The sequence below is a fragment of the Malania oleifera genome, chromosome 2 (genome assembly GCF_029873635.1).
Source record: "Malania oleifera isolate guangnan ecotype guangnan chromosome 2, ASM2987363v1, whole genome shotgun sequence".
Taxonomy (NCBI): domain Eukaryota; kingdom Viridiplantae; phylum Streptophyta; class Magnoliopsida; order Santalales; family Ximeniaceae; genus Malania; species Malania oleifera.
Window position 1 is genome coordinate 58494817 of NC_080418.1, and position 72089 is coordinate 58566905.

The 72089-nt window shown below is 35.7% G+C and overlaps 1 protein-coding gene across 1 annotated transcript; it reads right to left on the reverse strand.

The window, feature by feature from the left end:
• Positions 1 to 3246: 3246 nt before the first annotated feature.
• On the reverse strand, positions 3247 to 35276 carry LOC131148209 (uncharacterized). The gene is made up of 3 exons (XM_058097939.1): positions 35202 to 35276; positions 29794 to 29939; positions 3247 to 3472 (listed from the first exon to the last, which is right to left on the reverse strand). Exons 1-3 carry the CDS (start codon positions 35274 to 35276, stop codon positions 3247 to 3249), a joined length of 447 nt encoding a protein of 148 aa, XP_057953922.1.
• Between the last annotated feature and the right edge of the window lie 36813 nt (positions 35277 to 72089).

The window sequence follows — 72089 nt, forward strand, 5'->3', positions numbered from 1 at the left end:
GATATAACCTACATGGATGTTTTAATACTTTTAATAATAAACTAATGTGTATTGGAAATTAAGTAAACCCAAAGCCTAATTTGTTCTTGGGCTTGTGGAAACCGAAAGGGAGTACGTTGGTTAATCAATCTTTTGCAGAAACCGAAAGAAAGTGCATTGATTGGTTAGCATCCCAAAACCTATTAATTAGTTGAAGGTATAATTAAATTTTGATATTGAAAAAGTGCTTGGATGTCATTTTAATATTCACATTCAAAAGCCCACTATAGGAATTGCTTTTTCATATACTAGACCGCTAAATATTCCAAATTGATTTCTTGTTGTATGGTTGTTGTGCTTGAACAGTAAGTTAATTGATTATGTTTGTTGTGATTGTGGATTGATTAGAAGAAATAAGAGTTTGTGTAGATTTCCAAATTAAAAAAAAAATACAAAAAAAATCCTTAAAAGATTGTACAAAGGAAAAAAACTCTTAAAAAGGAACTAAGGAATTTTTAAATAACCCAATTCACCCCCCCCCCCTTTTGGGACTACACCTTAGGTTTCGAAAAGATTTCTCTTGTGAAGTTTCTTAATATCATGCTCACCCATATGCCATAAATGCATATGCTAGAAAATGGTACTGTCAGGCTCAGACTCTGTGGCTATAGCTCCACTTACAACCGTAGTACCCAACAGTGTGTATATATTCCCCGATACTTCTTCCCCTTCATCACGGTCAGATCGCCCTTGATTACTTTCATTACCCTACCTTCATATTTGTAGCTAAATCTATTAAAATCCAAGGTGCCCAATGAAACTAGATTCCTCCTAAACTCTCGTATGTGCTTAACATCACATAACGTCCTCACCACACCATCATATATCTTGATTTTGATATTCCCTGAAAGTTAAGGTGTAGTCCAAAGAGGGTGGTGAATTGGGTTTATAAAATTATTTTAAGCCATTTTGCAAATTCACAATCTTCTGTATACTTAGAAAACACACAAGAAATAAATGCTCAATTTAAACCAACCACAATCCACACTCAATATCAATCACAAACCAAATACCTTTAATAATACCAACCAATCAATCACACAATACTTAACCAATTGCTGCAGCACTTTTTATTTGAGTGTTTGCAAAAACTCAGTTTAAAGCCCTGTATGAATAAATATTTGTGCCCTTCTTTGAACAAAGATTTCTGAAAATGATTAATCAATGTACTCCCTTTAAGGTTTCCGCAAAAGATTAATCAACGTACTCTCTTAAATTAAAAGTTTTTCTCAATCTAAATTTTCAGCAACCTGCACTTAAACAAAATTTATATATATATATATATATATATATATATATGCTGAAATTTATAGAGTAAAGGTTAAGATATTTTTTACGAGGTTTGGCTTATCCCCAACCTATGTCCTCGCCTTAGGCAAGACCACCTAAGGATTCCACTAACACGTTCCTTTGCAGGTAGAACAAACCATTTGCAATCCCTCATTTAGGGTAGAGCCCCTTGTCTAAGCAATACCCCACGCTCGGTACAATGATCCAATGATCTGAACTGTCAAAGAAACAAAGAATCAAGAAAGAATTTCTTTTGTACAAGAGATGCTCTCAGATAGAGCTGGTTAGTACAATTAAAGCTCATCTAATATACTTCAAACAAATATCAAAAATAAATTGCATTGAAGCCTAAGAATTATTTCACTAGATTTCTTCTCTTGATAAGAATTAGAAATTCAGAGATTTGAACTCAGTGAAGGTTTATCAGAGACTTAGAATATCTCAGCAATTTAGAGTATGAAAGTGTGAGCAAGAGAGCTTTGTGCGAGAAAGAGCAATATGGCTTGAGAGTAGATTTTTCATTTCTTAGTACTGATTTGATTTGATAAATGATGTATTTATTGGCTCAAAAAGGTTTAATTCTTGTTGGCCAAGTTACTTGGAGTGTTTCCCATTCTTATATGAAGTTTGGGGCACAAGCAATATAAATTTGAATTTTAAAACTTTTAAAAAATATAGCCATTAACAGTGCTCAGGTGCTTGAGATCTCGGGGTCAGTCGCTTGAGGTTTTTGAACTCAAATAAATTTTCTACGTGAAATAAGGTCAGGTGCCTGAGGTTGCAAGGGTCGAGCACCTACGGCTACACTATTTCTTCAGACTTTCTTTAGGAAAATCTTTAGGCGCCTAACGTTAAAAGGTCAGTTCGCCTGAACAGTTCTAAATTCTGTTTTTTAGTTTAGTTTTCAAAAACTCTTAGTCATCTTGCTTTGTTACTTCAAAAATATTTTTCTAGGGTTTTCAAAATAAGGTCTCTATGTCCATAATAGCCCCTAATGAGCTTCAAAGTATTTCAAAATGATATTTGTAATTAAGTACTTACATAAGTCATCCTAAAGTCTTAAACACTCTAAGCTTGAACTCTTCATATATGTCCTTTCTTTGAATCCTTTTAGACTTGAGCTTGAGTCATCTTTTGGTTTTCACATGTTTTGAACATCTTGGTCCTCTTAAGCATCCTTTTGATCACTTTGTAGATGAAATGTGGCTTTATGGTACTAGTGATTTTGAACTTTCATTTCTTTGATCCGTTTGACCTTTGTCATACAAGGTGTCCTAAAATATCATCACTTAAACACAAACATGTTATTTTAACCTTTATTTTTTATCATTAGAACAAGGTTCAAATGCCATGTGAGGCCAACAATCTCCCATTTTTTTGACAATGACAGATAAGGAGCAAAGATGAGAGAAGCTTGATAACCCCCCCCCCCCCAACAATAAGCATGCCTTTTAACAAATATGAAAAAATGATGATTTCAAATATTAGTAAATTCAAAGCTCAATAAGTCAAAGTATATTGCAATATAGCTCATGTCAACATATATGCTTATGGTCTCATTCTTCTTATGTTCTCATTTTTCTCATTATGCTTATTTTTTTTTTTACTCCCCCATGCTATAACTCATGCAAAGATTAAGTGTTTTACATATTTGTTATGTTCTCATTTTTCATGGTTGCTTTCTAACATACTCTCTCTTCTTATGTTTGCTCTCAAAAATATCTCTCCCCTTTTGACCTCAATCAAAAAGAAATGAGGAGCATAGTCACAAAAGAGTCTTAGCACATAAAGAGCATAGTCATATTACACAAAGATCATAAGCAATGGGGTTACAAGCCAAACAAAAACAAACAAAGAAAAAAAATAAAAAGCCAATAGATAGATAGTACTCAATACAACACAAAGTTACAAAATAGATCAATTATCATCATCATCATCATCATCATCATCATCATCATCAGCCTCAACATCCTCTTTATCACCCTCCTCACATCCTTCCTTAGATTCATCATCAAAAGAAGCATCACTCTGAGGGGAAAAACTATCCATAAGATCAACACTACCAGATGAGCTAGCTCTATACTGCTCAGTACGAGTGAGGTGCTGATCAAGTAAGGAAACATCTCCTGAAGGGTTTGAATACCTAATTACATATCTTTGCTAAAAGTAGTGAATTTATAATGGAAGGGGATAAACCATGAGGGAGTGTCAGCTGAAGGTCCTTGTTCCTTAAGTTCAGGTGGAGGAGGTACAAGTACTAGCCTTTGAGGTCATCCCCCTTTCAAAAACCAACCGTGATTATGCTTTTCATAGCCCATTTTCTTAAGAGTTGTGGAAGTGAAAAGGTCATACCTAGTATGCTTGATGAGCAATTTCATAGGTGTAGTAACATTGAGTTGAGCAAAGATAAGGTTTAGTACACCACCATACGGAAGAATGACACGAGTAGCTTCTAATTTTGACCACATCCACTTCAGAATTAGGCTAGAGACATCAAGTTTCTATCCTTTTAGTAGACACCATAACACAAAGCATTCTACATAAGAGAGGAGATCATATGACCCGACCTTTGCTATGATGTTGTTGGTGATGATATTTTGAAGTATTTGGTCTTGAAGGTTTAACTGCATGGATATAGGAGGATGGCCAAAATAAATAGGTTCTTCTACCATAATTAGTGGAAAAAATTATGCGGGTGTGAAACCTTGCTCTAGAACCCAAGTTCAAGCTAAGGCTGGACATTCAAATTCACCTGGGGTGATATGTAGAATAGGAGCCAAGATTTGTGGAGTTAATATGATATTCTTTCCTCTAACCTCAATGGTTAGGACATTTTCTCCATGGATCATGTTTGCATAAAAAAATTGTTAAGATACCATCCTTTGGCCAGATAAACTATGAAATTCTTCCAACTAATATTCCTAAACATAGGTAGGATTTTTGAAAATTCTGAATCGAAGAAGGTGGTGTCGATGACCTTACCAAAAATTGGGTCCATAGAATGGAGATGAGATCAATATCAAAGCTTCGATTGAAGGGTGACGAGACATTGCTCGATGTTGTTATCATCTATTATGAAAGAAGATCCTCGATTTGCTGTTGTCTTGGCGTGAGGCATCTTTGATTTTTAGAGGATGTAAGAAATCAACCAAAAGTAAACCTAGAATCCATGGGAAAAGGTGTAGGAGAAGGATGTTGAGGCTTTGATTCGAGGGATTTTGAGTGACGAGTTAAGAGAAACCAAGGGTAGGAGCCTCGGGTGAGTGATGGAGCAGGGTTCAGTAGCCTGGAGTATGATGAGTTAGGGTTTTCACGCTTAAAAGTATATAGTACCCACGAGTTTAGGCGCCCAAAGTTTTGGCTCAGTCGCATGAAGATTTATAGAAATTTAATTTTAGTAGGTAGTAGCACCTTAGTCACCTGATGTATGATGGCTTAGGCACTTGAGCCCTACAAAATACACTATTTAGGCACCTGAACATCCAAGCTCAGTTGCCTAAAGTCCTTAAACTTTTAAATTTCTCTTTCTACTCACCCTGAAACCTTCCTAAATTTGATTTATCATATCATTAGGCTTCAAATATCTTTACAAGTTCGCTTTTGAGGCATATGGCTTCCTTGATCTTTTAGGATAAACTTCGAACACTCCAAGTTTTCACGATTTTTGGCCAACAATGATATTTTGTATTTATTTGTTCTAATATCATAGTTTGTCAATAAGCTTATGAGCTCTTCTTTAAGTTTTCTTGATTTCAACTAGTTTAATATTCTTTTATTAAATTGGAGTGAGTGGTTTTCTTATTTTCTAAGAAGTGAATAGCTAATCTTACTATTTTCGAAGTCCTTTTTATCTAGGTACCCATACTTTCTTGGGTCTAGATGGTTCAGCAAGCGATGTTATTTTATTCTTCAAACTTGTCTAATTTTCACACCCTTTCTTTTTATTGGACATTCAAACTTTATGTGTCCTTTCTTCTTACATAGAAAACATGTGGTATGTGTGTAAGCATTTGAGAATGTACTAGCATAATCTTTGGAGGCTTTTGTAAAATGCCCCATGTAGAGGTTCTTTTTCCTTGTATTCTCAACTCCATTAAATCCTATGCCTTCTTTATTCAAGAACATTCTTTGTGCCCTAATCATTTTATCAAAGTTCTCCTTTCCTCTAGTAAAATTATATGTGAATTTGGCTTGGTCTTTATTTTTACTTTTAAAATCACAGACTTCCGAGTCTTGTGTATTATTACTCCTTTCTTGTAGCTTTACTTGATCTTGAGACATCTTGCTTTTGTTCTCTAGTTTAGAAATATATTGATCTTTCTCTTTATTAATGGAAGTTTGGTATCTTATATCTTCTAATTCCTTCATCCCCTTTTCATTCATGCTTTATAATTTCTTGATTTTTAAATATTTTTCTCTTTCATCAAGTTTTTGAGATTTCAATTCTTTATTACAACTTCATTCTTATTCTTCAAAGATGTGCACCGTTTAGTCATTTTAACTAGAATCATATGAACTTTGAATAGTTCATTTTGTAGTTCTTCATAAGATGGCATACTCTTATCATTGGATTCATTAGATAAATCATCACTATAATCATTAAATGATTCGGATGAGGAGTTTTGTTCTTCATCATCGTCTCATGCCATAAAGCAAGCAACCTCTTGGTCACTTGATTCACTATCTGAACTACTTGTACTAATATTATCCCATGTAGTGCCTTTCATTGCCCTTTTCTTTTTCTTTTTAGAATCTTTCTTAAGTTGTGGACAATCCAATTTTATGTGTCCAATTTTCTTGCAATTATAACGTGTAAGAGGTTTTTTTTTTTGTTTTTTTCTTATTAGTTTCTTCTTCATCTTATTTTGATTTCCAAATTTTTCTAGTAAATTTGTTCTTCCTTCTAAGTATTTTTGAAAATTTCTTGGATATGAAGGCTATTTCATTTGTATCCATCTCTTCTTCATTTTCATCACTATAGCTTTCGTTTGAGGCTTTAAATGCAACAGATTCCTAAGCTTTAGATTTTACACCTCTTTTGTTTATTGTCATCTCATATGTGAGAAGGGATCCAACTAACTCATCAAGGGAGGTATTTTTTAGGTTTCTTCCTTCCATGATTGTTGTGGCCTTAGGTTCCCATATCGAAGGAAGTCCTCTAATGATTTTTCGAATCATTTCATGTGTTGAATAAAGTTTCCCTAAAGCATTTAAGGAATTTATCATGTGAGTAAACCTAATATACATGGTAGTGATAGTTTCATCAGGATTCATCTTGAAGGCTTCAAACTCGCTAGTGAGCTTGTTGATTCTACTATCTCAAACATCTATAGTTCCTTAATAGGTTACCTCTAACTTGTCCCAAATTTCTTTAACTGATTTACATACCATGACCCTATTGAATTCATTAACATCGAAGGCCTGATACAATGTGTTCATGGCACTTGAATTAACTTGCATCATTTTATAGTGAGTTATCGATCAAGTCTTGTTCTTCTTTAGGAACTTCTTTACCTTCTACTAGTTTAGTAGGAATGTAGTCACCATGTGTGACAACTTTCCTTACTTTCCAATCCATAGTTCGAATATATATTCTCATTCTTTGTTTCCAAAATGTGTAATTTAAACCACTGAAAAAAGGTGGTCTAGTTAAGGATTGGCCTTCAGCAAAAGGGGATACACCTAGGTGTGTCGTTTAGACCTTTATATAGCTTCTGTTTAATATTTTCTATAACCTGCCTCAGATACCAATTGAAAGTTAAGGTTTAGTCCCAGAAGGGGGGTGAATTGGGTTTATAAAATTCTTTTAAGCCTTTTTACAAATTCACAATCTTTTGTATACTTAACAAACACACAATAAATAAATGATCAATTAAAACCAATCACAATCCACACTCAATATCAATCACAAACCAAATACCTTTAATAGTAACAACCAATCAATCGTACAATGCTTAACCAATTGCTGGAGCACTTTCTTATTTCAGCGTTTGCAAAAACTCAGTTTAAAGCCCTATATGAATGAATATTTGTGCCCTTCTTTCAATCAAGATTTTTGCAAACGATTAATCAACGTACTCCATTTAAGGCTTCCACAAAATATTAAGCAATGTACTCCCTTAATTTAAAAGTTTTTCTCAATCTCAATTTTCAGCAACCTACACTTAAACACAATTTATATATGCTGAAATTGAAAGAGTAAAGGTTAAGAGTGAGACCAAGATATTCTACGAGGTTTGACTTATCCCCAGCCTACGTCCACGCCTTAGGCAAGAGAACCTAAGAATTCCACTAACATGTTCCTTTGAGGGCGGAACAAACCATTTACAATCCCTCCTTTAGGGTGGAGCCCCCTCTCCAAGCGATACCCCATGCTCGGTACAGTGATCCAATGACCTGAACCGTCAAAGATACAAAGAAACAAGAAAGAATTTCTTTTGTACAAGAGATGCTCTTAGATAGAGCTGGTCAATACAAACAAATATAAAAAAGAAATTGAATTGAAGCTCAAGAATTATTTCACCTTATTTCTTCTTTTGATAAGAATAAGCAATTTAGAGATTTCAACCTAGAGAAGATTGATTAGAGACTCAGAATATCTCAGCAATTCAGAGTATGAAAGTGTGTGTTGGCGTTACACGACTTAAAATCTTATTTTGATGATAACAAATAAGATGAACTTAACATATTTGTTAAAGTGATGATGTTTCAAAGTTGCTTATACGCAAAGTTCAAAAGCTTCAATAGTTATAAAGGATCAAGACCATTAAAGTTGTATTCATACTTAAAGAGATCCAAAACAAGCTCAAAGCAACACCAAAATTATCAAAGGATGAGGAATCCAAAGCTGACTCAAGCTAAAGTCCAAGGAAACTCAAAGTGACCATATCATGGAAGACTTCAATCTTAGATGTAGGGCTTTAGGATATGCAATGTGAGTACTTCATATTAAAATACCATGAGAAAATATTTTGAAGCTCATTAGGGGTATTATGGACTTAGAGACCTAATTTTCAAAACCCCAGAAAATGTTTTATAAAGTAATTAAAGCAAAAGAGCAAGTTGTGTTTAAGAAAAAAAAAATCAGAAAATCATATTTTTGTTTGTCCAGACGACTGAAGGTTCACTTTAGACATTTGAAAAATTTCCTCAGACGACTGAAGATTTTATTCAGAAAGTTGAAGAATTTCCTGAACAGATTCTGAAAAGATAGTATACCTTTAGACATCTGACCTAGATCCTCATACAACTAAAGTGTCACCTTAGACATCTGAACATGATCTTTGGACGGCCAACCCTGTATCAGTTCAAATTCTTTAGTGTTTTTGAACTGTTCAGATGACTGAACTCGAAGGCCCAAACGACTAAACACTATTAATGGCCGAACATTTTAAATATATTGATTTCAAAATTAAACTTCTTGCACCCAAATCTTTCTAAAACCTTGGAGGACACTCCAAGTAAACTTGGACAGCACGAATGAGAGTATTTCCAAGCCTATAAATACATGTGTTTAGAAGATCAAATTAATCAAGAATTGAATAATATCTTAAAGATCTTTCTCTCTCTCTAAGCGCTCTTGCTACAACTTTATGCTCTGATTTGCTGCAAATTAACTTAGTTATTTCTGATTTTATCACAACTTTTCTGAGGCAAACAAACCGAGTTCTTAATTCTATTCAAAAGAAGGAAACCAGTGATAAATTTCTTAAGCTTCAATCTAAATTCTTTTGATATTTTACATTGAAGTATATAGTGGTGAAATTGTACTAACTTGCTCTTTTTGAGAGTGTTTCTTGTACACATCTATTTGTTGATTCTTTTGTAGATTGTGATGAGTCCAAGGTTTGTTTAGATCATTATACTGAGCATGGGGTATTGCTTGGAGAGGTGCAGCTCTAGCCTAGTGAAGGAGTGACCGAGTGAGGGGTATCACTTGGAGAGCCAGTGCTCTAGCCTATTGAAGTAGTGTTTAACGATTTCGTTATACCCGGAAAGGAACTAGTTTAGTGAATCCTTTGGTGGTTTGCCAAAGGTAAGGACGTAGTCTGGGGATAAACTGAACCTCATAAAAATCGTGGTCTCATTCTCTTTCCCTTTACTTTCTTTAATTTCTAGCATATATATAAACTGCGTGGATGTTTAAAATTCTTATTCATAAAAACTACGAAGTTTGGAAATTATATGAACTGAGGTTTAAATTTTTTCTGGGATTGTAGAAATTGAAAGGGAGTACGTTGGTTGATCAATACTTTGTAGAAACCATAAGGAAGTACGTTGATTGATCAACACCCAAAGACTCATTAACTGAAAGTTTATTTAAAGTCTAAGCTTTTCGAAAGAGTGCTGGATTTTATATTGCACTTCATTTTGAGAAAGCAAATCCATTAATACAAGTCTTTATATCAGCAAACTTACATTATCAATCTTTACTTTAAGAGCTTGAATCAAATTCATATACAGAAGGCTGCAAAAGCTGAAACTTGCATATAAGCTGAATCTTATATTGTTGTTGATTGGATAATCGATTGGCTTGAATGGTTGATTAAGTTTTATTTTAGTGTATGGTTGTGGATTTAATAAAGACTTAAAGCTTTTGTTGTAAGTTTGATAAATAAACAAGATTTAAAGAATTCTTTAAAAGGATTGTTGGCCTAATAAGGCATTCACATCTTGTTTTGATGGTAACAAATAAAGGAAAAGTTTAACTTGATTGTGTTGAAGTGATGATATTTCAGGAACTTCAAAAAGCCAAGATTAAAAAGAACTTTCTAAAGATCACTAAGGCCTCAAAGACATATTACAAGGTGATCAAGCGAAAGCTCAAGGAAACTTAAAGCAACAAAGGACTCATTGGATAATCAACCTCAAATGAAAAAAAAAAAAATGATGATCATGAAGATTTCAATGAGCAAGAAAGTTTTCATATTTAAGGCAAGCTTCATGTAAGTACCTTAAGTATAAAATATCATTTTGAATAAAATGAAGCTCATTAGGGGATAAAAATGGACTTAGAGACTTTATTTTAAAACCCCGAAAAATGTTTTTCAAAAGTAAGAAAGCAAGAAAGCCAAACATTTTTTAAAAAGAGAGAAGAAAATGGATTTTGACTGTTCAGGAGAATGAGGTTTTATCCTCAAGCAACTGTAGATTTATTGAAAAAAATCAAAACAGGTAGTTTTGCTTCAGGCACCTGACCTTATATCTTTAGGCACCAGAACCCACTTCAGGCAACTAAAGTTGCACCTTAGGCAACCGAAGTTCGGCAACGGCTAGATTTTTCAAACTTGTTGATTTTAAATTTAATTTTCTTACACCCTAATCTTTTTAGAAACTTTGGGGCACTCCAAGTAAACTTGGGCAGCACGAATGAGAGTGTTTCTAAGCCTATAAGTACATAGATTATGAACTTTAAACTTACCAAGAATTGAATAATCTCTCAAAGCTCTCTCTCTCTCTCTCTCTTTCTCTCTCTCTCTTTTTCAAAGCCTTCTTGCTAATGAATTGCTGACTGAATTTCAGCGAAATCACTGAGATATTTTTGAGTCTATCAAGTCATCTCTAAAGCATACAATTTGAGTTCTTAATCTTTATCAAGAGAAGTAATCTGATGATATAAAACTTGAGCTTTCTACTTCATTCTTTTGATACTTTTGAATTGAAGTATAGTAGTTTTCAATTGTACTAATCAGCTCTATGTGAGAGCACTCTTTGTACACATTTATTTGTTGTATCTCTTTTAGATTGTGACAATTTTCGGATTGTTGGATCATTTGCTAAGCATGAGGATCACTTAGAGATGTGCTGCTCTAGCATATTAAAGGAGTGACCGAGTGAGGGGATATCACTTGGAGAGGCGGGCTCTAGCCTACTAAAAGAGTGTGTAACGGTTGTTCTTCTCGGAAAAGGAACTAATTTAGTGAATCCTTTGGTGGTGTGCCAAAGGTGAGGATGTAGGTTAGGGATAAGCCGAACCTCGTAAAAACCGTTGTCTCACTCTCTCTTTCCCTTGCTCTTTATTTTCAGCACATATATTAACTGTGTGGATGTTTTAAATTCCTAAATCATATACACTACGTGGATTAGATATTAAATAAACTTAACCTTAATATGTTTTTGGGATTATGAAAACCAAAAGGGAGTACATTGGTTGATCCATACTTTGCGGAAACCGTAAGGGAGTATGTTGATTAGTAAAACACCCAAAAACTCTTTACCTGGAAGTTTATTTAATGTCTAATATAAGGAAGAGTGTGGATGTTTTGTTGAATATCAAATTGAGAAAAAAATTACATTCTCTATAGGGCTTACAAATTCATATATGTGGGACTGCAAACTAACTACCATGTTGAGTTCTTGGAAAAGGTAAAAGAATTGCATAGTATATCTTGATTAAATATTTTGTGGATTTGATTGAGTTTTTATTTTGTGCAGTTGTGGATTGTATAAAAAGAATTAAGATTTTATTGTGTGATTTCTAAATCAACAAGAAATCAAGAATTCGTTGAAAGAATCGAATTAAATAAAAAAATTCATAAAAAGTTTTAAAAGGAATTTCTATAACCCAATTCACCCCCCTCTTGGGACTATACCTTTGCTTTCAATTGGTATTAGAGAGGGGTTATAGCAAATCTTAACTAGTAGCTATACAAAGATCTTAATAGTACACTTAGGCGTAACTCCCTTTGGAGAAAGACAATCCTCAACTTGGCCTCCCATCTTTTATGGTTTAAATTATACATTTAGGAAACAATGGATGAGAATATATCTTCAAACTATGAATTGGAATGCTTAGGAGGTTGTCATGGATGGTGACCTAATTCCCCTCAAACTAGTAGATGGAAGACAAGTTCTTAAGGAGAAAAAGGATATAACTGACTTATATCACAAAATGCTGCAAGTTAATTCAAGTGCTATAAAGGCTTTGTATTTTTATCTAGATATTAATGAATTCAATAGAGTCATGGCTTGCAAAACAGCCAAAGAAATATGGGATAAGTTAGAGGTAACTTATGAAGGAATGGTAGATGTTATAAATAATAGAATTGACATGCTAACTAGTGAATACGAAGCTTTCAAAATGAATCCGGATGAATCAATCTCTTCTATGTATACTAGGTTCACCCATGTCATAAACACCCTCAATGCCTTAGGAAAAACATATTAGACATATAAAATGATTCAAAAAATTCATAGAGGGTTGCCACCTATATGGGAACCAAAAGCCACTCCAATAACCGAAAGAAGAAATTTGAAAAACACCTCTTAAGATGAACTTATTGGTTCTCTCCTTACATATGAAATATCAATGAATGAAAGGAATGGTAAAACCAAAGCCCAAGAATCTATAGCCTTCAAAGCTTCAAAAGAAAACTCTAGTAGTGAATAAGAGATGGATGAAGATGAAGTAGCCTTCATATCTAAGAAACTTGCAAGAATACTAAGAAGGAAGAATAAATTCAAAAGAAGAAATACATGAAAATCAAAATCTGAATCAAATGAAGAAAAAGAAGAAATTAGCAAGAAGAAATTAAGAAATAAAATTCCTACATGTTATAATTGCAACAAAGTTGGACATATAAAATCGGAATGTCCACTACTTAAGAAGGATTCCAAAAAGAAAAAGGCAATGAAAGCCACTACTTAGGATAATTTGAGTTCAAGTAGTTCGGAATGTGAATCAAGTGACCAAGAGGTTGCTTATACTTTCTTTTTGCCTTAGGATGATGAGGAAGCTCCTCATCCAAATCGGTTAATGGTTATAGTAGTGATTCATCTAATGAATCCAATGATGAAAGCATGTCATCTTATGAAGAACTTCAAAAAGATTTATTTAAATTTTATAAGATGTTAGTCAAAGTAACTAAACAATACACATCATTGAAAAAGAAATAATGGAGTGATGAAAGAGTTAGAATCAACTAAGATTGCTGTAGGTCAAAAAGATTCAAAAATCAAGAAAATAGAAAATAAGAATGAAGTTGTGATAAAAGAGTCAGAAGCTAAAAATCTTGCTAAAAAAGATTTGAAAATCAAGAAATTAGAATGCAAGAATGAAAATATGATGAAAGAAATAGAAGATTTAAAAATCCAAACTTCTACGGAAAATGAGAAAGACAAATATATTTTTGAATTAGAGGATAGAATCAGAAAAATGGCTCAAGAAATAGAGAAATCACAAGAGAATATTGATTGCAAGAAAGATATTGAGATAAATGATCTCAAAAGTCAAATTGAAATAAAGGAAAGATCATTTACAATTTCACAAAAAGAAAACAAAATTTTAAGAAAATGATAGGATCACAAAGAATGATCTTAAATAAAGAAGACATAGGATTCAATGGAGTTGAAAATACAAGGAAGAAGAACCTCTATATAGGGTCCTTTACAAGAGCCTCCAAATACTATGCTAGCACCTCCTTAAATGTCTACATTCACACCATATGCTACCTATGTAAAAAGAAGGGACATATAAAGTTTGAATGTCCATTAAAAAGAAAGAGTGTGAAAACTAAACAAGTATGGAAAGTAAAAGAAATATCTCTTGTTAAACAATCTGGACCCAAAAAAGTATGGGTACCAAGATGAAATACTATGACTAAATCCTTCAATTTCAATTATTACCAAATCTATGGAAAATCATACAAGGATATTGAACAAAATTGAAATAGAAAATAAGGATACAAATTTTCAAGCTTATTAATGCTTATCTTATTGAAACTAATGAAAATTGTTGGCCTCAATTAAATGAATGAATCATACAAGGCTTAAGTTAGGAAGTATTAAGTTTTGAAAAGAAACATGAATATTGGGAATCTAAATGTAAGAAAATCTGAGCTTAGTGCATAAGTTTTTAAAGAAAAAGATATTTTCACTAAACCTCTACCCGAAGAAAGGTTTGTCTCTATAAGAAGAGAACTTGGACTATTACACAATAGGAAAATAAGTTAGAAAGGTTTCAAAACAAGAAAACAGAGAAATTCCAGATATTGGAGAACTTCGATTGACTGAGCTGATAAGTTCAGGCACCTACAGGTACTTCAGGCGACAGAGCTCTAGACCGCAGGCGACTGAAGAGCTACTACCTACTGAATTTCATTCCAGAAATTCTACATGCGATTGAACTTATTCTTCAATTGCTCGATGTCACGAATCCTTTATATTTTAACACGCGAAACCCTATTTTTTTTCTAAACTCTAGGCTCTTGAACTCTATTCCATCACTTACCTGAAGTTTCCACACCTGATTTTACTCAATTCTTTGCTTTAAAACCTTCGACTTTGAGCCTCTTAGCACGATCATACATCATCTCCCATTGATTCTTGGGTTTGAAAGAAACTGTTCAGTTGCTCCAAAATATTCATGATGCCTTAAACAAAACAAACGGTACTACCTGGTTCGTCTTCAAGCAGAGATGATACCAACATCGAGCAATGGTTGGTAACCCCTCATTCAAAGCATATACATCGAACCTATCTTTAATCTATTGAACCAATAATTGATAAAGTTTTTAATGTTTATTTCTTCAATACTGAGTTTCCTGAAATCCTACCATTATTCCACAACATATGATGGAAAAACTTCATTGTGTATCAAGCTAAAGGGTTCTTTCCAAACCTTGTCAAGATATTCTATGCTAATATGGTTCAAGGGGAGAACACCTTGTCAATTGAAGTCAACGGTAAGAAAATTGTTCGCACTTCTCAAATGTTAGCTCCCATTCTCCACATTACTCCATGAGAGTTTGAATGCCCCACATTAGGCCAATCTTGGATAGTTCAACAAGATTTTACACCAGATGAATTTTTACCACTGATCATGGAAAATGAACCTACTTATTTTGGACATCTTCCATTATATAAGGAACTCAACTTGAAAGCACAAATCCTTGAAAAGATCATCACCATTAATATCCTACCACAAGCTGGATTATATGACCATATCTCATATATAGACTGTTTTGTATTGTGGTGTCTGTTAAAGGGGAAGAAACTTGATTTGCCTAGCCTCATTATGAAATTGATGTGGGCTAATGTTGGCCTAACAAGGCTTACAATTTTTATTTTGATGATAACAAATCACAATATGTTTAAATATGGTTTGTTTCAAGTGAAATTATTTCAAGAAGAAAGCAAAGCTTAAAGATATTTCAAAGCTCAAAAGGATGATAAAGCTTATGGTGAAAATACTATTCAAAGATCAAGAAAGAAAGATGATTAGAAGCTCAAAGATGATAGAAGAACAAGGACTTACTTGAAGATCAAAAAAATATAGTTTTAAGGATGTTTGTATGTAAGTACTTCAAGCAAACTTCAAATATAAATTGAATTGAAGCTCTTATAAATCAAAAGAAACTTAGAAATGTATTTTTAGAAAAACCCTAAAGTATATTTTTCAAATCAAAGAAAATAAGGGTTTAAAAGAAGAAAAGTTTTTTTTAACAGAAGGGCCAGGCAATGGCCTTCATGTGGTAGGCGACTGTCCAAATTAGAAAAGGAATTTTTAAACAGGTAGTAGGGTGCTAGGCGACTGCCTGAGCACAGCTAGGCACCTAGGTGGTCAAGCAAGGTGACTGCTTCGGTTCTGGAAGACAACTACCAGTATTCTGTGTGTTGAGATTCTTCTATGGCAGGCGATTGCCACTCGAATAGATTTTTAAAATTCTAAAAGGGAAGATTTTTTAAATGGATTTCTTGGGCACTACTCTTTTGAAAAATTTGAGGAATACTCTAAGTTAACTTGGGAGGAAAGGAATTACCTTTAAACATCTATAAATAGCCCCAAACTTCAAAGATTTGAGACACCAAGAAATTTCCCAACAATCAAAGTTCTCTAAAAGCTCCCAAACTCTCTTGTGTTCATCCTACTTCAACTACTGAATTACTGCTGATACAAATTCCATATTAGAGTCTTCAAAGTCAGAATCTTTCAATACCTGGAAGATATATTTGGTGATCTAAATTTAGTTTGAGCTTCAATCTTTTTATATTGATTTACTTTGAAGTATATTTGTGCCGAATCTTGTACTAATCAACTCTGCTATGAGAGTATCTCTTGTACACAAATCTTTCTCTATCTTGTTTCTTGTTTATAAATGATTCAAGGTTGTAGAATCATTGGACCGAACTAGGGAATATCGTTTGCAGAGATGGGCTCTAGCCTAAAGGAAGGAGTGGTTGTAATCGGTATTGTTCCACCCGTCAATGGAATTGAACTAGTGAATCCTTTGGTGGTTTGCCAAAGGCGAGGACGTAGGCTGGGTATAAGCTGAACCTCGTAAAACCTTGTGTCTCTCTCTTTCCTCTTTATTCTTTATTTTTCAACAAAATTTACAACCTGCGTGGATGCTTTAAAATTGATAAATTCTGAGTGTATGGTTGTTAAATAGACCGAAAGATAATTCGTTCTGGCTTGATCAGCATTGATTGCGGAAACCGAAAGGGACTATGTTGGTTGATCATCCTAAACTTATTAAATTGAAAGTTTATTTAAAAAATGAACACTAAGAAGAAGTGTTATTGTGAAATAATACAAGGCTAATATAAATTCAATGTGCTTTACACTTTGATATAGGACTATTGCTACAAAGATCAAGATATTGATTACTTTGTTGTTTGATTGTGGTTGACTCAATTTAATTTGGTGATTGTGTTGGAGGTATACTTGTTGTGCTTGTTGTTATAAAACAAAAACATTAAAAAGGAAATATTAAAAAAAGAAAAAAAAAACCCAATTCATCCCCCTCTTGGGAAGCTATCCTAATTTCAATTGGTATCAGAGCCTAGTTATAGCAAATTCCTAACAAGAAGCTATAAAAAGATCTAAATGGAAAACATAGGAGTAGCTCCTTTTGGAGAGGGTCAATCCTCAACTCGTCCACCAATCTTTTGTGGACAAAACTACACCTTTTGGAAAAAAAGAATGCTAATCTATCTCCAACACATGGATTGGAAAGCGGGGGAAGTAGTTATGGATGGAGACCTTATTCCCACTAAAACAGTAGATGGAAAACATATTCCAAAAGAGAAAAAAAGGATCTAACCGATTCAGATTATAAAATGCTTCAAATAAACTCTTGTGCTGTAAATGCTTTATACTATGATTTAGATGCTAACAAATTTAATAGAGTCATGGTCTGCAAGACAGCTAAAGAAATATGGGACAAATTAGAAGTTACATATGAAGGAACTATTGATGTTAGGGACAATAGGATCGACATGTTAACAAGCGAGTATGAAGCATTCAAGATGAATTCAGATGAAACCATATCAAGTATGTACGCAAGATTCACCCACATAATCAATTCCTTAAGTGCCTTAGGAAAAACTTATACCACCTACGAAATGATTAGAAAAATTTTAAAAGGCCTTCCCTCTATATGGGAACCAAAGGCTACAACAATTACATAAGGTAGAAACCTTAAGACCACCTCCTTAGATGAACTCATAGGTTCAATTCTTGCCTATGAAATGGCTTTAAAAGAAAGGAATCCTGAATCAAAGCATAAAAGATCCATTGCACTAAAAGCATCTAGTCATAACTCTAGTGGAGAGGAAAATGAAACAAGTGACTTAGATCAAGTTGAATCAGCATTCATCACTAAGAGACTAGGTAAGTTTTATAGAAAGAATAAAAGATTCCCTAGAAAGTTCAATAAAAAGAAACCTGAAAAAGGAGAAACAAGTAGGAAAGAAAATAAAAGTAAGAATGAACCTCCAATATGCTATCAATGCAAGAAACTAGGGCATATCAAACAGGACTATCAGTTTCTCAAGAAAGACAAGAAGAAAAAGAAGGAAGCTATGAAGACCACTTGGGATGACTCAAGTTCCAGTGAGACAAAAAATGAATCAAGCAGACAAGAGATGGCAAATATATGCTTCATGGCAAATGAAGAAGAGGTAAATTCCTACTACTCTTCAACAGAATCTTGCAATGAGTCTTGTGATGAGTCATGTGATAGTATGCCTTCATACAAGGAATTAGAAGCTAAATTTTTTTCTCTACATAAAAGATTCATAAAAATTTCCAAAAGAAATATAACCTTGAAGGATCAAAATAAAGAACTATTGAAGCAACTTGAATCATTCAAAACCATTGAAAAAGAAAAAGACTTTTTTATTAAGAAGTTAGAAAAGGAAGTAAATAAAGTAGCTCAAGAATTAAGCAAAATTCATAAAGAATATTTAAATAAAAATGATTTAGAAGTAAATGAACTTAAGAAATTAGTAGAGGATAAGGAGAAAATCATGTATAACTTTACCGAAGGTAAAGATAATTTTGAAAAGATGATTGGACGGTACAGGCTATATGGAAATAAAGAAGGGATAGGTTATAATAGTAAAACAAATAAAATGAATAAGAAATTAAACATAGGATACTTCGTCAAGGAAGCCAAGCACTATGCTAGCACTTCCTCAAACAACAAACATGGACATACCACTTGCTATATGTTCAAGACTAAAGGTCATGTAATGTTCGATTGCCCACTAAAAAGAAAGTATGTTAAAGTGCAAGGAGAATGGAAAGTTAATAATGGAACTAACAATAAAACAGAGAAAGTTAAAAGAATTTGGGTTCCAAAGATTAACACAATGAATCCTCCATTGTAGGTATGTTTTAGTACAACATCGTCAACGAATAAGTGGTACTTGGACAGCGAGTGTTCAAGACACATGACTGGCGATAAAACCAAGTTTACCTCTCTAAGACAAAAGGATGGAGGATATGTAACCTTCGACGATAATGCCAAAGGTAAAATTAATGGCATCAGGAAAATAGGTAAAGAACCTTCTCTTACCATAGATAATGTGTTATTAGTAGAAGGATTAGAAAGCAACCTTTTGAGCATTAGCCAATTAAGTGACAAAGGGTTTGAAATAACCTTTAAGAAAGAAAAATGTGTTATTCAAAATCCTAAGGAAAATAAAACCTTGTTTATAGCTCATAGAATAAATAATGTTTATTGTATAAACTTTGAGAATCTAGTGAATCAAAATGTAACTTGTTTGGCAGCAATGAATGAAATAAGTTGGCTATGACATAGGAAATTAGGGCATGCTGGCATGGACCTATTATCAAAATTATCAAAGAAAAATCTTGTAAAAGGATTACCAAATACCAAATTCATAAAAGACAACATGTGCGATGCATGCGAAAAGGAAAAGCAAGTTAAAACAAGTTTCAAAAAGAAAAAATATATATCTACTAAAAGACCCCTACAACTATTACACCTAGACTTATTTGGTCCAACTAAAACCTCAAACCTAGGAGGAAAACAATATGCTTTTGTAATAGTGGATGATTATTCAAGATTCACTTGGGTATTATTTTTAGCAAACAAAGATGAAGCTTGTAATATGCTAATCACCTTATGTAAGAAATTACAAAATGAAAAGGGATATAATATAACATGTTTTAGAAGTGATCAAGGTAGGGAGTTTAAAAACAAAGAGGTTGACAAATTCTGTAATGAACATGGAATAAATCATAACTTTTCAACACCCATGACTCCACAGCAAAATGGAGTTGTAGAAAGAAAAAGTAGAACCCTACATGAAATGCCAAGAACAATGATAAACGAAAATAACCTACCTAAATACTTTTGGGATAAAGCTGTAAATATAGTTTGTTATATTGTAAATAGGGTATCTAAAAGATCAAGTATAGACAAAACACCGTATGAACTATGGAAAGGTAGAAAACCTAATATCTCCTACTTTCATGTATTCGGATGCAAATGTTTTATCCTTAGCACTAAAGATGATTTAGAAAAGTTTGATGCAAAATCTAATGAAGGTATCTTCTTAAGCTACTCTACAAACAACAAAGCCTATAGGGTTTATAATAGAAGAACTCTTACTATTATTGAATCAATACACATAACATTTTATGAATCAAATAATTATGACAATAAAGTTAAGATTGATGAAAAAGAAGATATTCCACAAAAAGAAGAAGATCTTGAAATAAAAGAAGAAAACAATAATGAAACTTCAAATGAAAATATCATAGAAAAACTAGAACTACCTAAATAATAGAGATATGTTAAAAGTAACCCAAAAGAACAAATTCTTGGTGAAACATAAAATGGAATAACCACTCATGCGTCATTGAAAAATATTTGCAACCATTATGCCTTTTTGTCCCAAGATGAACCCAAGAACATTGAAGAAGCCTTAAAAGATGATTCTTGGATTATAGCTATGTAAGAGGAACTAAATCAATTTGAAAGAAGTCAAGTGTGGGAACTTATACCTAAACCCAAAGACAAATCAATCATAGGAACTAAATGGGTGTTTAGAAATAAAAACGATGAAAATGGGATAGTTATAAGAAATAAAGCTAGGCTAGTAGCAGAAGGTTATAATCAAGAAGAAGGTATTGATTACGATGAAACCTTTGCTCCCGTAGCAAGAATGGAAGCAATTAGGATGCTTTTAGCTTATGCAGCCCATAAGGATTTTAAATTATACCAAATGGAAGTAAATAGTGCATTCTTAAATGGATATATAAATGAAAAAGTGTATGTCAACCTCCAGGCTTTGAAAATTCAAAAAAATCCAAATCATGTATTTAAGTTAACAAAAACTTTATATGGATTGAAACAAGCTCCTAGAGCTTCGTATGAAAGACTAAGCAAGTTCTACTTCAAGACAATTTTTCAAGAGGAAAGATAGATAGCACTTTATTTATAAAAACAAAAAATAAAGACATGCTCATAGTACAAATTTATGTTGATTTTATTATTTTTGGAGCAACTCAAGAGGATTTATGTAATGAATTTGCTAAGTTTGTGCAAAAAGAATTTGAGATGAGCATGATGGGAGAGTTAAATTACTTCCTAGGGTTACAAATCAAACAAGCTAAAAATGGAACTTTCATAAACCAAATAAAGTATATTAAAGACATGTTAAATAAGTTTGATATGGAAGAAAGTAAACCTATAGGAACTCCCATTAGCACCTTAACTAGTCTTGACAAGGATGAAAAAGGGAAACAAGTAGATACCAAGCATTACTGAGGCATGATAGGAAGCTTACTTTACTTAACAGCAAGTAGACCAGATATCATGTTTAGTGTATGTATGTGTGCTAGGTTCCAATCGGCTCCTAAGAAATCACATCAAATAGTAGTTAAACGAAATCTTAGATATCTACTAGGCACACTTAAACTAGAAAGAGTACTAGTGAAACTTGTCATTTTCTAGGACACTCATTCGTCTCCTGGTCTTCAAAGAAACAAAACTCTATGGCATTATCCACAACAAAAGTATAATACATAGTCGCTAGGAGTTGTTATGCCCAAACATTGTGTATGAAACAACAACTAAAACATTTCAAAATTCAATATCAAACTATTCCAATAAAGTGTGACAACACAAGTGCCATAAATATTTCAAAAAATCCGGTCTCTCACTCAAGAACAAAACATATTGACATAAGACATCACTTCTTGAGAGATCATGAGCAAAACGAGGACATAATACTAGAATTTGTCAATACAAACGATCAATTAGCAGACATATTCACAAAACCACTCTCTGAGGAGTGGTTCATATTCATTAGATGAGAATTAGGAATGATGCATATAAGAGAAGCCACTTAAACAAAATTTCTGCTTGGCAAGCGACTGCCACCTAGGTGCCAGGTGACTGCCATGCTACTAACTTTATATTTCTTTTGTTGACAGATGCTTGCCTCCTCGTAGCAGGTGACTGCCAAGTGACAGGTAAGGGTTTAAAACCCTGTTATGTGTCCTTTTGACTACTCTCAGCTGCCTGCCCCTTCTCCTCTCACTCCAAAAATCCTTCATTCCTACTCTTTTTCAAACAAATTTCTCTTCCAAATCTATCTGAAATCCTGATTCAAACCCAACCTTTGCATCATCTTACATAAAGTTCTAGGGTTTATCATTTCCAGTCTTCAAAACAAACATGCCTCGGATCAAATCAGTTGGTAACAAGGGTACCTCTTCCTTAACACAAATCAACAATGAAGAAGTAGAGAAGTGGTTAGTAACTCCTCACTCCAAAACTCTCTATAGAAATCAAATAGCTTCAGCTGAACCTATTCTAGGAAAAGTACTTGATGTTACATTCTTCAATTTTGATTTTCTTGAAATCATGGAACTTTTTTTAAGGAAATTGGATGGGAACAATTTATTACATATCAAGCGAAAGGGTATTATCCCAACGTAGTACGGATTTTCTATGCTAACATGGAGAAACTCGACAATGGGATAAAAACAAATCTCATAGGGCAGAGTATTCATCTTACTCCCATATCTTTGGGAAAAATTCTTCGATTTAAGTCGGGAGATTTCGAAGTTCAAATTGAATGTTGGTAATGAAGGGGTGTATGGGCATATTAATGGAGATGAAAGGACATAGATTAGTAAGAAATATCTACACATTGCTCGGTACCGCAGTAGTAAGTGGAGTTACAATTGCAGAATCTGAGTCAAATAATACTGCCTTGTGGCATATGCGGCTAAAACATATGGGTGAGCATTGAAGGATGGAACTTTATAAGAGAAATCTCTTGTAAGGTGTTAAAACTTGCAAGATGAATTCTTGCAGGTATTGTGTTCTTGGGAAACGGAACAAAGTGTTGTTCAAGACAACTACACAGAAGAAGGAGGAGATTCTTGACTACATTAATTCAAATGTATGGAGGCCGATAAAAGTAGCATCATGAGGGGGACATATGTACTTCGTGAGTTTTATTGGTGATTACTCATGAAAGGTTTAAGTGTACTTCATGCAACACAAGTCAGAGACGCTTGTCAGGCTTAAACTATGGAATACGGAGGTGGAAAATCATACTAGGAGAAAGATTAAATGCCTCAGGTCTGACAATGGAACTGAGTATATTGATTCGAGGTTCATGGAGTTGTGTGAGCAATATGACATAAGCAGACACTTCACAGTATGCAAGAAACCACAAAAAAAATGGTGTGGCCGAAAGGATGAATCGAACTCTAGCTGAAAGGGCTTGGTTTCTCATGTTGAATGCATGGCTTTAAAAGAACATATGGGCAGATGTAGTGAATATGGACTGTTTCTTGGTTAGTTGGTCAACAGGGGCATCCATATATGGAAAATTTGCAAAGAAGGTGTGGACAGGCAACACAGTAGACTATTCGTGTTTGAGAGTGTTTGGATGTCTAACCTATATGCACATTTCTAGTAAGGAAATATTGAAGCCTGATGCAAATTGTAGATAGTGCATTTTTCTAAGATATCAAAAAGGTGTGAAAGGGTTAAAGCTATGGGATCCAAAGGCAAACAAGGCGGTGATCAGAAAGAGACATGGTTTTTGGTGAAAAAGTCATGTTGTAGCGTACTCAGGAAGAAGATGAAGAGAAATAGGTACTAGAAAACTTCAGTAGCAATGAGCATGTGGTGTAGGTGGAGTTAGAGACTTAGAGTAGCTAACAATGTTCAGAGTGTAGGGACTTATACCTAGGGAGACCAGCACCATCACAGTATAGCTATACACATACCCAAGCGCATTATCAAGCCACCATCCAAGTATGGATTTGATGATTTGGTGTCTTATGCACTTATTACTAGTAGCAAGGATCCTACTATTTTTCAAAAGGTGGTGCACCGCCAAGAGAAAAGTAAATGGATGGGTGCTATAGTGAAGGAGATGGAGTCACTTCATAAGAACCAGACGAGGGATCTAGCGGAGCTTCTAGAAGGGAAGTGGATGATAGGATGCAAGTGGGTGTATAGGAAGAAAGACGTGGTATCAAAAAAAAGAATGAGAGAAGTTCAAGGCTCAGTTAGTAGCAAAGGGTTACTCATAGAGGAAAGGAGTTGATTATGATGAGATCTTCTCCCCCATGGTCAAACATACTTCTAGCAGGGTAGTGTTAGGATTGGTGGTTCATTTAGATATGCATTTGGAGTAGATGGATGTAAAGACATGGCTTCTCCATGGTGCTTTGGAGGAGTTAGTTTACATGGTACAACTAGAATGGTTTAGTTAACCTGGACAGGAGCATTTGGTTTGTAAATTGAAGAAATCACTTTATGGGCGGCAGCAGTCTCCAAGGTAGTGGTACAATTGTTTTGACTCCTACATGATTTGGATTGGCTATAAGAGGTGTGAGTATGATTACTGCATTTATGTAAATAGTCTTGATGATGGTTTACTTTTTTAAAAAAAAATTTATTGCTTTATGTGGATGACATGTTAATTGTTGCGAAAAGTATGGGTGAAGTTAATCTATTAAAAGCTCTGTTAAGAAAAGGGTTTGACATGAAAGATTTGGGTGCAGCCAAGAAGATTCTTGGGATGGAGATTCACAGGCACGGAACTGCAAGGAGATTGTAGGTATCTCATGGTAGTTATGTAAAGAGGGTATTAGAGAGGTTTAGCATGGATAATGCAAAATCGATGTGTACACCGTTGGTGAATAATTTTAGATTTTCTACCGCCCAGTGCCCAAAGACGGATGACGATGTTCGTGACATGTCAAAGGTCTCATATGCCAGTGCAGTGGGGTGTTTAATATATTTTATGGTATGTTCAAGACCACATCTAGCACAAGCTATCAATGTGGTGAGCAAATTTCTTTCAAATCTGAGTCGACAATATTGTGATGTAGTTAAGTAGATTTTCAGATACTTGAGGGCTACTATACACTATGACATTATATTCAACAGGAAACAGAGTGATCGATCAATTATGGGATTTTTGGATGCAGACTATGTAGGGAATTGGATGACAGGACGTCTACAACAGGGTATGTACTCACCCTTGTAGGAGGGCCTATTTGTTGGACGTCCATAGTACTAGTGTCTCTAGTTGTATTATCTACAATTGAGATAGAGTATATTGCTATAACCGGAGCTTCCAAGGAAGCATTATGGATTACATAATTGGTCAAAGAGCTAGGTAATTATTAAGGTACATTTTAGCTGCATTGTGACAGTGAGACTGCCATTTATTTGGCGAAGAACCAGGTGTATCATGTGAGGACCAAGCATATAGATGTGTGGTTTTGCTTAAGAAAGTTGACAATGCTGAGAACGCAGCAAACATGTTGAGAAAGCATGTTACCATGGATAAGTTCAAGCATTGTGGGTTATGTTTTCGATTTTCTCCTAAGGGGTGTACATTCGCCCAATTAGAAATTGTTCTAATATGTGTTTCATATTTTCAGTGGAACACATGTACAAATAAAACAAGGTGGAAAACAAAGAAGTTGGCTCGCAGAAGAAACTATCGATGATTTTGTAGAGTTGCATCCACAATTTGGTCTTAAAACAAAACCAGCGATAGTTTTTCGAAAATCATCGACTATTTTGTTCAATGGTTCCAGGTTAAAGAAGAAACCATCGATAGTTTGGCAGAGACCATCAATGGTTTGGTCTCGGGAATAAACCTTCGATGATTTGTTTTAATCCATTGACAGTTTGGCTCTATTACTCAGCGCTGTTTTTCCAATTTTGAATTTGGAAGTTGAATAGGTTGTGTTTCCGAGGGTGGGGGGTGGGGGGGGAACCTATGGGGATGAAGAGGGTTAACATATATACAATGTTGTATGTTGTAACCCTCAATTTTTTGACACAAGATATTGAAAATTATAGCTTTTTGCTCCTGTGCATGTAGGCATTGCCGAACCACATAAATCCATTGTGTCATTGTTTTATTGCTTTCATATAGTCTGTGTGATTGTGTTTCTGTATTGTTCATCAATGGTTGCTACATTGTGTGATTCGATTTTCCTCTATGCATTGATTTGCACAGTAAAGGATATTTGGACAGGTTGTCAAAATACTTTCTTGCATTATTTTGTTTGTAGATTTCTATCCCAAAGATTTTTACCCAATGTGTCGACTAGTTGTATATATGCTCTCTAAAATGAGCTTTTTTCTTTTTTCAAATAGAAGAACCTTAATCAAGTTAATTTGGGAGTCGATCTAAGTCACAAATGATGAAACTACTATATATTGGTATTGCCTTTTCATTGGTTTGATTATTTTATTATGTGTTTATATAAACCTGCTCCTTATATCATCTATGTATTACTGTCTAAAAATATTTAAAGAGTCATTAAAATTTTAATCACCCAATTTAATCATTACTATTGACCAGATAGGTCATACCCGATTTTGATCATGAGAAATACTTAAATATTTAATGCTTATCAAGCTTGTGTGTAGGTTCATATTAGCAAGATCAATTGATAGCATATGAAGACCTGGAGGATAAAGACCCAGAAGATTTATTCATTATAATTTGTATTATGTTCAATTTGGGTCTGTAATAGTAAAATACGAAAGGTGTGTAATAATTAATGCATTGCTAACGTGGTAGGATAGATAAACTCAAAGACCTTAGACTGACCATAGGATCCAAGATATTGCATGAAAAGTCCCCTATAATCTTAGAATTAATTATCATGGAAACAAGGGTGACTTTATAAGAAGAATAGCACCGAATTGCACAAAGTTGGTGTGTTCGGTCGACCGAACCCCAACACACAAAGCACTTTGGTCGACCGAACCTCCTTCGGTCAATGGTTTGACCAGTTGGTTGACCATTTATAAAATGAACTGCAACACCTTGGTCTACCAAACTAGCATATGAGATATCCCAATGCCCTGGTCGACCGAACTCCCATTTGTGAAATGGCTCGATCGACCAAATGTTCAACTTTGATTGACCAAATGCAGCCTGATTGATCGAACCTTGGGGGTTCTAAAATCACTTTAAGCATGGTCGACCATCTTCTCGGTTGAAATACACCTTGGTTGACCGAATTGGGCAACCTAGTCAATCGAACCTCAAAAGTGGTCGACTGACCATCTCGAGTTGCTTAAATTTTACCAAGGTTAAAACAAGGTTAAATTTTATTAACGCTATTTAAACTTTTCCAAAAATACCGGAGAGGTCCCAAACGATTATAATTCTTGGGGTGTCTATATATACCCTCTCATGTGCTCTGTTTGATTAAGATTTATTTTTACTAGAGAGTAAGCTTAGGGTTTTTTCTTGAAGACTTTTTTGAATAAGTCTTCCGTGGGAAAAGTCCTTAGAGCTTGTGAGTTTTGCATTATCGTTACAATACTCAAGAGCTTGTATTGTATTTTGTTTGTGAAATAATTTTTTACAAACCAATTTTAAATATCTTTTGTGCTCATTTTTTAGAAAAATTTTAGAAAAATATTTTTGAGATATTTTCTTGTGTTGAAGATCTTTGTTGTTGCATCTTATGATTGATACTATTATCTTGACACAACGATCCTAACATATACATTCTCATATTCTGATTGATACACTAGCATTATTTTGAGAGTAAACTTGGAGACTATATTGAGCTTATCATATCCTATCATACTATAGCATGTTGATTATATTGGTACAAATCTACTTGTTTGAGAAGCATACACTTTGTACACGAATTGTATTGTGAATCTATTGTATTCTAGGTGTGGTCTGAGGAGGCATTAATCCAGTTTGAAAGGGTTCGTTGTAAAGGATGAGGTCATCCCTGTGTTAATTTGACTTGGTTGTATTTCGGTGCTGCTCCACTCGTGAAGTGAGCCTTAGTGTAATTTTTGTACTTGTGAGCCAAGGCGGGGATGTACGCATTGTTGCCGAACCTCGATAACATATCTGGCGTTATCTCTCTTTACTGCTTTATTGTGCTTAGTTAATTAGTTTACTTGTGAAGTGTAATTTTTGCTAAATATATATTGATCTATTTTATATGGACTAGATTGACTCCAGGGTTGTGTAATAATACAACTGGATACCTGACCTAGGAGAGAAAATTTTAAAATACCAATTAATCCCCCCACCCACTTTTGGGATTACAGTAAAGCTAACAATTGGTATCAAAGCCTAGTAGTTTAGACTTAATAGTTATTTTTCAAAAGATCTAGATGGCTTATAACACTATAACTCCTTTCCCTGAGGAACCCTCTTCCACATGTCCTCTTTTTTTCGGCAGTGTCAATTACACCTTTTGGAAACAAAGGATGCGTATTTTCCTTCAAAACATTGACTAGAAGGTTTGGAAAGTTGTCTCTATGGGAAACTATGTTCCTATGAAAAATGAGGGTGAAACTAGAGTTCCTAAGACTAAAGTGGAATATATTGATGATGATATGAAAGCTCTTAGTAAAAAGGCAACTGCCATGAATAATCTGGATTGTGGTCTTGATGCTAATGAATTTAATAGATGTATGGCATGTTCTTTTGCTAAAGAAATATGGGATAAGTTAGAGGTCACCTATGAGGGTACTAGAGATATAAAAGATAGTAGGATTGACATGTTGACCAGTGAGTATGAAGCATTTAGGATGAACACTGGTGAGTCCATTCAGAGCATGTACACTAGATTCGCACACATCATTAATTTTCCGCATGCATTAGGTAAGACTTATCCTACGTATGAGATGATTAGGAAAGTCCTTAAGGGTTTGCCTCCTGTTTGGGAAGCAAAGGCTTCGACCATATCTGAGGATAGAGACCTTAAGGCTATGTCACTAGATGAACTGATAAGTTCACTTATCACCTATGAGTTAGCTATTAATGAAAGACTAAATGAGCATGATTACGCGTCAAAACTGCGTAATTGGGCATCTTAACCCAGGCTTTACGGTTTATATCTTTAATTAAATGTCCAAAATTTTTCAATATTTTAATAAAGTGCCAAAATCATCATTCTTGAACTTTATTGCATTATTTATGAAGTTTTGGTAATTTTTTGTCGCAAGAAAATTCCTGGGAACCAAAATCGATACCTATTCGTATTTCATGCATAACTATTCCGTCCGAACTTTGATCAAGATGATTTAAATTTTTGAAGAAAGAGGAAAGGATCATCTACAACTTTCATGCTTTAAGTTTTGTGAGATAAGGGCTTCAGAGGATTCAGATTTGCGATAAATAGAGAATGAAAAAAATGAAAAAAAAAAATACAATAATTCGGGTCCTCTAAATAGGTCAAATCTCCTATCCGGGTCTTAGGTTCTAGGGCACCGCCCCCCTACCCTTTAAATTCTCTTTTCCCCCTGTGCACAGACTCTCTTCCCTTCCATATACTCTTCTTCTTCTTCTTCTTCTTCTTCTTCTTCTCTTCTCCTGTTCCTTTTTTTTCCTTAGTCTTTCTATTCCCTTTCTCTTGCTTATTCTCCCGTCCTCTTCCTCTGTTTTTCTTTTTCTTTTCTCTTCCTATTATTCCTCCCAACTCTCTATTTTTATCCCTATCCTCTTCTTCTCTCTTCTCTCTCAATCAACTATCTCGTTATTCTCTCCCAAACTTAGCAATCTCCTCGGGCATTGGCAACTCTGCAATTCCACGACAATAGCCACCCTTCAAGCACCCGAGGCCCTCCTCTGCTTCTCAGCAATAGCTCCAGTTGAGAGCCACTTTTTTGCAGGCCAACACCAGCCGAAACTCGTCTGCTCCACAGTCAACTCCAGCTTGCAGCAGACTGTGCAGCAGAACTTCTCGGCCAGTCTTCAGCACAGCCAGCCCCGACCTCTAGCCTCTCCAACTTCTGCAACTCAGACCTCCTCTTCTCTTCCAGCAGCTGAGTACCCAAGCCTTCCAGAAGCTTCTCAGCTAGCCAGTGTAGTAGCTACACCACAACATAGCAGCTGAACGTAGCTCCATCACAACCAATAGCAGCAGCAACCTGAGAACCAGCTGCTATGGCTTTTTCTCTTTCTCCTTTTATTGCAATTGAATGTGTTTTGTTTTTAAATTATTTAGTTAGTTAAATAGAGTTTTTGAAAAATTTTTTGAGTGATTATTAAGTACTTTTACTTTATTTTATTTTATTGATGTTCAGTTCTTGTTTATTTGAGATTTCTCAATTAATATTGTCATTAGATTGGTAGAGTTTAGTTTAGCTTCTTTCAATTATTTATTTATCGTTCTTTTAAATTAAATTCTGTTTTACTTCTAGCCAAATAATAATTAAAAAAAAAAAGAGTTTTTGTTTGAAGTTGTTTTTCCAAAATTTAGTCTTTTTATTGAATCTTAGGTTAGTTAGGGTCAGGTTGATTAAAGTTTGAGTTTTTATTGTGTTTCATTGTCATTTAAGCGTCGAACTTTTGTTTATATCTATGTTTAGATTGTGACTCTTGATTCAATATCTTAAATTTGTTGAAGGTTCAATTTTAGTGTGTGCGTTTAAATCTGATTGAGTTTCCTTGCCTGTGTGTTTTTAATTCTGAGTTCCAATTTTCCATCTTTAAACAACGCATGTTCTGATGTTTCCTTGAGTAGATTAGCATTAGTGTTCTTCAATTCACTGCATTTTAGTTTAGGACTTTAAATTACATGTCATTTAATTCAAAGTGGAACTCAACAATCTTGAAAACCCGAATCTGAACTGAGTTAAGTACCTTTTTAATTTTGATTGGAAGAACGTAAAATCTGAGATTAAAACGCATTTCCTGAGGAGATGATCTAGCCCTTGGGCTTAATATTACACGACAGAACTCCTATACTTGGGATAGCTTCCGAGCTGCTCATTTTTCGAGTGAGTCAAGTTTTTGGTGCCGTTGCTGGGGAATTCCAGTTTTAATTTCGAATTTTACGTTTTCCCAATTATTTTTTTTTCTTTTATTAAATAGAAAAAAAAAGAAAAAAATTGAAAAAAAATATTTTGTCTGTTGCCGTGTTAGTGGATTTCTACTGGTGATTGTGATGTTTGATGCCCTGGGTTCAAGATAATTCAAATCGATTGTGTAGACTTTCACCTAGCACCAGTAGGGATGCAGATAGCACCGACTCTAACTATTTACCTGTTAGTCCTGCGGGTGATTCTGAATTTGAGCTGAATAATCTGTTTGGCCATTATTTTGAAGAAGTTATGGCTGCACATGCACCACGTACACTTGAAGATTTTCTACAGCCTGCACGCACATTTACACCTTTATGCATTGTGTTGCCACAAGATGCACCGAATTTCACTCTTAAGCATGGTATGTTATCTGTGATTCCCCAATTTCACGGGATGGACTCTGAGAGTCCGTACCAACACTTGACAGACTTTGAGATGGTTTGCACCACTTTCATTAATAGGGCTTTGACTGATGAATACATTAAATTACGTTTGTTTCCCTTTTCTCTGAAAGACAAGGCAAAAATCTGGTTTAATTCTTTGCGCCCTAACTCTATTACTAGCTGAGCTGAAATGCAATGTGAGTTCTTACATAAGTTTTTTCCTCTTCAGAGAACTTAGTACCTACAGGAGCAGATCAGTCAGTTCATGCAAAAAGATGTCGAGACATTCCAGGCATATTGGGAGAGATCCAAGGACTTGATGAACATATGCCCGCACCATGGTTTCGAATCATGGAGGTTAATGAATTATTTTTTTTACTACCTTAACCCCTGTGTGCAAACAATTTTTCCAGTCTATGTGCAATGGGATGTTCTTCCGTAAGGAACCAGACGAGGGCTTATCATTTTTAGACTATCTCGCTGAGAGTGCCCAGCAGTGGAATGCACGACCTGAACGGGTGCTGATAGCTGCCCAACCTATCTGAACAATCAGTGGCGGGGGCAGATATGAGGTTAAAGAGGACACTAGCTTACAGGCCCTTGTAGCTACGTTATCTAAAAAATTGGAAGTCATGGAATCCGAAAAGTCCAAAGCTGAGATTTGCACGATTTGTGAGACTTTAGACCATAGACCTCAGGATTGTCAATACTTACTTGTGTTGCAAGAGAGCAAATCTGATCAGGTGTCATCGGCAAATTGGGTTAACAAGATGCAAAATCAGCAGCTCTCAAATACTTACAACCCGGGGTGGCGGAATCATCCAAACCTCCAATGGAGAAATGATCAGCCTGGTCCATCATTTTCACGGTATCAGCAGGCACCTCAATCATATGCACCGCCTCCGCAACCGACATACAATCCAGTTGTAGCTCCTCAACCGCAGTATCAACTACAACAGTTTTCTCGGAGCTACGCACCACCAGGATTCCAACCAGAGTTAGTCCCCATTCCAGTAAAGAAAGCTTTTGATGACAGTGTAGCACAGGTGGCAACCATGCTCCAGCAATTCATGCAATTGCAAGTTACGAATAATGGAGAACTGAAAGATGCTGTAAGCAAGATGAGTACACAGCTTAATACCCTGGAAAAAGGAAAATTCCCTACACAGCCTCAGTCTAATCCCCAGGTACATAGACAGCCACAACAGTCAGTGCACAATGTGTCAGGGGATACGTTTGAGTCAGCAAAAGCAGTTATTACTTTGCAAAGTGGAAAGGAAGTTCCTCGTCCTGAAATGGCCACTGACCAACAAACAACCATGCTGACACCTGAGGTGACAGATGAGACAAATAAAGGAAAAGAAAAATCGGATGTGGCCAGCTTAAGTTTAACAAAGTCATGTAATAAAGAGGATGAGCCAGTTAAGGAATACCAACCTATGGTACCATACCCTCAGCGTTTGACATCTGGAAAAAAGAACAAGTATCATAAGGAGATTCAAGAGATATTCAAGCAGGTAAAAATCAATATTCCACTCTTAGATGCCATATAACAGATCCCTGCATATGCAAAATTCCTGAAAGACCTTTGCACCATAAAAAGGAAACTGAACATGAAGAAAAAGGCTTTCTTAACTGAGCAGGTCAGTGCATTGATTCTTAGTCAGACTCCACAGAAACTTAGAGATCCTAGGTGGGTCCCCTACGATACCAATCTACTTGACCTAGGGAGTAATGTGAATCTGCTTCCGTCTTCATTATATGACTAGCTGGGTTTAGGTGAATTGAAGAAAACTCTATGATGCTACAGTTGGCAGACAGATCTGTAAAGGCTCCACGAGGCATTGTTGAGGATTTTTTAGTTCAGGTTGAAAAATTTGACTATCCCGTGGATTTCGTTGTTTTGGATATGTAGCAGCCTGTTTCCACCATTTATCAGGCTCCTGTCATTTTGGGGCGACCATTCCTTGCTACTTCAAATGCCCTGATTAACTGTCGGAGCGGAGTCCTGAAGCTTACATTTGGGAACATGACACTGGAAATGAATGTTTTTAATGCTCATAGGATGTCAAGTGGGTGTGATGATGCAAATACTCATGCATTCGATGTAATAGATGACTTAGACACTTCAGAGCTACTGTCGGTACTCGACGTCGATGCCGCACTTGAAAATGACTCTTTCGCGCAGTTTGAAGGGATTGATGAATTATTGTTAGAATCAGGGGAATAAACGTCGGATAGTGTTCCTCATATGTTTAATGCGAGTTATACAAGTAGTTGGCGTAAGCCTACATTTGAGGCCATTGACCTACCAGAAATTCTAAAGTCGACCGCAAAAGAAATTCCAACACTTAAGTTGAAACCATTGCCTGCCGAGTTGAAATATGCTTTCTTGGGTCCAGTAGATGGCACATTCCCTGTGGTAATTTCTTCACACCTTACTCTTGAACAGGAAACTAAATTATTACAGGTACTTCGAGAGCATTGAGGAGCGATTGGATGGACTATCGCTGACATCAAGGGCATCGACCCTTCCATTTGCACTCATAACATCTTCCTCGAAGGAGACGCTAAACCAGTTCAAGATGCACAAAGGAGGCTAAATCCAGCCATGAAAGAGGTGGTAAAAAATGAAGTGCTGAAATTATTAGCTGCAGATGTCATCTATCCAATCTCCGACAGCAAATGGGTAAGCCCAACACAGGTAGTTCCAAAAAATCTGGTTTAACTGTTATTGAAAATGCTAATGGAGAATTGATCCCATCTAGGAAAGTAACGGGTTGGAGAGTGTGCATTGATTATCGTAAATTGAATTCGGCTAGCCGAAAAGATCATTTCCCATTACCTTTCCTAGATTAGATATTAGAGAAAGTAGCTAGTAATTCTTTTTATTGTTTCTTGGATGGATTTTCTGGATACTATCAAATTGTCGTAGCAACTGAGGACCAAGAGAAGACTACCTTCACTTGTCCCTTTGGCACCTTTGCTTTCCGCAGAATGCCATTCGGTCTATGCAATGCCCCTGCTACTTTTTAACGCTGTATGATGAGTATTTTCTCTGATATGTTAGATGATATGTGCGAAATTTTTATGGATGACTTTTTAGTGTTCGGTAAGTCTTTTGACCATTGTTTAACACATTTAATTGCGATTTTGAAATGATGTGAGGAAAAGAATTTACTTCTAAACTGGGAAAAATGTCAATTTATGGTACGTAGTGGTTTAGTACTTGGACATTTGGTTTCTAAGCGTGGTATAGAAGTTGACAGGGCCAAGGTAGAGCTGATTTCTTAGTTACCTGTCCCTAAGACAGTCCGAGATATTCGCTCCTTCCTTGGTCATGCCGGTTTCTATAGACGCTTTATTGAGGGTTTCAGTAGTATTGCTAAACCATTATGTACCTTGTTGCAAAATGAAACTGAATTTTTGTGGACCGATAATTGTCAACAGGCCTTTGAAACACTAAAGCGACATTTGACTATTGCTCTTATCATGCAACCTCCTTGGTGGGACTTGCTATTTGAGATCATGACCAACGCTAGCGACTACGCTCTTGGTGCGGTTCGAGGTCAATGAATTGATAACATGCCGTCGGTTATTTATTATGCCAGTCGAACTTTGAATGATGCTCAGAGAAATTATACTACCACTGAGAAGGAATTGCTAGCTGTTGTTTTTGCTTTAGAAAAATTTTGCTCTTATGTCATTGGTGCACCTGTCATTATTTTTATTGACCACCCTTCTTTGAAATATTTATTAGCAAAGAAGAACGCCAAGCCTAGGTTGATCAGGTGGATTCTACTCCTCCAGGAATTTGATATCACCATACGCGATAAAAAGGGCGTGGAAAACGTTGTAGCTGACCACCTTTCTCGATTGCAGCTACCTGAGGTATAGGTGTCCTCTCCTTTGAATGATGACTTTCCTGATGAATGTCTTTTTGCTGTGTCACGCGCTCCATGGTTCGCCGACATTGTGAATTATCTCGTCACCGACCGAATGCCACATTGGCTCACCCAGGACAAGCGTAAGTTCCTAGCTGAGGTAAGACATTATTATTTTGATAATCTATACCTGTTCAAATATTATTCTGACCAATTAGTGCGTAGATGTGTTCCATATTATGAATTTAATTTTGTGATACATTTTTGCTATGGTGGGACATGTAGAGGCCACTTTGCTGCTAAGAAAACTGTTTCAAAAATATTACAAAGTGGACTCTATTGGCCCACCGTATTTAAAGATGTTGAAAATTTTTGTAAAGCATGTGAGGCCTGTCAAAAATTAGGAAAAATTACTGCCAAGAATGAAATGCCTATGTCCCCCATGTTGACTTTTGAGATTTTTGATTGTTGGGGTATTGATTTTATTGGACCTTTCCCCATTTCTTTTGGGCATTCTTACATTTTGGTTGCTGTGGACTATGTTTCTAAATGGGTGGAGGCAATACCTTGTCGGACCAATGACCACAAGGTTGTCATACGTTTTCTCAAAGAGTTATTTGCACGCTTTGGCATGCCCAAGGCAATCATTAGTGATGGAGGGTCCTATTTCTGTAACAAACCTTTTGAAAAACTCATGCAAAAATATGGTGTAACCCACAAAGTCTCTGCCCCTTACCACCCTCAGACCAATGGTCAAGTTGAATTAGCCAATAGAGAGATCAAAACGATACTTGAGAAAACCGTGCGTCCTAACCGTAAGGACTGGTCAGAAAAACTTGTTGACGCACTTTGGGCCTACCGAACAGCTTTCAAGACAAACTTAGGGATGTCTCCCTACAGGTTAGTATACGGTAAGGCATGTCAATTACCTATTGAAATTCAGCATCGTGCTTTATGGGCTATCACACAGATTAACCTTTCACTTGATGATGCCACAGGTTTAAGAAAATTGCAGGTATGCGAGCTTGAAGAATCTCGAAGTGACGCGTATGATAATGCTCGTTTGGCTAAGGAGCAGATAAAGTTGCTACATGATAGGAACATCAGAGAAAAACAACTTTTCCCTTCTCAACAAGTGCTACTCTATGATTCCCGACTGCATGTGTTTCCTGGGAAATTGAAATCCCGGTGGGGTGGTCCTTATTTTGTTGAAAAAGTTCATTCTCATGGTGCAGTAGAGATTGTAAATCCGAATAATGGCAATCGTTTCACAGTGAATGGACAGCGCCTAAAGCCTTTCATGACCCCATTCGATGTCGACAAAGAGGTCTTGCTTTTGCAAGACCCTAGGGTAGTCTTCTGATCTTTCTATGCTACTGTTTTATTTTTATTTTTATTTTTATTTCGTTTATTTGTTTTAGTTGTGTTTTTCCCTTTTCTTTCTTTTTACATTCGTCAGTAGTACTTTTCCATTAAGTTGTTTACCGTGCACAATTTTATTTCCCCTATGCTTTCACATTGAGAACAATGTTCCACTTTAGTTGGGGGGGGTGAGCATTCGCATTTGATACTGTGCACGTACACGTACCGAGTTTCATATTATTAAAAAATAAAAAATAAAAAATAAATAAAAAAACCAAAAAAATAAAGAGAGAAAGAAAAGAGGAGCACTAAGGAATTACACTGCACTATGCCATATTTAACACTGTGTACACCTTCCACATACTTGCGTATAACTTAAGAATGACACACTTGAGTCAATCATGCGTAGTTTCTCCTTATATGATCTTATGAATCCATGAAGAATTGATTGGTAGTACATTTGTGTTAATTTGACTATATAATTTCCTGTATTTACACGGCATCTCACGAGGCTGAATAAACACATTCACGTGATTCATTGCACTTAGGGTTTCCTGTGAGCACTAAGATAGCACCCATGGCGACTATACCACCTTGTGCAATATCCTTGAGCTATTTATCGTCCTTTTGAGCGTTCATACCAAATCAGAGTTCGTGGAACTCAATTCTCTTTTTTTGGATGATTCGTTGTACACTAGTCTTTATTTTTGATTTGCTAGCCTAGAGGTGACACCTAGTGGGGAGATAGAAACCTAGGTCTTGTAGCCTACTCAAAATGTGAAGGCTGAGCCACCCCTAGAGATAGACTTAATTCATGAACTTCTATTCGAGCTCAATTCCCATTGATGGTATGAAGATTACAAAATAAGTGTTAATATTTTCCTTATTGCTCAAGAAAAGACAAAAAATAAAGAATGAGCAGAAAAAAGAATAAGCAATACACATGCGCATGAAATGAAATGTCAATGCCGGCCCAAATACATATCACAAAAAGTCAAGGACAACACATATTTTTCCACGTATGAAAATTCTTCAACCAGTTAATGCCTCAGATGTATTCACGACAAGTTTGTGAATGAGTTGATCTAGGGTGGTCTCGGTTGGATATGGTGAGTAGGTGAGAAGATGCTAGGGTGAAGAACCCGACACCTCATAGATAGGCTAGATCCTTTCCAGACTAGTCCACTCCATATACTTAGTGTTGTTCCTTTTAATATGTGGGATGTTTGATCGTGACACTCCTCCTCACATATGATGAGTGAACCCATTTTCTTTAAGTGTTCTTGAGGGTATACCAGTTAGGCTGACTCAAAGCAACCGTTCTGTAGGTGTCCACTGGCGTCCTAGGTGTACTGAGTCACACACATCACACACACCTCGAGAGTTTACCTGTTTATACTCGAACTTAAATGATTGCATTAACTCTGAATGTCCCACTGATTAACTTCATGTGATTATACTACTCTCAAATCACATATAAACGATGAAACTTGCATGAGTGACGTGCTTTGGAGTCATGTGCATTGAATATGAAAAAACTTGTGTGAAATTCAGTTATGTTCTTGTATGTGAAGTGGTATAGTTATATCGCATGTGCATTGATTTCATGATCACCGGAGTATGTAGTTCTAGACACCACCCTGAGATTCATTCACGTCATTTGTTAGAGACTAGCAAAACGTTAGTTGGGGGGTGTGATTATGCGTCAAAACTGCGTAATTGGGCATCTTAACCCGGGTTTTATGGTTTATATTTTTAATTAAATGTCTAAAATTGTTCAATTTTTTAATAAAGTGCCAAAATCATCATTCTTGAACTTTATTGCATTATTTACGAAGTTTTGGTAATTTTTTGTCGCAGGAAAATTCCCGGGAACCAAAACCAACACCTGTTCATATTTCATATATAACTTTTCCATCTGAGGTTCGATCGAGACGATTCAAATTTCTAGAGAAAGAGAAAAGGATAATCTACAACTTTTTTTTTTTGAGTTTTGTGAGATAAGGGCTCCAGAAGAGTCATATTTGCGATGAATAGAGAATGAAAAAAATGGAAAAAGAAATACAATAATTCGGGTCCTCTAAATGGGTCAAATCTCCTATCCGGGTCTTGGGTCCTAGGGCACTGCCCTCCTACCCTTTAAATTCCCTTTTTCTCCTGCGCACAGACTCTCTTCTCTTCCATATACTCCTCTTCTTCTTCTTCTTCTTCTTCTCTTCTTCTATTCCTTTTTTTTCCTTAGTCTTTCTATTCCCTTTCTCTTGCTTATTCTCCCGCCCTCTTCCTCTGTTTTTCTTTTTCTTACTCTTCCTGTTATTCCTCTAAACTCTTTGTTTTTATACCTGTCCTCTTCTTCTCTCTTCTCTCTCAATCAACTATCTCGCTGTTCTCTCCCAAACTCAGCAATCTCCTCGGGCATTGGCAACTCTGCAATTCCACGACAGTAGCCACCCTTCAAGCACCTGAGGCCCTCCTTTGCTTCTCAGCAACAGCTCCAGTTGAGAGCCACTTTTCTACAGGCCAACACCAGCCGAAACTCCTCTGCTCCACAGCCAACTCCAACTTGCAGCAGAATTTGCAGCAGAACTTCTCGGCCAGTCTGCAGCACAGCTAGCCCCGACCTCCAGCCTCTCCAGCATCTGCAACTCAGGCTTCCTCTTCTCTTCCAGCAGCTGAGTACCCGAGCCTTCCAGCAACTTCTCGGCCGGCCAGTGTAGCAGCTACACCACAACACAGCAGCCGAATGTAGCTCCATCACAACCAGTAGCAGCAGCAACCTGAGAACCAGCTGCTATGGCTTTTTCTCTTTCTCCTTTTATTGCAATTGAATGTGTTTTGTTTTTAAATTATTTAGTTAGTTAAATATAGTTTTTGAAAATTTGTTTGAGTTATTATTAAGTACTTTTACTTTATTTTATTTTATTGATGTTTAGTTCTTGTTTATTTGAGATTTCTCAATTAATGTTGCCATTAGATTGGTAGAGTTTAGTTTAGCTTCTTTCAATTATTTGTTTATCGTTCTTTTAAATTAAATTCTATTTTACTTCTAGCCAAATAATAATTAAAAAAAAAAAGAGGTTTTGTTTGAAGTTGTTTTTCCAAAATTTAGTCTTTTTATTGAATCTTGGGTTAGTTAGGGTCGGGTTGATTAAAGTTTGAGTTTTTATTGTGTTTCGTTGTCATTTAAGCGTCGAACTTTTGTTTATGTCTATGTTTAGATTGCGACTCTTAATTCAATATCTTAAATTTGTTGAAGGTTCAATTTTAGTGTGTGCGTTTGAATCTGATTGAGTTTCCTTGCCTGTGTGTTTTTAATTCTGAGTTCCAATTTTCCATCTTTAATCAATGCATGTTATGATGTTTCCTTTAGTAGATTAGCATTAGTGTTCTTCAATTCACTGCATTTTAGTTTAGGACTTTAAATTACATGTCATTTAATTCAAAGTGGAACTCAACAATCTTGAAAACCCGAATCTGAACTAAGTTCAGTACCTTTTTAATTTTGATTGGAAGAACGTAAAATCTGAGATTAAAACGCATTCCCTGAGGAGACGATCTAGCCCTTGGGCTTAATATTACACGACAGAACTCCTATACTTGGGATAGCTTCCGAGTTGCTCATTTTTTTAGTGAGTCAGAGCATAATAGAATGAAGAAGGTGAATGCATTAAAAACATCTACCAATACATATAGTGAGTGCAGTGAACCTAAATCTGGGTATAACATGGTTATGCTAAATAGAAAATTCAGCAGGTTGTTCAGGGAGAACAGTAGGCCATACAGAAAGTTCAGGGATTCTGCATTAGAGAAGGGAGAGTGTAGTAAAATAAAGGAAAAATCGCATGCTCCCACATGCTACAATTGCAACAAGGTTGGGCATATCAAACTTGACTACCCTTTGCTGATAAAGGAGTATAGGAAAAAAAGGAAAGCCACGAAAGTAGGCATTTCATCGGATAGACTAAGTAGCAGTGATTCAGATTCAGATCGCAGTGATTCGAAGGCTGCTAACCTGTGCTTGATGGCACACGGTGATGAGGTATTATCTTCCTACTCCTCATATTCATATTATTTTGATGATGATGAATGTGATTCCGATAGCATGCCCAGTTATAAAGAATTGCAATATAAATATATTCGCATGACAAAATTTCTAAATAAAATGACCAAGGAAAATGATTTTTTGAAAAAGAAATGTGAAAATTATTCAAAGTTTGTTGAAATTGGAAAATCTGTTCATTCTCCTTGACAAAAAGAAAAAATTTGAAAATTACAGAACTGGAAAGAAAATTGGAGGATAGCTCCAAAATTATTTTTAAATTTACTGAGGGCCAGCACAATTTTGAAAAGCTCCTTGGGGCCCAAAGAAACTCTCTTAGTAAAGAAGGTCTCAAATTTAATGGTATTGAAAACGTGAGACGACCTAATCTTTACTTGGGACACTTTACTCAAAAATCAAACTCCCAAATTCCACCTATAGATCCTCGATGTCAATTGATATGTTTTAAATGCAAACAGATTGGTCACATTCAATTTGACTGTCCATTTAGAAACAAACATGCACAAATTAAAAAGTTGTGGAGAGTCAAAGGTGAATCAAGAACTAACCCTTTTGGACCCAACAGAATTTGGGGACCAACGTCAATTACTTAGATATTTTTTCAAGTATGCTTAACGTTATCTTCTTCCAAGGAAAAATCGTACATTGATAGCAGTTGCTCATGACACATGACCGACGACAATGCCAAGTTTGCATCCATCACTTCCAAGGAAGGAGGATTCGTGACATTTTCAGACAACGCAAAAAGGAAAATCATCGGCGTAGGCAAGGTTGGTAAGGAACCTTCTCTCGTTATTGATAATGTATTGCTTGTTGATGGCTTGAAACATAATTTGTTAAGCATTAGCCAGTTGTGTGATAAAGGGTATAAAGTTTCTTTTGAGTATGATAAATGTAATGTTGAGAGCAAATCTGATAATAAAGTACTTTTTACTGTTGAACGTTATGAAAATGTATGCACTACTAGTTTTGATAATTTAGCTTCTTAACAAGTTACATGCTTTTCTGCAATAAACGAAGCTAGTTGGTTGTGGCATAGACTTTTAAAGCACGCATATAAACCTTTTGTCAAAACTAGTGAAAAGAGAATTTAGTCAAAGGCTTGCCAAAAACACATTTTGTAAAAGATAAAATTGGTGATGCATGTCAAATGAGTAAGCAAACTAAATCAAGCTTTAAGAAAAATAAATTCATATTCACCACTAGACGACTTGAATTGCTACCCTTAGATTTATTTGGTCCTAATCAAGTTCAAAGTCTAGGTCGAAAATTGTATGCTTTTGTTATTGCTGATGATTATTCTAGGTTCACATGGGTGCTATTTCTTTCTTATAAAGATGAACCTTGTGATCAATTCACTAAGCTATGTAGAAGAATTTAGAATGAAAAAGGCTACAAAATCACATACATAAAAAGTCATAGGGGAATTGAATTGAAAAATGATGGCATAGAAAACTACCGTGACCTATAGGGCATTTCATATAATTTTTCTATACCTAGGACCCCACAAAAAAAATGGATTTTTAGAAAGAAAGAATAGATCCTTGCAAGAAATGGGTAAGGCAATGCTAAACGAACATAGGTTACCCAAATACTTATGGACTGAAGCAGTGAACATGACTTGTTATGTAATGAATAAAGTATTAATTAGGCCCTTACTTAATACGACTCCATATGAATTGTGGAACAACCATTGTAGAGACCTGGATAAATATAGCAATTAAATAATAAAGGAAAAAAAAGAAAAAGGATTTTTGTAACGAGGCTCAGCAGGGACTCGTTGACGAGCAGCATTTTCGTCGATGAGTGGCCTTCTTGGGAATGTCGACGAGGACACGTGTCTCATCGATGAAGAGATACCAAGAGGGCTGATTTCAGGACCTAAAGTTCATCGACGAACGTTATGATATCGTCAACGAACCCCCCCTTTGGGTTCGTCGATGAGGCCACGTGTCTCGTCGATGAGGCAGCACTCTATAATTAAGGTCAAACTCGGGATTCAGCGAGCAACTGCATCCAAAACCCCTCTCTCTCTAGAATTTGTCTATCCCACTTCCTGTTTGGATTTTCGACTTCAATTCTCACCAATGTGACGATCGAAAATTGCCATGTTACTCTTGGGAAGATTCTCTACAATACTATTGAATTAGATATTTGATTTGGAGCATGTGGACCCCATCCCAAAATCTAGGTAAGTTGGTTATTTTAAGTTTTATAAGTTATTGGGTATTTCTAGACTGAGGGGAATGTGTAGAAAGGTATTATACTGGTGTTTATTGATTTGTTAAGGAAATGTAAATTTCAAGGTTTTGAGCTAAGAATACATAGGAGTAGGTTTAGTTATTGTGGGCTTCTCAGTAGGCCAGGTAAGGGGATAAATTAAATCAGCATTTTTCATGAAATTATTTTTTTATATACATAATTTATTTTCAAAAAATTATGTATGTTATAGTATAATGTTTAAGAATATTGTTGTTGAATAGGAGAATAGATTTAATACATTTTATAAAAAAATATGACTTCGAATCAAATTCTATGTTTAGGATATTACTCACATTTGTGCGGCATGAGTATTTTTTCGATGAAAATTATGTTATATCAGAATAATATGATTTTTCCAAAATAAGTATGTTACAACAGTTTTCAAAAAAACCATAAAAATAGTATATGAACTATGGTTGAAAATATTATGTTAAATAGTGCAAAACTTTTATGTTTAGTATGTTATGATATGGTCGGCGCAGATGCCGTGATTTATATGTTATGATTTACAAGTTGGCGCAAATGCCGTAAATATGTATGTTATGTCAGAAATTAAGAAAATATTATAATGTCAGATATTACTTGGAAATATGAAACAACTATGTATTAGTAATATGAAATGTATTGTATGCTATCAGAACTCGGATGGCTTAGTCTAGATTTCAAACCACAGTACCGTAGATATATGATAAGATTACATTCAAGTACAGGTTTTTGTAAGTGCTACCATAGATCTCAGATAGAGTGTCAGAGATGGCAGGCGATGTGGCTTCAATGTAGTGCAGGTGTCCCCTTGGCTGTCTGGACTAGGTGAGGCAAACCCATCATACTTACAGACATATACTGACTTAGCGTGGTCACCCAGCCATTGCTAGGTCCCGCCTATGAGTTGCATAACCCTATCATGTGGGGGGGTATGACATGACATTAGCTAACTATCCATCTTGGGTATTATTTTAGTTTTAAATAGCTATAGAAAATGATTTACATGATACATAAATTTAGTATGTTAATTAGTATGATACGATGAATCATGTTTTACTCATAATTTATACAGCCATTTTTATAAGATATATACATATTATGTACAGTTCATGTCAAAGCACGATAATACTCATGTTACCACACACTAATATTAGTTTATCTCCCTTACTGAGAGATGTCTCACCCCAGCATTACAAGCATACTAGGAAATCTAGATAAAAGGGTGGATAAAGCTCCGCAGCAGTAGAGGTTGACTGAACTACCTTGTTTGTCGGGTAAGTAGTTGAGTTGGGGTTAGATTGGTTTTTTGGTTATGACCCTAGGATACTTTTTGGTCCTTTTGTGGATGTTTGTGTATATATGACATATTTAATAGAATTCTGGTATTGTGTCCGTTGTTATATGGCATGTATGCAATTTATGTTTTCCGTTGCTTAGGTATCAGAGATGTATGACGAATATATCCCTGGTACCCATGGGTCCAGGTTGATCATGACTATACTAGTTTAGTAGGATATCAAAGTTATATATATATATAGTAAAATAGGCAGGTCATTACAGTTTGGTATCAGAGCCTATGTTCCAAGGTTCTATAGACTTTAGAGTGCAGTTGAAACAACACCAGAGTTTAGGAAAAAGGATTCAAGGTTTTGTTCTGTAGTGTGGAGGCAAGACTTCTGTGGTAGCTTCTATGTCTTACCTAAGGTGACGATTTCAAAAAAGCCATACTAAACTATTGCCGGGTTGTATTTTTATAGTGTAGGACTGAATCTTGATTTAAGATAAGGATGTCAAGATAGTAATTAGATATGTAAATTTTAAGGATAGGGTCCCTAAGCCATGTTTATTGTCTTTTCAAGATGGACCCTGGGGTGGTAGTGTTAATATGAGCAGTAGCGAGGATGTAGGACCCTTTGGTGCAGGAGGAGGTGATTCAGATGCTGTATTGCGCAGTGTAGATCAGCAGGTCATGACTGAGATTACACGGAGCTTTAGGGAGCAGGAAGGTCCATCTACAAGCCATAAGTGTACGATAGAGAAATTCACCAAGATGAACCCTCTAGCATTTTCAAGAGGAGCTAATCCTATAGTTGTCGAAAGCTAGATGTAGGAAATTGAGAAGGTTTTGGTGGTACTGCAGTACACGGAGGAGTAAAGGGTCTTATTTGCCCCTATAAGTTGACAAGAGAGGCTGAGAGATGGTGGACTACAGTAAAACTATTTAAGAATCAAAGGGAAGTACCTATAGCTATGACTTGGTGCTGGTTTAAAGATTTTTTTTTTTTTTTTTTTTTGATAGATACTTCCAGGCCACTACCAGAGAGGCCAAAGTAGGGGAATTCCTAAATTTGAAGTAAGGTCAACAAACAGTCTAGCAGCACGCGGCGAGGTTCATAGAGTTGTCTCGCTTCACCCCGTATATCATTCCTGATGAGGCAAAGAAGGCAAGACAGTTTGAAAGAGGTTTGAGGCGAGAAATATATAAATAGGTAGCGGTGTTGAAAGTGCAGTATTTTGTTGAGTTCAGAGATAGAGCAGCTATGGTGGAGACAAATGAGCGGATGGGTGCAGAGGAGCACGGAAAAAAGAAGAAGTCCACACCTTCAGGTTTAGCAAATATCTAGTCAGGGCCCGTAGAGGAGAGGTAATTATGGGAGGGATTAGAGGCAAGAGATGAGGGGCCATGAGGTTCAGGGGATGTAGATCTATTCTGTCAGTCAAATATATGGGAAGAGAATCTTGGGGGATTGTCGACTGGAGAGAGGCATCTACAATTGCTACGGAGGATCGGGACATTTAGTACAAAATTGCCTTAGTCCACCTGTAATCGCTCCTGCTCCCATACCTTATGGGGGAGGTTATTAGGTGCCCCATGGAGGTCAGCGGATGAATGTAGCCCTAACAAAGGTTTATGCATTAACGCCGAGAGATACTGAGACCATAGGCGACATCGTGATAGGTACTCTTACTACTTTATGATGTCAAGCTATTGTTTTTTCGATTCAGGTGCCACTCATTCCTTTGTGTTTAAGGGATACGTTAAATTGTCTTGAATCGAGACACGGTTATTAGATGTTGAATTGTTAGTAGCTACATCAATAGGGTCAGTGGTGAGGTGTCGTAAGATGCTCAGAGGCTATCCAGTAGATGTTTAGGGGATTGTATTACCAGCTGACCTAACAGTGCTAAACATGCATAAATTTGACGTAATACTGGGTATGGACTAGCTGGAAGCTAACTATGCTAGTATCGATTGTCATGTGAAAAAGGTGATATTTAGACCACTGAGAAAGCAAGAATTAAATTTTTTTGGGTCGCGGGTGCATTCCCCGCCTCATTTAGTGTCAGCTATAGAGGCGAGAAGACTACTCCTAGATGGATGTCAAATGTTTATGGCCTATGTAAAGGAGGTGACAAAAAATGATTTGAAGCTTGTTAGTATACTAGTGGTAAAGGAGTTTCCAGATGTTTTTCTAGAGGAGTTACCTAGGTTGCCTCTCGACCACGAGGTAGATTTTGCTATCAATTTGCTTCCAAGGAAGACACCGATATTTAAATCTCCTTATAGAATGGCTCTAGTAGAATTGGCAGAATTTAAAGATCAGCTGCAGGATTTATTGAATAAAGGGTTTCTTAGACCTAGTGTATCACGGTGGGGAGCCCTAGTTTTACTTGTGAAAAAAGAAAGATGGGACTGTGAGAATGTGCATAGATTATAGGGAAGTAAACAAAGTAACTCTTAAGAACAGGTATCCTCTACCCCATATAAATGATTTATTTGATCAGCTTCAGGGTACATGAGTTTATTCAAAGATTATCTACACTCTAGGTAACATCAGGTAAAATTCCTAGCAAAGGATATCCCTAAGACAGCATTCCGAACCTGGTATGACCATTATGAATTTTTGGTCATGCCATTCAGACTGACGAATGCTCCTTCTGTGTTTATGAATTTTATGAATAGAGTCTTTCATCAATATTTAGACCAGTTCATTGTGCTTTTTATTGATGATATACTTGTCTACTTGAGGAGTTTTAAGGAGCACGAGACGCACTTTAAGCTAGTACTTCAGATGCTTAAGGAAAAGGAATTGTATGCCAAGTTTTGGGGCATGTTGTATCAGGAGATGGAATTTCATAAGATGCTAGCAAAGATAGAGGTAGTGGTGAATTGGGTAAGGCCGAGGAATGTTTAGGAAATTAGGAGTTTCTTGGGACTGGTAGGTTACTACCATCGTTTTGTAGAGGGATTCTTAGGATTGTCGGGGCCTTTGATGCGACTAACCAGGAAGAATGCTAGGTTTGAATGGAATGACAATTATGAATAGAGCTTCTAGGAATTACAGCAAAGGCTCATTACTGCACCGGTATTGACCATTCCATTAGGAGGTGATGGTTATGTGATGTACAGTGACACGTTTTGAAAGGGCTCATATGTGTGTTGATGCAGCAGGATAGAGTTGTAGCATATGCCTCTAGACAATTGAAAGAATATGAAAAAAAATTATCTTACCCATGATCTAGAATTGGATGCAGTGGCTCATGCATTGAAAATTCGGAGGCATTAACTATATGGAGAGAGATGTGAAATATTTTCAGATCATAAAAGTTTAAAGTGCTTCTTCATGCAGAAGGAGTTGAATATGAGATAGAGAAGATGGTTGGAACTTATTGAGGATTACAACTATACCATTATTTACCACCTAGGAAAGGCGAATGTGGTGGCTGATGCTCTAAGCTAAAATTCAGGGGGAGCAGCATTGTTAGCAATAGTAATTCAGCACCCAATTCAGATGGACTTGGAGAGGCTCGGTGTGGAGCTAGTGGAAAGTGATCCTTAGGCATTTATTGCCAACTTGGTCATACAACCTACTCTACAAGAAAGGATTAAAGCTATTGAGAGGGATGACGTGGAATTAGTGGAGTTGATTGCTAAAGTGCAGGATGGATGGGGATAGGAATTTAGTATTTCAGATAATGGAGCTCTAAGGGTCCATATTAGAAGGACGATTCTAGAGGAGGCTCATAGATCCCTATGTACAGTGCATCCTGGTAGCACTAAAATGTATCGTGATCTTTAGGAATCATTTTTGTGGAGTGGCATGAAAAGGAAGATAGCTGAATTCAGGGAGCATTGTTTGATGTGCCAGCAGGTGAAGGCTGAGCACCAAAGACTGGCGAGACAGTTGCAGCCAGTTCCTATTATTGAGTGGAAGTGGGACCATATCTCTATTGATTTTGTTATAGGTTTACCGCTGGTGTTGCATGGGCAGGACGTGATTTAGGTGATTGTAGATAGATTGATGAAAACTGCTCACTTTATCCCTATCAAAGTTAATTACTCCATAGATAAGTTGGCAGAATTATATATTCAAGAGATAGTACAATCACATGATATGCCAATGTCTACACTATCGAACCAAGACCCATGTTTCATGTCATAGTTTTGGAAGAGCTTGCAGAAGGCTCTGAGGTCTTAGTTATCATTCAACACGACATTTCATCCTCAGACTAATGGGTAGAAGGAGAGGACGATCCAAATCCTTTAGGATATGCTGTAAGCATGTGTGCTAGATTTTGGGGGTAGTTGGACCCAGTCTATGCTGCTGGTTGAGTTTGCGTATAATAATAGTTATCAATCCAGCATTGGCATGGAACCTTACAAGGCGTTATATGGTAGGAGGTGTCATTCTCCACTATACTGGGATAAGATGGGTGAGAGGCAAGTTTTGGGACCAAAGTTAGTGTAGCAAGCATGCAATAAAGTCTAATTTATCAGAGACAAAATTAGTGCACCTCAGAATCGATAGAAAAGTTATGCTGATACTTGCTGCAAGAAATTGGAGTTTGATATAGAAGATCATGTGATTCTGAAATAGCACCATTGAAAAAAGCTATAAGGTTTGGGAGGAAGGATAAATTGAGCCCTAGACTTATTGACCCATTTGAGAAACTTGAGAGAGTGGGGTCAGTTGCCTACCGGCTAACTTTACCACCAACTTTATCCAGAATATACGACGTATTTCATGTTTCCATGTTACAGAATTATGTCCCAGATCCCTCCCATGTGATTAGCTATGTGGGGATAGAACTCATTAATACTTTGGCATATGAGGAAACACCAATGCAGATTCTAGATAGGAAAGAACAGGAATTGCGCAATAAGAAAATCACATTAGTAAAAGTTCAATAGAGGAATCACGCAGTGGAAGAAGCTTCATGGGAACTCAAGGAACAAATATGACAGAAACACCCACACCTTTTCAGTGGGGACCAGTAGCAATCAGAAAGATCGGGAAAGTAAGTAATGTTTCTTTTGTAGGTTAATCAGTACATGTATTAGTTTCTATTTTGGTTGGTTATGGGAGAATTTTGTTTAGTTATTGTAATCTCTCATAACCGAATATGTAACCACGGTATTCCTATGCCATAAGTGAGGGTAAGTAATAAAATAAGTAGTCAATTTTTCCTTAAGGGATGGTGTTCATTAAGGTGTAATCCCAAGAAGGGGGGGGGGTGAATTAGGTATTTTAAAAAAAATCTTTGAACCTATTTACTACTTAATCCCTATTTATATTTTTAACAAATCAATTGTTGGGATATATGACTAAATTAAATTTATTTTATCAATAAGTTCCTTTTACGCAATCAATTTTGTGTAAAGTAATTCAACATTCACATGCAATGCAAATAATATAATGTAATGCAGAAAGTACTGAGTTAAGGGAAGAGAGAAGACAAATGCAATTTTTAGGAGGTTCCACCAACTCGGCCTACGTCTTCACCTTGAGCAACCCACCCAAGGATTTCACTAAAATCTCTGCTCCTTAAATTGGGACGGAGCTTCCCTTACAATATGGTACTTACAAAAGGTACAACTCACTCCTACTTTACTACTTACAAGAGATACAGTTCTCTCCTCAAACCCCGGTACACAAGCCGAACCGTGATTACAATGAATATGTAAAACACTTAAAATTGCTTCCAACAAAAAATGTAAAGTAGTTCAACATCCACATGCAATGCAAATAATATAATGTAATGCGAAAAGTAAAGAATTAAGGGAAGAGAAAAGATAAATGCAATTTTTACGAGGTTCAGCCAACTCGGCCTATGTCCTCACCTTGAGCAACCCACTCAAGGATTTCACTAAAATCCCTGCTCCTTAAATTGGGATGGACCTTCCCTTACAATCCACTGCTTACAAGAGGTACAACTCCCTCATACTCCACTGCTTATAAGAAATACAGCTCTCTCCTCAAACCCCGGTGCACAAGCCAAACCGTGGATACAATAAATTTGCAAGACACTCAAAATTTCTTCTAACAAAAGCTAGTGAGTACAATTCAAATTCCTAATACATTAACATATGATTAAACTTGAAGCTCAGCATGTATAAAATGATGCAATCGTTTATGTATGATATGCTTCCACACACAAATTTTTTTTTTATCAAATCTCCCAAAAATAGTTAAATAAATCACTACTTTGGAGAACTCAGGTTAAATCTTTGAATATAAAAACAACTTTGAAGATTGTAAAGATTTGACACTCACTTTGTCAAAAAAAAAATATTCCTCTCAAGATTTCAATCTCAAATGTGATCTTGGTAGTATTGCCCTAATGTGTGTGTGTATATATATATATATATATATATATATATATATATATATATATATGTATGTATCTATATGATGAGAATACCAAGGATCAAAAAATTAATATATTATTTTCAGACACTATCAATCGATATGTGTAGATATAGTTATTCACTTCTTGGGATATCTAATCAACTAGCTTAGAAGTAACCAAAATATCACGTCTTTGACTTTGAACACGCTTGAATGATTACTCTTTAATCAATGGCCAAATAAAAACTTTCTTAAGTATTCAACTTGTCAAAAACAATCTTTATATGAATATGAAAAATTCAATATCAAACTTCTCTAAAGATATTCAATAACAAATGTTGATATGATAATCTCTTGGAAAAGCTAAATGAATCAACCAAACCTAAATACCAAGAAGAATTAAAGTTCTGTAAATGAATCCCATTTTGATTTCTGGAGTAGATTTGCCTAAGCTTGATGAACCGAAGCTAGAGTGCAGGCAATCGTGTATCAATATGCTTAATTTTCTCAATTCTCTTTCAAACCGAAGTTCTCTTCTCTTCAATTTTCATTTTGGCTCATCTTGGCTAACGTACTAGGGTTTAAATATTCAGTATATATAGTGTCTTACCCTTAGAATTGATCTCAACCATTGGATCAAATAAATATCTCGCGAGTCCTTTTAATAAAAATCATATTTTTAAGTTTTCGTGCAAGTTCAGATGACTGAGATCGAAGCTAGGTGACCGGAGTCTTTTAAAGCTTTGAAAAATTAACTTGGAATATATGGTCAAGGTCTAAAATGAGGTTCAGGCTCTTGAAGTGGCGAGTTCAGGCACCTAAAGTTCCAAGTTCAAGCGACCAAAGTGCCTCGAGCAGTTTCTGTGTTTCCCATGAATTCTTTAGGCTACCGAACTTAATCTTCAAGCTCCTGAAGAAATTCTTTAGGCGACTAAGGTTGAGTTCAGGCTACTGAAGTGCCCTTTCTTTTCTGAATTTTTCTTTTCTAATTTAAAAATTTACTTTGCTCTCTTTCTTAGCTTTTTTATAAAAACATTTTCCAAGGATTTAACAATATTTCTAAGTCCATGAATGTTCCCTAATGATGTTCATGAAATGCGTGAGTCCTAAATTCATTATAGGGTATATGTTGAGCCTCAAATTAAATCATATGAAAATGTAAGTACATGAGTTCTAAGTACCTATTCCCATGACGTTCTTGAACTTTGCCGCTTGCATCTTGATTCTCGTACTCTTTGAGTTCCATGGATCTTGCCTAGATATGTATACTTTACTTTATGGCTTTGACGACTCGTTATTCTTCTGTGCATGCTTAATATAGTTCATATTCACAAACTCAATGCAAAGATGAAATACCAAGTGATTTTTCCTTATCAAAGCCGGAGTGGACTCATAGAGTCAACAAATGTTGTAATAGAAAATTTTGAGAACGAAATTTTTATAAGGAGAGGAGAGTGTAGAGACTCGGAGAATTATAGCAATTAAATAACAAAGGAAAATAGAGAAAAATGATTTTTCCAAGGTTGCTCAACATGGACTCGTCGACGAGTAGAATATTCATTGATGAGTCGCCTTCTTGGGAACGTCGACGAGGACACGTGTCTCGTCAATAAAGAGACACCGAGAGGGCTGATTTTAGGACCTAAAGTTCGTTAATGAAGGTTGTGATATCGTCGATGAACCATGTTGATCCTATGGGAATTGTTCACCCTATGGGTCATACCCTGTTTTGATTATGACAAATAATCAGGTATTTAATGACTGCCAAGTTGATGTGCAGGTTTATCTTGGTAGTATCCTATGATGGCACTCAGAGACCCGGAGGAAAACGAAGACTTTGAAGACCCTAGATATAATTTATTTGTTGTAATTTATATTTGGGTCTGTAATATTTAAGTCGGAAAGATCTGTAATAGTAAATAGGGATTGGTTTGTAATAAGCTCACACACATCACATATATGATTTATTACGTAAGCTCAAACAAACCGTGAATGAAAAATGACCTTCGAAAGATCTTAGGGGTTTCCCTTCGGTCGACCGACACCGGACTTTTTCGGTGTCTTTAAATTGTACCTAAGTGACCCTAGGACACACACATTTACACATACTTGTTAGGAACTTAAATAAGGCTTGTATGCTTCGAAACGAGACCAAAATGCACACTTGGTGCACTTTTGGTCAACCAGCACAGTCAATTCATTTTGGCCTGGTCGATCGAAATCTCTCTCGTCAAAAGTTTGACCATTTGGTCGACCAAACCAAGTAGTTCAAAAAGCCCTGGTCGACCAAAACCTCCGTGGGTCAAAATTTTGACCATCTGGTCGACCGAACCAAGTAGTTCAAAAGGCCCTGGTCGACCGAAACCTCTTAGGTCAAAAGTTTGACCACCTGGTCAACCGAACTAGGTTGTTCAAAGAGACTTGGTTGACCGAAACCCTCCTTGGTCAACATTTGACCATTTGGTCAACCGAACACTTTTGTAGTCCAACTACCTGGTCGATCGGAGGGTCCTCGGAAGAATTCCCAGCAGTCTGGTCGACTGAACCTCGAAAAATTGAGAAATCTCCCTCTCCTGGTCGACCGAGCCCTCAGTTAAAAAATCCCCTGGTCGACCAAATCATATGAGACTTGGTCGACCGAATCTATTCTGGTTGACCAGACTTCTCGGGTTGCCCTGATTTTTTACCACAGTTAATATTTTTTAAATAGGGTTAAAATGCTTTAAACATCATTAAACTTTTCTAATAATACCCAATAAGTCCCCAACAGTCATATGTTCTCCCATGTCTATATATATAAGTTCATTTGAGAAAATTAACGATGGGATTAGCAATCTTTGATTAGGAGAAATTTTTAAAAATCCCAAAGTTTATAATAATCATTTACTAATCCTCCAACACTTATTCTTACCAGATCTTCCACTCAAACAGTTTTGTAAGTGTGATTTAAGTGTTGTTGCTTTCTAGGGTTGCTCTCCCAAGTGCGGTAATTGCTTTTGACGATTTTGATTGAGAGCTAACCCAAGTATTCTTAGGCGACTTTGTTAATAAGTCTCTCCTAAGAAGACTTATATTAAAACTTCCAAGTATTGCACATTCATTGCAATACCTTGTGAAGTTTTGTATTTGGTGTGGATTGCAAGAACCAGTTCAAAATACTTTCAAATATCTAGAGTGCTTTTTTTTTGATAAATCTTTAAAGAGACATTTGTTTGTGTGTGAAAAATCTTTGTTGCAATATTCATTGATTTATATCTATAGTTGAATATAAAGATTAAACTTGTTAGAATTGGTGTATTCCCAAGAGGGGGGGTGAATTGGAATTTTAAAACTTTTTCACCTAGGTTGATCTATGCAACAACGATATGTACACAACCTAGGATCAGTCTATGCAATTTCCAAACACGTAGATAAATATGCTGTGAAAATTAAGTCATACGCATCATTCACCCATAACATACACGTGCGGTAAATATAAAGTGCAGAAATATAAGCAAACACACGATATGTTATCGGGGTTCGGCCAACTGTGCCTATGTCCCTGCCTCAAGCTCGCAAGCTTGAGGATTCCACTAATAGCTCACTTAAGGGTGGAGCGGCACCGTTTACAACCAGGTCAAATTAACACAGGGCCGCCCTCAACCTCAATAAGGTCAATTAGCGGGGCTGACCTCAACCTACAAGCCTTAACAGGACGACGCACCTAGCTTTCCTAACCGGGTCTAAGCCAATCCGGGACTATTCCAGGGCTAGTCTCCCTCTTCAAGCCCGTGCCTGGAAATGCAACAGTATTTGAAATACAATCAAATGGTACAATGAATAAGCTTTCAAGTAAAGCAGATGTGTACCCAGATACGCGCAATATCACATACACCACAATATGATATAATATGTAAGCTCAATGTGGTCTAAGATGTCAACTCTCAAATAGATTTACTATCGTTGTAATGAGTGCGTGAGAGTGCAAACCTAAATGATCTTTGTATCACAGGATATTCAATCTTAGTGCTCAAACAAAGATATTTTCCAAACTTCATATATTTCAATCAATAAGTTTTCTCAATATGTATATGTATATGAAGTTCTAGCAATGTATAAGATTGGTTTGCAAAAAGATATTCAATCTTTGTATTCAGCAAAGGATATATGAGTTAACGAGTATTGCAACAAAGACTTTATCACATAAGCAAATATCTCATCAAATATTTTCAAGATAAAAACACAGTAGATATTTGAGAATGTTTTTGCAACCAAAATACAAACTTCTTAAGACATTGCAATGAATATGCAATACTCAGAAGTTCTATAAAAGTCTTCTTAGGAGAGACTTATTAATAAAGTCCCCTAAGAATACTTGAGGTTTAGCTCTCAAAAAATAAGTCAAACAATCCAAAGATAGGAGAGCAAACCAATCAATATAAACACTCAAAAATCAACTTACAAATGATGTAGGCAATACGAGAAGGTAAGATTGAGTGCGTGGAGCTTGGAAATGAGTATTATAGGGTTTTGGTTTTTCAAAGAATTTTCCCTAATCAAAGTGGCTAATCTCCTCCTAATCTTTGCAAATGAACACATATATATAGCCATGGAAGGAAATATGACCGTTGGGGACCTATTGGGTATTATTAGAAAAGATTAATGACATTTAAAATAATTTAACCCTGTTTAAAGCATTTAACCACGGTAAAAAAATAGGAGCAACCCGAGAGGTCCGGTCGACCAAAAATTGTTCAGTCGACTAGGACTCAAATGGCTCGGTCGACCAGGGGTATTTTGAACCGAGTGGTCGGTCAACCGAGGCAAGGCGATTTTGTAAATTTCTGAGGTTCTGTCGACCGGGCCTTTTTGAGCTATGTGGTTCGATCGACCAGACCGGTAGGAATTCTCCCGAGATCCTTCGGTCGACCAGGTAGTTGGAGTACAAAAAGTGGTCAGTCAACCGGGAGGTCAAAATGTTGACTCCCTGGTGGTTCGGTCGATCGGAAGGAAATGAACTGTGAAGTTCGGTCGACCGGGCCTTGGTCAAACTGTTGACCCTGGGCCGGTTCGGTCGACCAAGCCAAAATGAACTGTGTTGGCCGGTTGACCGAAAGTGCACCAACTGTGCATTTTGGTCCCGTTTTGAACCAAACAAGTCCTATTCAAGTGCCTAACACATATATGTGAACGTGTGAGTGTCCTAAAGGCACTTGGGGTCCAATTTTGAAGACACCGAAAAAGTCCAATGTCAAGGTGCACCCTAAGGTCTTTCTATGGTTCTTTCTCATTCATGATTTGGTTTGAGCTTACGTAGTAAATCATACGTGTGATGTGTGTGAGCTTATTACAAACCAAATACCTACTTACTATTACAGACCAATTTAATATATTACATTATGAAATAAAACTTTGGTCTTCGGGCTTCTTTTGCTTTGTGCACATCTTGATCTTATCATTCTTGAATCCTGCACAAAAACTCAAATGCTCATTAGATACAATGAGTATTTGTCATAATCAAAACCGGGCGTGACCAATAAGGTCAACAAAACTCTTTTTGCAAACCAAACTTATACATTGCTAGAGCTTCATATACATATATGTATTGAGAAAACTTGTTAATTGAAATATATGAAGTTTGTACAATATCTTTGTTTGAGCACTTAGATTGAATATCCTATGATACAAAGATCATCTAGGTTTGCACTCTCACTCACTCATTACAATGATAGTAAATCTATTTGAGAGTTGACATCTTGGACCACATTGAGCTTACATATTGAATCATACTGTGGTGTTTGTGATTGCGCGTATCTGGGTACACACCTGCTTTACTTGAAAGCATATTCATTGTACCATTTGATTGTATTTTAAATACTGTTGTATTTCTAGGCACAGGCCTGAAGAGGGAGACTAGCCCTAGAATAGTCCCAGATTGGCTTAGACCCGGTTAGGAAAGTTAGGTGCGTTGTCCTGTTAAGGCGTGTAGGTTGAGGTCAGCCTCGCTCATTGACCTGGTTAAGGTTGAGGTCAGCCCTATGTTAATTTGACCTGGTTTTAAACGGTGCCGCTCCAACCTTAAGTAAGCTATTAGTGGAATCCTCCAGCTTGCAAGCTTGAGGTAGGGACATAGGCATAGTTGGTCGAACCCCAATAACATATCATGTGTTTGTTTATATTTCTGCAGTTTATACTTACCGCACATGTATGTTTTGGGTGAATGATGTGTATGACTTAATTTCCACATTATGCTTATCTACGCATTTAGAAATTGTATAGACTGACCCTAAGTTGTGTATTTACTGTTGTTGGATAAATTAAACTAGGTGAAAAAGTTTTAAATTCCAATTCACACCCCCCACTTGAGAATACACCAATTCTAACAATTGGTATCAGAGCCTTGTTGCACTAGACTTAAACGTATTTGCAAAAGATCGCAATGGCTCAATTTGGCATATCCCCATTCATTGTGGGACAGTCACCTTTCAGCCCTCCTATATTTTGTTGTATTGATTACACCACGTGGAAAATTAGAATGAGCGTTTTTATAAAATCAATGAATTGGAAGGCTTGGCAGGTGATTGTAAATGGAATTTGTATGCCCTTAGAAAATAATATTAATTTGTTGCATGCAAACTCATATGCCACGGACATGCTATATAGTGTTTTAGACTCTAATATTTTTCTTGAGATTATGGCATGTACAAATGCGAGGGAGATCTGGGTTAAGCTAGAAAAGAGTTATGGAGAGACCTAGGAAAAGGAAATCATCGCTCCAGAGATGTCATGTACAGATGATCAGGGAGTGGTAAGTGATATGGGAAGTGCATCAATAGAATATAAGGTATATGATTCTCACTCTAGCTTATTTGAGGATTCATGTGTTGAATGCTATGTTGATACTTGCACTGAATCATCTATTGAATATTGTGATAATCTTGTTATTGATGCACGTGATGATTCTTGTGAAAAATATTGTAATATATTGTATGATGAATCATCTGGTATTCCTTGTGAAAACACTGTTGTGGTTGTATGTAATGATTCATCTGAAAATTATTGTGTTAATTCTTTTGATGAATCATGTGTTAAATTGATAAATGAAAGCATGCCTTCGTGTGAAAAACTGGAAAATGCTTTATTGAAAATGAATAAGTTTCTAGTTAGGGTGAACAAGAAGAAGGTATCTTTCAAGAATGAAAATGAAAGGATAGCTTAACAATTAGAAAAATTGAAGGAATATCACACTATCCTTGAGAAGAAAAAGATTAAGAAGGTCTTCGAAATCATTTGCTTAGAAAGAAAGATTGAAAATTATTCTAAAATGATTTTCAAATCTAAGAAGTATAGTTCAAATAAACCCTTAGGAGCTAAAAGAAATAAATTTTTTGAAAAGGGTTCATCTTGTGAATCCCATTGTCATGCCTCATTGACTAAAAATAGATTAAATAAGCATACTCCTTTATGTATATTCAACATCTGCTTCTTTTGCAAAACTATATGGCACATATGGTTTAACTATTTACTCGGAAGTTCCAGAGGCTTAGAAAAGGAAACAAAATGGATAATCATGAAAGCAAACCTCGTAGGACCTAAGGAAAAATGGTTTTACATTAGTACTATTTAATTATTTAATCTTTCCTTAGTCCCTACGCTTAGTTTAGGGGGTTGTGATGTCTACAGGTTTGGGAAGTGGTTGTTGCTTAAAATGAAAATCTTGGTATATGCACTATCTTGTTATACTAAGAACCATTATCCACTTACAAATGGACATGGCATGTACACTCGGTATTTAGTTCTAAATGCTTAACCCATGCTAACATGAAGATCACCAAGTTAAGCAACTATTGTCCATTACACAAAATTGAGTGTTAGGTTTCTATCTTCTATCATATATCACTATACCCTAGACTCACTTTTGAATAAGAAAAGCCTAAATCAAAATCAAGTCATCACTTTGGGCTTAAAGCACTACTGATCTTAAATGGCTAATATATACATATTAAGTGCTTCTCATAGCTATAACCAAATTAAAGGTATCCACTAGGAATTTGGTTCCTTTGAATTTAAATTGCAAGAGCTTTAATTTTGGTTTAATCGCTCCATAGGAAATCTTTACCAAACCACGATCATATCAGGTATAGATTCATCATTTCCTTGGTTTATATCCTTATTCTAAATTGTGATAATATCGAAAGGATACTTTTCGATCACCAAAGAGCATTGTTCACAACATTCACATATCCTATTTGCTCTTTGCCCAAGCATGGACATGATTACCTTCACAGAAATATTTTGAAAAATGTTCTGTCTATCCTAAATACTCTTCTGTACCCATTAGTGATTTAAATCTACAAAGATTACTTATTTATAATCCCTTCACGAGCTCTCAAATCACTAAGACATATCCTTTAGAGCTTTGTGTACTTAGAGATGATTTGAATGGCTAATATGATTGCCTAGGTCTCAATCTAGTTGAATGCATAAAATTTAAGTAGACCTATGCATGTGTACTTTTAAATTGAAAGTCATTCTAACTTGTGCCTCTCACACGTACTGAAATTCATATCAATAGAGGCAATATTGGCTTAGCTCACTTAAAGAAATATCTATTGTGACTTTTTGGTCTGCTAAGCCTATTCATAAAGCCAAGCATATATCATCAAAAATCTTAAACACTTGGATAAAGAACTAGAAAGTGAAAAAGACATAAATTGAATTAGTGCATAACTCAGGGGGAGCATTTATCCTTCATATCTATATAAATGAAAATGCTCTCATATTCTCATGTCATTTATGTCTTTGTGCCTTAATGAATAACCATACTATACTAAACTCATAACTATCCACTATTGTGTATTGTTTATATTATATATCGATGAACTATTATTGAATATGTTGTTTGATAATACTGGATTGCATGGAATGCCATTTGCAAGGTTGTTGCAGAAACTTATTTATTTGCATGCTTGTATGGAACGCCAACTGCATGGCTGATGCAGTATATTGTGTATTGCATGCTGGTAGCATATATAGGTTCTCGCATGCTTAAACTAAAATATTTTGAATTGATTGCTTGAATCTATCAGGTTTTGGTACTTGAAAATGTCGACAGGATTTTCCCCAAACCAAAAACCTTGTTTTAAGGATGATTATGATAATAAAAATGTTAAATTTTTTTTGAAAGGATGAATGAAAACTTAAATAGAAATATCACATTTTCATCCTTGCATAATCATCACATACTTAGGGGAGCTCAGCTCCATCCCTATAGGAAGCACATAAATGACTTATATGCGTCACACTTTCGTCTATTGAAATATTGAGGCTCTTCTAAAATCCTTGAAGATTATATCTTGTGCTTAAAGGCTTATATTTTGATATGGAATGTTTGTGGGTCTTGAACTATATTGCATGCCTTAATGTATATTCGTTGATGCATCTATGGTCTATAGGGACAACTATACAAATCAAGTGAAAAATGCAATTGACAAATACTCAGTATAGTTGATTTTAAAGATGTGAATTGATGGCTTATACTATTGAGCACAATGAAACTAATCTTTGGTTAGTATAAGTAGTTAAAGAATCTAAGCACATACTCAAATTGATAGGGGGAGCATCTAGAATTAAAATTACTATCCTGTTTTGCTTACCCATATGTTTAGCTTAGATCTTGAGTGAATTCTTTGTGGCATGTACTTGAATGAAAAGATTTATTGAAAATCATAATCTGAAGTTTGTTTATATTGCCACAACTGTTTGTACTTGCCATATGATCTTGCATATGATTGCTGAACTTTTAGGATCATTATGGTTTTGGTTTTCTGGTTATTTTTAGTATATACTTTATTGACAAACCAGAAAATTTGTTTCTTGCTTGCATGACTTTTAAATTAAAGTTTCTGTTTGTGCAAGCACCCCCAGCACTATTTTGCAAACATTAAAAAGGGGATGTATATATATTTATCTACATGAACTTTTGGCAAGATCAAATTTCAAAACAAACTCTTTTTCCTCTTGCCTCATTATTATTATATACATACATGTTTTTCAAAATTGCATAACTTTGAGTATAGTCTTAATTGACTATAGTGTTTTTAAAATGAAATGCAATATGCCATGCATATGCGTTGAATGATCAATATTTGTTGATTGTTGAATTTATTTAATAGGATGAGTATATAAGAAATGCACTTAAGAGAACATCATCCTTGAGCTTAATTCAAGTAAGCGTGCATGCAAATATACATGGGAATTTAAGTCCCAATCTTAGAATAAATTAGTGAGAACTTAATGCCTAAAATCTCTTGAATGCTAAGTAATACTAAGAAGAATGAACATATGATGGATGTGCTTAAATGAAATTCATTCTTGAGCATAAACACACTTATGTATGCCTGAGACTATATTGGGGAGTTTAAGGCCCATCCTTGAGAAGAGAATTATAATTCACCAAGCTCATTGGGCTCATACTATTAATTGGCTTTAACTTTTTGAGTCCGATTTGTTTCATTACTTATACTGCATTAGAAAATTAATGAACTCTCATAATTAATGTCAGTATAAGTAGATGCTTCCTAGACATTTCATAATTTGCATAAATTTAGGGGGAGCTCTCAAGTAAAATTTACAAGTCTAAGAAACAAATTTTACAGTTGATATGTTTTATTGCCTTAGACTTTGTGACTATTGATTATTGATTGTGTGCACACTTCATACTTCCATTGCATTATATTGATTATCATTTGTGATGCACAACTTGTCCACTCCATGTTCATATTGATATTTTACTTGATTGATGGACCATACTGAACTGTTTGAGTAGTTATGGATAACTTGCTAGGTTTATAAACTCAAACATGTCTTTTTTTTTTTTTTTTTTATACAGGATTTGTTTTGGAAAGTCCCACTTTCAAATGGCATGCTGCCAAAATTTTTTGAAAAACTTTCCGAACTTATTATGTATAAAAATGATATTTTCCCCTTATTTGTCTATGTAAACTTTAATGTTTATCTACACCATTTTTGCTGTTGCCAAAAGGGGGGGAAATAGGCAAGTATTTGTCATCATCAAAAAGGGGGAGATTGTTGACCCTATGGGTCATACCCTGTTTTGATTATGACAAATACTCAAGTATTTAATGACTACCAAGTTGATGTGCAACTTTATATTGGTAGTATCCTATGATGGCACTTGGAGACCCGGAGGAAAATGAAGACTTTGAAGACCCTAAATATAATTTATTTGTTGTAATTTATATTCGGGTGTGTTATATTTAAGTCGGAAAGATCTGTAATAGTAAATAGGGATTGGTTTGTAATAAGCTCACACACATCACATGTATGATTTATTACGTAAGCTCAAACAAACCGTGAATGAAAAATGACCTTAGGGTTTTCCCTTCAATCGACTGACACCGGACTTTTTCAGTATCTTTAAATTGGACCCAAGTGACCCTACGACACATACATTTACACATACTTGTTAGGCACTTAAATAGGGCTTGTATGCTTCGAAACGGGACCGAAATGCACACTTGGTGCACTTTTGGTTGACCAGCACAGTCAGTTCATTTTGGCCTGGTTGATCGAAACCTCCCTAGGTCAAAAGTTTGACCATCTGGTCAACCGAACCAAGTAGTTCAAAAAGCCCTAGTCGATCGAAACCTCCTTGAGTCAAAATTTTGACCATCTGGTCAACCGAACCAGGTAGTTCAAAAGGCCCTGGTCGACCGAAACCTCCTAGGTCGAAAGTTTGACCACCTGGTCGACCGAACCAGGTTGTTCAAAGAGACCTGGTCGACCGAAACCCTCCTTGGTCAACATTTGACCATCTAGTCGACCGAGCACTTTTGTACTCCAACTACCTGGTTGACCGGAGGGTCCTCAGGAGAATTCCTAGCGGTCTAGTTGACCAAACCAGCCAGTTCAAAATGGCTTGGTCGACTGAACCTCAGAAAATTGAGAAATCTCCCTCTCCTAGTCGACCGAGCCCTCAGTTCAAAAGTCCCCTGGTCGACCGAACCATATGAGACTTGGTCGACAGAACCTATTCTGGTAAATCGGACCTCTCGGGTTGCCCTGATTTTTTAACGCAGTTAATATTTTTTAAACAAGGTTAAAATGCTTTAAACATCATTAAACTTTTCTAATAATACCCAATAGGTACCCAACGGTCATATTTTCTCCCATGTCCATATATATAAGTTCATTTGAGAAAATTAATGATGGGATTAGCAATCTTTGATTAGGAGAAATTCTTTAAAAATCCCAAAGTTTATAATACTCATTTACTGATCCTCCAACACTTATTTTTACCAGATCTTCCACTCAAACATTTTTGTAAGTGTGATTTAAGTGTTGTTGCTTTCTAGGGTTGCTCTCCCAAGTGCGGCAATTGCTTTTGACGATTTTGATTGAGAGCTAACCTAAGTATTCTTAGGGGACTTTGTTAATAAGGCTCTCCTAAGAAGACTTATATTAAAACTTCCAAGTATTGCACATTCATTGCAATACCTTGTGAAGTTTTGTATTTGGTGTGGATTGCAAGAACCATTTCAAAATACTTTCAAATATCTAGTGTGCTTTTGTTTTGATAAATCTTTAAAGAGACATTTTTTTGTGTGAGAAAAATATTTGTTGCAATATTCATTGATTTATATCTATAGTTGAATACAAAGATTAAACTCTTTTTGCAAACCAAACTTATACATTGTTAGAGCTTCATATACATATATGTATTGAGAAAACTTGTTGATTGAAATATATGAAGTTTGGACAAAATCTTTGTTTGAACACTTAGATTGAATATCCTGTGATACAAAGATCACCTAGGTTTTCACTCTCACTCACTCATTACAACGATAGTTAATCTATTTGAGAGTTGACATCTTGGACCACATTGAGCTTACATATTGAATCATACTGTGGTGTTTGTGATTGCGCGTATCTGGGTACACATCTGCTTTACTTGAAAGCATATTCATTGTACCATTTGATTGTATTTTAAATACTGTTGTATTTCTAGGCACGGGTCAGAAGAGGGAGACTAGCCCTAGAATAGTCTAGGATTGGCTTAGACCCAATTAGGAAAGCTAGGTGCGTCGTCCTATTAAGGCGTGTAGGTTGGGGTCAGCCCCACTAATTGACCTGGTTGAGGTTTAGGTCAGCCCTGTGTTAATTTGACCTGGTTGTAAATGGTGCCACTCCACCCTTAAGTGAGCTATTGGTGGAATCCTCCGACTTGCGAGCTTGAGGCGGGGATGTAGGCACAGTTAGCCGAACCCCGATAACATATCGTGTGTTTGTTTATATTTCTGCAGTTTATGCTTACCGCACATGTATGTTTTGGGTGAATGATGTGTATGACTTAATTTCCACATTATGCTTATCTATGCATTTAGAGATTGTATAGACTGATCCTAGGTTGTGTATTTACTGTTGTTGGATAAATGAACCTAGGTGAAAAAGTTTTAAATTCCAATTCAACCCCCCCCCCTCTCTTGGGTATACACCAATTCTAACAAACCACCCTTTTGGGTTCCTCGACAAGGCCATGTGTCTTGTCGATGAGGCAACACTATAAATAAGTTCAAACTTAGGATTCAATGAGTAACTGCATCCAAAACCCCTCTCTCTCTCTCTCTCTCTATATATATATATATATATAAGTTTCCACGTTACTCCTAGGAAGATTTTTTACAATATTGCCGGATCCGAATTTTGATTTGAAGCATTTGGGCCCCATCCCAAAATCTGGGTAAGTTGGTTATTTTAAGTTTTAGAAGTTATTGGGTATTTCTAGACTAAGGTGAATGTGTAGAAAGGTATTATACTGGTGTTTGTTGAATTATTGTGGAAATGTAAATTTCAGGGTTTTGAGTTGGGAACACACAAGAGTAGGTTTAGATAAATTTGTGGGCTTCTCAGTAAGCCAGGCAAGGCGATAAATTAAGTCAGCATTTTTCAAGAAATTATTTATTTATATACAACGTTTATTTTTAGAAAATTATGTATGTTATAGTATAATGTTTGAGAATACTGCTGTTGAACAGGAAAAAAGATTTAATAAATTTTATTCGAAAATATGACTTCAGATCAGATTTTATGTTTAGGATATTACTCACATTTGTGTGGCATGAGTATTGATTTCCATGAAAATTATGTTATATCAAAATAATATGATTTTTCTAGAATAAGCATGTTACGACAGTTTTCAGAAAAACCATAAAAACAGTATATGAACTAGGGTTAAAAATATTACGTTAAATAGTATCAAAATTTTATGTTTAGTATGTTATAATATAGCCGGTACAAATGCCATGATTTATATGTTATGATATGACCGACGCAGATGCCGTGCTTTATATGTTATGATTTACAAGTCGACGTAGATGTCGTAAATATGCACGTTATGTCAGAAATCAGGAAAATATTATAATGTCAGATATTACTTTGAAATATGAAACAATTATGTATCAGTAATATGAAATGTACTATATGTTATCAAAACCCAGATGACTTAGTTTAGATTTTAGGGCATAGTACCATAGCTATATGATAAGATTACGTTCAGGTATAAGTTTATGTTAGTGCTACCACACATTTCAAATAGAGTGTCGGAGATGGAAAGCGAAGTGGCTTTAGTATAGTGCAGGTGTCCCCCTGGCAGTCCAGACCAGGTGGGGCTAGCCCATCGTACTTATTGACATATGTTGATTTAGTGTGGTTGGCCAGCCATTGCTAGGTCCGGCCTACGGGCCACACAACCTTGTCACGTTGGGGGTAAGACATGACATCGGCTAGCTATCCATCATGGGTATTATTTCAGTATTAAACAACTGTAGAAAGTCATTTACATGTTACAGAAATTTAGTACGTTAATTGTAATGATATGATGAATCATGTTTTACTTATAATTTATACAGCCAGTTTTATCATATATATGTATTATGTACAGTTCATGTTTAATCACGATAATTCTCATTTTACCACACATTGATATTAGTTTATTTTCCTTACTAAGAGGTGTCTCACCCCAGCATTACAAACATTTTAGGAGATCCAGATAAAACGGCGGATAGAGCTCCGCAGTAGTAGAGGTTGACCGAACTACCCTATCAGTGGGGTAAGTAGTTGAGTTGGGGTCAGATTGGTTTTTGAGTTATGACCCTAGGATATTTTTTGGTCCTTTTGTGGATGTTTTTATACATATTATAGATTTAGTAGAATTCTAGTATTGTGCCCGTTATTGTATGGCATGTATGTAATTTATGCTTTTCGCTGCTTAGGTATCAGAGATGTATGATAGGTATATCCCCGGTACCCATGGGTCTGAGTTGATCATGACTATACCAGTTTAGCAAAATATTAGAGTTATTATGTATGTTGTTATGGAATATATATATATATATATATATATATATATATATATATAGTAAATTAGGCATGTCGTTACAACCATAGACATAATATTTCCTATCTTCATGTTTTTTGTTGTAAATGCTTTGTTGTTAGAGATAATGAGCACCTATAGAAATTTGACTCCAAATCTGATGAAGTTATTTTCTTAGGTTATTTATTTAACAGTAAAGCATACAAAGTTTTTAAAAAAAGAATATTAACTGTTATTGAATCTATTCATGTTGTGTTTGATGAATCTAATTCATTTTCTAAAAAAGATGAGGAACATGAAATTGATATTAGAAAAAGACTAGATAAGCTATCCATTGAAAATAATGTGGACAAAAATTCAAACACTAAGGATAAATCAATTGATGAAAGCAAAGTTGAGGGTGAGGTTCAAGAGTTGCCTAGGGATTGGAAATTCATTAGGAACCATCCTTTATGTTGACCCTATAGGTCATTCCCTGTTTTGATTATGACAAATACTCTTGTATTTTATGTCTATCTAGTTTGAGACTAAAGACCTTGAAGACTTATTGTAATTTATATTTTGTGTAATTTGGGTCTATAATAGGAACTAGGTATATCGGTATATAATAATCTCTGCATGTCATGCATGTAGGTTTTGTAAGCTCAAAATGACCGTAGAATTACCATAGAGGACTGGATGTCATTCGGTCACCCTTCGGTCGACCGACATCAAATTTTTTCAGTTTCCTCAAATGACCTAGAAATGACCCTAGGAGACTTATTCATGCAAATATATATGTTAGTCATTTGAGTAGGGTAATTGCATGATCAAATAGGTCCGAAATGCACATAATATGCATATTTGGTCGACCAAACTCTAATGTACAAAAAGCTCCTGGTCAATCAAACCCGGACTACATCAACGATCTGACCACAGTCTGGTCGACCAAACACACTTAGTTCATTTGAGCCCGATCGACCGAACTCCCTTTAAGTCAACATAATTGACCATCTAGTCTACCACGCAAAAAATACACACCAATGTCTTGGTCAACTGAGTTCCCACATGTGGGAACTCAACGGTCTGGTCAACCGACCGAGTTAGTTCAAAATCTTCCCGATTGACCGAACCTCACAAAAAGGGAAAAATGCCTTCGAACTTACAAGTCTAGTCGACCAAACTCATAGGTCATTTAATACCGCTCGACCGAACCTCAAGCACTTTGATCAATCGAACTTGATACATCTTGATAGTGTGAGAGTTTATTGATTTTCCTTGTGTTCATTATATAGTGCTAATACTCCCACTTGTTTAGTTGATTGTGTGATATTTTTTTTGGGGAGTCAAGCAAGAGTTTTCCCAAAGATTTTTAATTGATAAATCTAGTGTTGGGAAAAACTCATTAGCTTAAGGATCTTTGCATGTCATTGCAAAGATTCCTATAGCTTGATTTTGTTGTGAAAAAATATTTTTCTACAAGCTATATCATTCTTTCAAGCAACTATTGAGCATATTACATTGAAGAAAATATTTTGAGTTGCTTTGAATATTTGCAGCATCTTTGAAACCCTGATTATTATTGAGATTTGATATATGCTATTTCAAAGAAATAGCTTGTTTAGAAAACTCTTGAGTATATTAGATATCATATCTAATTAAGTGTGGCTTGCACAAAAATACACATCACTCAGCTTAAATTTCCTATATTGTTGATGTGTGGTTGATTGAGTATAATGTGTGTATTGGGGTACATATCTGCTTTACTTGAGAAGCATAATCACTGTACCAGTTATATTGTGAAAAATACTATTGTATTTCCAGGCATGGCATGAGGGGGCTTGATCTAGCCCAGAAGGATCAGGTTGGGGTCAGCCCTGTGAATTTGATCTAAGGCCTTCTCCGCTTTGCAAGGAGAATTTGTAAAGGTTGAGGTCAGTCCTGTGCTAATTAACTTGGTTTTATTAGGTGCCGCTCCGCCCATTAAGTGAGCATTAGTGGAATCCTTGGGCTTGCGAGTTAGAGGTGGGGATGTAGACACAGTTGGCCGAACCCCGATAACATATCATGTGTGTTCTTTACATTTCTTTAATTTATTTACTGCACGTGTATGTTTTATTGTCAATGATTAGGTTTATTTTTGCATAGAAAGACCCTAGGTTGAGTAATATGGTTGATCTGGTTTTACCTAGTCGATAATTTTTAAATACCCAGTTCACCCCCCTCTTGGAAATACACCAAAACTAACACTTTAGATCAAATTATAGGTGAACTATCATGTGGTGTAGCCACCCGATCCTCCTTATGAAACCTAGTGAGTCATTTTGCATTTCTATCCAAGGAAGAACCCAAAAATATTAAGGAAACTATAGAGGATGAATCTTGGGTAATGTCTATGCAGGAAGAACTTAACCAATTTGAAATAAGCAAAGTGTGGACCCTAGTTCCTAGGCCCGATGATCATACAATTATATTATAGAAATAAAGAGGAAGAAAATGGGGTAGTAATTCGAAATAAAGTTAGACTAGTTTCCCAGAGATATAATCAAGAAGAAAGGATAGATTTTGAGGAAACCTATGCTTCTGTAGCTAGAATGGAGGCCATCTGTATGTTGATTACTTATGCCAATTTTAAGAACTTTAAATTGTACCAAATGGATGTTAAAAGCGCCTTCTTAAATGGCTATATAAATGAAGAACTATGTAGAACAACCACCAGGTTTTGAAAATCATAAGAATCATAATCATGTCTATCTGTTGTCAAAAGCCTTGTACGGATTGAAACAAGCTCTTAGAGTTTGGTATGAGAGGCTTAGTGGTTTTCTAATCGAAAATGGTTTTACCAAGGGTAAACTTGACACAAAACTTTTCATCAAATCTAAAAATGATGACATGCACCTTATTCAAATTTATGTTGATTATATTATTTTTGGAGACACTAATGATGATTTGTGTAATGAGTTTACCAAATACATGCAAAGTGAATTCAAAATGAGCATGATGGGTGAACTGAGTTTCTTCTTAGGACTTCAAATTAAAAAAGCTAAATCTGGAATCTTTATATGCCAATCTAAATATATTAGGGACTTGCTAAAGAATTTTAATATAGAAGATGGTTAAATTCTTAGTACTCCTATGGGTTCTTCCACAAAACTTGATAAAAAAAAAAGCAAGGCATCCCTGTTGATGTAAAACTATGTCATGGCATGATAGGCAGTCTCCTATACCTTACAGCTAGTTGTCTTGATATCATGTTTAGTGTGTGTATGTGTGCTAGGTTTCAGGCTACTCCTAAGGAGTCTCATCTATTAGCTATGAAAAGAATACTTAAGTACATAGTTGGAACTATAGAATTAGGCTTATGGTACCCTAAGCATATGACATTTGCGATTGTTAGTTATACTGATGCTGACTTTGTTGGTAGTAATGTTGATAGGAAGAGTACTAGCGGCACTTGTCATTATTTAGGACAATCTCTAGTTTATTGGTTCTCCAAGAAATAGAGCTCAATTTCTTCATCCACAGCTGAAACAGAATGTATTGCAGCTAGAAGTTGTTGTGCTCAAACTCTTTATATGAAACAACAAATTATGGATTTTGGATTGCGCTACAATACGATTTCAATTAAATGTGACAATACTAGTGCAATTAATATCTCTAAAAATCATATCTCACATTCATGAACCAAACATATTGAGATTAGACACCATTTCATTCGTGATCATGTTCTGAAAAGGGATGCGGCACTTAAGTTTGTGTGCCCAAATAAGCAGTGGACTGATATTTTCCCCAAACCTCTTGAGGAAGATAGGTTCATATATATTAGACAGGTGCGAGGATTAATGCACAGTAGAGATGCCTCCTATATTTTTGATAGACTGCACAAACTTAGGGGGAGCTTCTTAACATAGAAAACCTATGACTCTGAACTTTAAATCTATCATTGTTTTATACTTATGAGTTTGTATGTGCTTTGCAAATGCATGGATTTCATATCTCTTGCATGTTGATAGTTATATTTATGTTTTCCGTCTTGATCATACTGAATTGTTTGAGTTAGCAGTTGTGGCTTAATTGTTAATTTAAAACTCAATCAGGTCATTTCTATGCAGGTATTTTTGGGAAAATGCTATACTTTCAAACAACAGGCTATCAAAATTTCCAAACACTTTTTCCCAATCATGTCTTGCATATATATGATTCATACTCCATGCCTTGCTTACGTGCCTTATACTTACAATAGCCCATTTTTTATATTGCCAAAATGGGGAGAACTTAGGTAAAATCGGGTAAAATTTGGGTTCTTAGGAAAATATTTGAATTTTTCAAATATTAATATTTAAAATTCTCGTTATGCATATCATTAGGGGGAGCCTTCTTGGCTCTGCCCACTTTTGCATGATATATTTGTCATCATCAAGAAGGGGTAGTATGTTGATTTGAGAGGTCATACTCGGTTTTGATCATGACAAATACTCAGATAATTAATGTCTATCAAGCTTGTGTGCAGGTTCATATTAGCAGGATCATTTGATGGAATATGAAGACCTGAAGGATAAAGACCCAGAAGATTTATTCATTGTAATTTATATTATGTTCAATTTTGGTCTATAATAGTAAAATCGAAAAGGTTTGTAATAGTTAATGCATTGCATGTATGGTAGGGTAAATAAGCTGAAAGACCTTAGACTGACCATAGGACCCAATACATTGCATGAATTGTCCCCCATAGTCTTAGAATTAATTATCATAAAAATAGGGGTGACTTTTCATTTCATAAGAACAATAGAACTGAATTTCACAAAGTTTGTGTGTTCGGTTGATTGAACCCCAACACACAGAGCACGTCAGTCAACCGAACCTCCCATGGGTCAATGGTTTGACAAGTTGGTTGGCCATTTATAAAAAGAACCATAACGCCCTGGATGACCAAACTAGCACGTGGGAAATCCGAACACCTTGGTCAACCAAACTCCCAATTGTAAAATAGCTCGGTCGACCGAACGTTCAACTTAGGTGAGCCGAACATAGCCCAGTCAACTGAACCTCGGAGGTCCTAAAATTGCCTCAATCCTGGTCAACCATCTTCTCAGTTCAAATACACCCTAGTTGACGTAACTAAGCAACCTGGTCGACCGAACCTTAAAAGTAGTCAATCGACCCTCTTGGGTTACTCAAATTATACAGAGGTTAAAAAGAGTTTAGTTTTTATTAACCCTATTTAAACTTTTCCAAAAATAACGGATAGGTCCCAAATGGTTATAATTCTTGGGGTGTCTATATATACCCCGTCATTTGCATGGATTAGCACCAAATTAGAAAATATCATTAGCGAATTGTCTTTGAAATTCAAAAACCATATTTCTCATATTCAAGCTCTTCTCTTTCATTCTTACTCATTCCCATTGCAAAAATCATTTAGTAAGAGTGCTATTGTGATTATCCTATAAGGCTTACACTCTCATCTGCTCTGTTTGATTGAGATTTATTTTTACTTGAGAGTAAGCTTAGGGTTTTTCTTGGAGACTTTGTCAATAAGTCTTCCATGGGAAAACTCCTTAGAGCTTGTGAGTTTTGCATAATCATTTCAATACTCGAGAGCTTGTATTGTATTTTTTTTGGGAAATATTTTTTTACAAACCGAATTTTAAATATCACTTGTGCTCATTTTTGAGAAAAAATATTTTTGAGATATTTGCTTGTGTGCTGAAGATCTTTGTTGCAGCATCTTGTGATTGATATTATTATCTTGACACAAAGATCCTAACACATACACTCTCACATTATAATTGATACACTAGAATTATTTTGAGAGTAAACTTTGAGACTACATTGAGCTTATCATATCCTATCATACTGCAGTGTAATGATTATACTGCTACAAATCTGCTTGTTTGAGAAGCATACACTTTGTACAAAAATTGTATTGTGAATATGTTGTATTCCAGGCGTGGCCTGAGGGATTGGTAGTAAGGGTTGAGGTCAGCCCTATGTTAATTAGACCTGGTTGTATTTCTATGTCGCTCCACCCGTGAAGTGAGCCTTAGTGTAATCCTTGTGTTTATAAGCCGAGGCAGGGACGTAGGCACTTTTGCCGAACCTCGATAACATATTTGACATTATCTCTCTTTACTGCTTTATTGTGCATGGTTAATTAGTTTAGTTGTGAAGTGTAATTTTCACTAAATATATATTGATTTATTTAATCTGTACTAGATTGACTCAAGAGTTGTGT

Excerpts from the sequence above, each read along its gene's own strand:
- LOC131148209 (XM_058097939.1), bottom strand. The coding sequence starts at position 35,276 with ATGGAGCGCGTGACACAGCAAAAAGACATTCATCAGGAAAGTCATCAT. Across the intron at positions 29,940-35,201 it reads AGAGGACACCTATACCTCAG|CTACTACACTGGCTAGCTGA; the intron begins GTAGCTGCAATC and ends GTTGTGGTGTAG. Across the intron at positions 3,473-29,793 it reads CCGAGAAGTTCTGCTGCACA|GTATTCAAACCCTTCAGGAG; the intron begins GTCTGCTGCAAG and ends ATATGTAATTAG.